Source organism: Felis catus, chromosome B2 (assembly GCF_018350175.1).
Source record: "Felis catus isolate Fca126 chromosome B2, F.catus_Fca126_mat1.0, whole genome shotgun sequence".
NCBI classification, from domain to species: Eukaryota; Metazoa; Chordata; class Mammalia; order Carnivora; family Felidae; genus Felis; species Felis catus.
Window position 1 is genome coordinate 149,557,444 of NC_058372.1, and position 60,573 is coordinate 149,618,016.

General features: G+C 54.8%; 1 protein-coding gene across 2 annotated transcripts; it reads right to left on the reverse strand.

The window, feature by feature from the left end:
- Nucleotides 1-1,297: 1,297 nt before the first annotated feature.
- Nucleotides 1,298-39,052, reverse strand: UNC93A (unc-93 homolog A). 2 transcript variants are annotated; one of them, XM_023254577.2, is made up of 9 exons: nt 38,816-39,052; nt 27,454-27,591; nt 21,123-21,304; nt 19,890-20,119; nt 18,269-18,394; nt 13,889-14,100; nt 11,969-12,104; nt 10,860-10,991; nt 1,298-2,084 (listed from the first exon to the last, which is right to left on the reverse strand). In XM_023254577.2, the coding sequence occupies exons 1-9, from the start codon at nt 38,945-38,947 to the stop codon at nt 1,819-1,821; spliced, it is 1,554 nt and encodes a 517-aa protein (XP_023110345.2). In that variant the 5' UTR covers nt 38,948-39,052; the 3' UTR covers nt 1,298-1,818. The 2 variants fall into 2 exon arrangements, with proteins under 2 accessions (XP_023110345.2, XP_003986769.4); XM_003986720.6 differs by lacking the exon at nt 38,816-39,052 and adding an exon at nt 34,616-35,000.
- Nucleotides 39,053-60,573: the final 21,521 nt, after the last annotated feature.

Genomic DNA, 60,573 nt, shown 5'->3' on the forward strand with positions numbered 1-60,573 from the left:
CAAGTTCCAGACCAGGCCCCTCAGCCCACGCTCCCCTCATCTTCGAGTGCCCAGTGGATCAGGAAGGGGCTGGCACCCCGAGCGACAAAGCAGAGCATCCAGCCTTTGCCGTTTAAGCCAGACACTCGACAGCAAGCTGCCCAATGTCACCAATCACCGAGGGCGCCTCCCCGGCCTTCCAAAATAATAATTAAAAAAATAAATAAAATAAAACGAGACAAAATAAGATAAAGTAACATAAAATATCAGGCCTGCCTGCGTCCCCCCTGTGTCTGGGCTCTGCCGTGGGGTGCCAGTTTGGACAGGTGCCTCTCCAGGTCTCTCCAGGGCTTTGCACAAACTTCTGGTTCTGCTCTTAGCCTGGGGTGGGGGGGGGTTGCTTTCCTGTCGACCTTTGGCCCAGGGCATGCTTCTCAGTGCCATCTATGTCTCAGCAGACGCCCGGTGGGGTCAGGACGATGTGGCCCGTTTTTTCCAGGATAATCTTCCAGGGCGCCTCTGGAAGGTAGGAGGGATTCCTAAGCGAGTTGGGGTGTCTCCCTCTCAGAGGCTCTGAGCCGAGGGAGAAACCGAAGATCAGTTCCACACCGGCCTGTCTTACCTGATTTGCATCCAGGAACGCCACACGGTTTATTTACGGAAGCCTCAGCCTCCAAGGCGGAGGGGACCGTGCCTGTCATGAGCTGGGTGCGTTGGTGTGGAGGGGCCGGAAGATTCTCAAGGTCGCAGAGGCGTGCGAGCAAAGGTCCGGAACAAGATGTCCTGGAGAGGAGCCTGGCGGTCTCCTTGGGACAGGACTCACCTCGCCTCATTGAGATGGGGAGCCATGGAAGGGTTTTCAACAGAGGTTTGACCTGATGGGGCTTCGCTGAAGGTCTGGAAGAGTGCCGGGTCGCAACGGAGGCTGGGGCCTGGGTGGGGGTGCCTGTTCATGGGGAAGTGGGAGGGGCTTCACGGGAAGTGGAGGGAGAAGCCTGGGCAAAGAGCAGGTGCCTTGGGGTGGAGGGGGCAAGGGTGACAAACCCCAGGACACCGTCAGAGGGGCCAGAGGGCTCTGAGAGCCGTGGAAAAGGGAGAGGCTCAGCAGGGGGCAGAGGCCAGCGTTAGCAGCTTGTTAAAGACCACGAGGGTGGGAATAGAGGGAATAGACCGTTGGTGGATGCGGGTTCTGATCGGAAGGTGGGTGTGTAACAGTTGTCTTACACGTTCTAGTCTACGGTGGGCTCACTCACTTACTTGGTGACTGGTGTGTGTGTGCTCTACTGAGTATTCAGAATAAAAGTGTTTGCACAGAAGATAAGTCCATGATGTAGTTGCGTTTATTTAGAAACCCATCATCTATAAGCTTCAAGAGACGTAAACTCTTGCCTGGCTTTGTCGCTCACTGACTCCGGGAGGGAGTCGGCGGGCTTGCCTGGACATCAGTTTACCCATTTGTAGAACGAGGGTGTTGGACTCCCTACGTCCACATCCTTCCAATTCTCACGAACGACCACAACAGCGAGCACGACAGACGCAAGTACAGTGGTTTGTTGTATCTAAGCAAGTTCCCGTTGGCTGATGATACCCCCGACTTCCTTCCTTTGTGAGCTGAATGGATCCCTTCCCGTTCCCTCTCGATCTCTGCGAGCGACAGGGTGGATGGAACGCGTATTAGAGTAGAAAAAAAAAATCACACAAAACCATGTGACGGTGTGATGTCTTCAGGACGGCTCGGTGTCGCTGCCGTAGTTGAGAAGAATCGGCTATGAGGTCTGAGGCACTTCAGATGGAGATCTCCTGGGGACGCGGGGCTCCCGGGCCCGGTGCGCGTCCCTTTCACATGGCTGTCTCCGTTTCCTCCCCCTCTGCTGGCTTTGCCTGCTCCGCAGCGGCTGGCCTGGCCGCCGCCTTGGCCTCCAGATACTCCACGGTCCCGTAGGCCAGCATGGCCAGACTCAGGACCCCCAGCAGGATGTAGAGTTTGACGCTGACACACAAAAATGTGCTGTATCCAAAGGCGATGACGCAGCCTAGCGATTCCCACAGGCGGTAGTTCGCAAAGGCCGCCTCCTTGTTCTTCTCAAACAGAACGCCGTAAAGAGCTGTGGGGGAGACACGGGCATGAACACGTTGCTTCAAAACCTCAGACGATTGCTTTCAACCATTGCTGAAAACGGTGGCTTTCCTGCTGCCCAATTTTCTCAACAAAATCAGGAATTTTCGCTTCGTACCAAAACTGGAATTATTTCACGACGGGAACTTTGCCAAGTCCGGCGACACATCGTTGGCAGTGAGGAAGCATCGTGCGTAAAGGAAACACAGAATTCACGCGACACTAGCGCTGGTGGGGACTCGGGCCAAGCCGTCACTTGGCGGGGGACCACGTGGGAAAGGAAAAGGTGAGCTTGGAGGCCTGACCTGTGTGCCACACGAGGCGCGACCACTCCCTGGGGTCCCAAGCAAAGACGAACGCAAGCAATCCTAACCCCAGGACCTCAGAATGCGACTGTGTGTGGAGACAGAGCCTTAAAAGAGGCGATGGAGGTAGATGAGTTCGTTAGGGAGGCCCCCCCCCCACCCGTCCCACATGACTAGTGTCCTTATAAGAAGAGGGAGTCAGGACACAGACGTGCACAAAGGGACGATCGTGTGTGGACACAGGGAGGAGACAGCCGTCCGCAGGCCAAGGAGAGGGGCCTCCGCAGAGCCAGCCTGTCCACACCCGGACCTGGAGGACTGTGGGAAACAGCCTCGCGTGTTGCCGAACCCCCCACCCACCGTAGTCTGTTGGCGGCCCGAGCAGCCTGCTGCAACCTGATACATGCTTCTGGGTGGAAGTAAACGATTTTTGTTTCCAGTTTGCAGGGGTGCTAAGACGTGTGGTGCTCCTGGCTGAGGACTGGAAGCATCCCCACCTCCGTGACTTGAGGGAGCTGGCAGACGTGCAGGGAGGCTGACAGTGTTCGGCAGGACGGTGGACCCCCAGGGGTCGTCCCGAGCATCCCGGCTGATGCCCAGCGCCCGCCTGTCCCGCTCTGTCCTCCTGAGCTGCCCCGGCCACCACACCCTCCCCTCTGGCCGGTAGACTTGTCTCTTCGCCAAGGACACCTCTCCTTGGGCACGTTCCACAGAGGCCACACTCCGCTCCTGTCTCCTCGGGCACTTGACCCCATCACTGGAGCCCTTCTCCTGCACCTTCAGCCTGTGCTCTCCCCTCCTTCCCTTCAGCTTAGAAACAAAGCCGGGTCTCTCCCAAAGATCACACAAGCTGGATTCGGGTCCCCTTCACCCCTCCTGCCTCCGTCTACACCGCTGTCCGTCCACACCAACTACACGGCAGTCACAGCACTGAGGTCTGCAAACATGAACAAGGTGCGATGTGTGCTCTCAGGAAGCCCTCGGCCCATTCACTGGACTTGGGCTTGGGTTCCCTCTCCTTGTGGCCCATGTGTCCCGTCTGGACGGTTCCCTGCCTCGTCTCTCGTCAGCTCCAGACCTGTTTCCTCCTCTCTTGTCTTACCTGCTCCGTGTTACCCCACACTGCCGCTACGGCCATCTTTCTACAGTGTAAACGTGTCATATCCCTCCCACACCGGTGCCTTCAGTGGCCCCGCCTGGCTTTGGGGTAGAACAAATATCTCATCAGGGGGGCAGATGCCGCTGTCACCTGGCCTTGTCCCAGCCCAGCACCACCTGTCGCTGTGGAGCGTGCCCCCCGCTCCGGCCCCACTGCCAGGCTTCTATGCCTCGTGCCCTTGCACGTGGCCGGCCAGCGGCGGCACGCCTCTGATTTTTCGGTCAAGTTCCCCACGAGGCCATCCCGCCCAGCGTCCCATCCTCATCACAGTAATTCCAGCGCTCTCAAAGTGTCAGTAAAAGTACTCGTGGAATGGCCAAGTGGACCCGTGGATGGACGGCGACTTCATGAGGCGAGTAGGGAACCAACAGGTAAAACACCGAGCCCACGTCCCGTGGGGTTGCTGCGCCATGTCAGAGACCCAGTGCGCTCGCTCAGAGGATAAATAGTAACACAAGGAAACGGGGGGGGGGGCGATTCCAGGACAAGAGCTGCCTCTTCCTCTTCATTCTGTCTAGTTATTGCCCAGAAGTCCCCCACCCCGGTGGGAGTGGAGGTAACACAGGACATGTAACCAGAGTAGAGAGCATGACAATAAGTAGACCAACGTGTCAAGTGTAGTCCTGTAGCTCGGGCAGGAGGAACGGACTGCCCTCTGCCCCCAGCCTCAGTGGGACCAGACGTGATCTGCGCCTGTTATTCCTGGGGACAGCGGGAGTCTGGGAAGTCGTAGGGACTTTCCTGGGACCGTCCTTCCCTTCCTGCACGGTGGGCAGCTGTGCACGGTGGGAGAGAGAGCACACACGGAACTCTGACACACCTCCCTCCCCCAGCTCCCCTCCTTCCCTTGCCTTTTGCCCTGTTCCCTCTCCCTACATTCTGCAGGGGAGGGATGGAGGGAAGAGAGGCCCTCCAGCACCGCGGGGAAGGTTGGGGGCCAGCAGCAGGGTTTCCTGTGGCCCTGCCTGTGAACATCAACACCCAGAAGGTTTTTCTTGGCATCTGGTTACTCGGCTGTCCACCTATCATGGGAGGGACTCAGGAGGGCAAGGCCACCGGCACGATACAACGTGAGACGCACATTATGAACAGCATACGTGTGTTTGGGACAACAGGAGGCTGTTTGGAAGGCTCAGAGGAGGTGCCCTTGTTGTCCGGGTCTGCGAGGCGTCCATGTTAGTACAAGTTCACCCACAAAGAGAGTCTGATAACAAGACCTGGGAGTTAGCAGCTCCTCAGAGTATTTTGAAGATTTCTCGTCTTCCTATGGATGGTCGACAGATTCAGGAAATGTGCCCCACGTCACTCATCCTTAGGCAAATGCAAATCAAAACCGGGATGAGATATCATCTCACACCTGTCGGAATGACTAAAACCAACAACACAAGAAAGCACAGGTGTTGGCAAGGATGTGGAGAGAAAGGGACCTTTGTGCGCCATTGGTGGGAAAGCAAACTGATGGGGCCACTATGGACAACACTGTGAGGTTCCTCAGAAGTTAAAAATAGGACTACCTTGGGGCGCCTGAGTGGCTCAGTGGGTTAAACGTCCGACTCTTGGTTTCAACTCAGGTTACGATCTCACGGTTCATGATATCAAGCCCCAACGTCGGGCTCTGTGCTGGTAGCACAGAGCCTGCTCGGGATTCTCTCTCTCCCTCTCTCTCTCTGCCCCTTCCCCGCTCGTGCTTTCTCTCCTCCCTCTCTCAAAAATAAGTAAACATTAAAAAAAGATAGAACTACCCCAAGATTTAGCAATTGCACTGCTTGGTATTTACTCAAAGGGTATAAAAATACCGATTCAGAGGGACACAAGCACCCCGACGTTTATGGCAGGATCATGCCCAAGAGCCAGATGACAGAAGCAGTCCAAATGTCCACTGACTGACAAGTGGATAAAGAAGATGTGGCATGTATACAATGGAATATCAGTCCGTCGTAAAAGGACGAAGCCTTGCCATTTACCACGACACGGATGGAACTAGGGTGTATTACGCTAAGCGAGATAAGTCAGTCACAGGAAGACAAATACCATAGGACTTTGCTCGTAGGTGGAATTTGAGAGACAAAACACACAATCATAGGGAAAAAAGAGAGAGGAAAACCGAGAAACAGACTCTCACCTACAGAGAACACACTGATGGTCACCAGAGGGGAGGTGGGGGGTGAGGGGAGTAGGGAGAAAATCCAAGTCTGAGACACCAGGGCTGTGAGTGGCAGGTGTTTCCACGTTCCATGGCCAACAGGTACGGTGGCCCCCTTAGTAGGTACAGTGCCAGAGCAAACACACCCCAATTTCATGAATATTCTAGTGACACGGCCACTCTGACTTTAAGCTGATGTGTTTGTCTGGAGGTTGGCATCTTTAGATTTCAAGATTAAATTTGAGTCTGGCGGGTCCAGGCTGACCGCCTATCAAGGTTCTTCTCATCCTCAGTGACTGATGTGATGAGAAAAGCACTTTATTCTGGAGGCTTCCTCCCCCAGAGCCATAACTCCAGCCTAATCACGGGAAACATCCGATAACCCCAAATGAGAGACAGGCTACCAAATGCCTGACCGGTATTCTTCCGAATTGTCAAGGTCATGAACAACAAGGAAACTTTCACAGATCAGACAAAGGAGATGTGGCAACTCAACGTGATAGGTGCCCTGGATGGGACCCTGGGTGGGGGCCTGGGTGGGGGCCTGGGTGGGGGCCCCGGGTGGGGGCCTGGGTCGGGCCACGGGAGGGACCCTGGATGACTCTGGATGGGACCCTGGGTGGGGGCCCTGGGTGTGGCCTCTGGCTGGGACCCTGGAGCACACAAACTAGAGAAAACCAAATAAAGTCTAAAGTTTAGTTGACTCATGCACCAACATTACTTCCTTAGTTTTGACAAGTGTTACCACGATTTTGTAAGATGTTAGCGTTAGGGGAAACTAAGTCAACGCTATACGGGAACTCTCCAGACTGTCTTTGCAACTTCTCTGTGAGCTCAAATGATTCCAAAATAAAAAGTTTACTTAAAAAGAAAAGGAGCCTTTCTGCCAGCCCCATCCCGCCCCAGGAAGGCGCCGGTGGGTGGGCGCGGGCAGAGGCTGACTCCTGTCCTCACATGAGGCGTGAACGGGTCCTCGGGCCGTCTTGTTTGCTTGGAAAAGACAGGTTAAGTGAACTGGGCACACGAGAGCTCACGTTTTCTGTGTTCATCAACCCAGAATACCCCTTTGGGCGGCCAGCAGGGCGAGGGAGTATTTTTAGCCTAGACGTTCTGAATCTCAAATGCAGCGCACTGGTGTGTGAGGGTTGCTATAGCAACGGCACCTGTCTTTCCTGAACCGTCAGGGCGAATGAACAGATGGGAACAAGTGGCCCAGATCGAAGGTTCTGCGGGAGCCTCTGGAGCCCCAGGGGATGTCCAGCGTCGGGCTGCAGAGCCCCACTCCCGGAGGGAGGCCGGGTGGGCCAGGCATCCGGCTTATTCTGCGTCAGTGTTTGAATCGGGAAGCGACCGTGAGAACACGGAACTGCATGCTGCCCCACGGATCGGGAAAGGACGGGCTCGCCTCACGTATTGTCTCAAACGAGAGACACACGTCCAGGGACAAGATGAGAAACCCAACTCGCTCTTTCAAAACACAAGAGAGAGCTGCTCTCGGCGGGGGCCGTGGCGGCAAAAGCTGACCAAATTTGCAGCCTTCACACACACAAAGACCGCGGGGACGCTCCGTGCTGCCCGGCCGTGAGTTCTAGGCCAGCCCGGCGGAGTCAGCCTGCAGGGGACTCGGGGAGTAAACCATCGCTCCCCGCTGAGGCCACCGCGAGCTCAGACTCCAAAAGAAAGTCTTAAATCATGAAAAGAACAATTTTCCCCCGCAACCAGTCTCTCCTTGAAAAAAAAAAAAGTTTGTGCCTGTGCAAGAAGACGGAAATAGCTCATTTTAACTCAAGGCAGTCCTTCCGCTCACCCGCGAGACCTCGCCTGACGTGGTCTGCACAACCTGGACGAGGCCCGGCCTCGGTCTCCCGCGTCCGAGGTGGGGAAATGAAGGTGAGGGCCGCGATTCCTGTGTCTCGGGGGGAAAGAAAGCCAAGCATTTTTGCCGCAGTCGCCTGAAACAGCTGGAGGCTTACCGTAAGGAGTGTCACACGTCATGCGGCCCCTTCCCCGGTCCCTCGCCTGACCTTTAACGTGCAGACGCGAAGAAAGTCCCGAGGGGTCAGAGACGCCCGCAAGCTGGCAGTAACACGCCCGCGGTCGCCCACCCCTGCGTGCGGGTTCGCTGGGTGACGTGACCTGTCCCCGGTTTGCAACTAACGCCAGCGTCTGGCGTCCTTCCTCCACCGGCGCTATGGGGACAGTAGACAGGCCGTGAAGCCCGAAGCCCTTAAACGCAGCAGGGTCCGCTCTGTCCGAAGACGTTTTCCAGCTGTCCTGGGAGCTGACAAGCACACAGGTCGTAAGGAAGGGGCCACCGCGGGGTCCGGAGGCCGTGAGGGCCGAGGTCGTGGCCGCAGGGGCAGCAGCCGGCCTCCCGCCCTCGAGGAGCCGGGGGATGGGCCCGACCGAATTTCTACCCCCTGCTGTTTCCCAGGTCAGGGCTGGGTGGTCGCATCTCTAGGGGAAGCGGCTCTCTTCCTGGCCCGTCCTGGGCCCCTGACACCCCCTCCCCATCCCAGGCTGTAGATGGGTCTGTGGGAGACTCGCCTGTCATTTTCACCCACTCCCCAAATCTAAGCCCGCGGTCACGTGGCTTCCACCCCTGCCGCCCACGCCCCTGCTTCCCGCTCCCGTCCCGGCGGTGCCTCCCAGGCCCCTCGGCTCTGGCTCATCCCATCACGGCCGACAGCTGACACGGGAGCCCCCCTGACGCCCCAATCGCTCGGCTCCGGCTGACTCCCACATCAGGCCTCCCTGGGGGCTGGCCGAGCCCCCTGCTCAGACCTCCACGGGGCCTCCCTGGCCACCTGCTGGGCTCCAGCCACTCACTGTGCAGCCGGACCCGCCCCCGCTGCCCTTGTCACCTGCAAGGTGACCTTCGCTTCCCTCCCACGGGGGGTCCTCCTGCTCAGCGGGAGTGAGACCCTCCGTGCACAGCCTCCCGCCCGGAAGCCTTAACGACCAACGGCCCAGCGCGGCGCGCCCCTGAAGTCAGGGCCAGGCCCTTGGACCCCTGTGCCACGATGGTCCCTTCCTCTGCTGTGTGTCTTTCACCGCCCATCCCCGCGGGGCCTCGCATCCTACAGACACCCATCACCCTCAGCCCGACCTCTGGTGGCCTCTGTCTCAGGCTGCACCCTGTGTGACCTGGCAAGTGCCGTGTCACTGCCTCCTGGCCTGTGTGTGTGGGTGGCCAAGCCTCGGGGTCACCAGCTGGCTCTGCACTCGCTCCCGGCCGACCCCAGAGATGGTCTAAAGGAACGGCCGGGGCTCTGGGCGGCAGCTCCAGGCCTGGGCCCCAGTCCTAACTCTGCCCTCGGGGCCCGGCCCTTGCATGTGACCTTGCCTCTCTGCTTTGCCCCCCGGCTCCCCGAGTGTGGGTGACAGTGAGCCTGCCCGTGGACTCTGTCCCTGAGTGCCTTCCCAGCATCTAGCATGCAGTATAGCTCACTAATGCGGCCTGTCCCGGCTGTCCCCGCTGTCCCTGCTGTCCCCCACTGTCCCCGCTGTCCCTGCCGTCCCCTGCTGTCCCCCGCTGTCCCTCACTGTCCCCTGTGGTCCCCACTGTCCCCGTTGTCTCTGCTGTTCCCTGCTGTCCCCCACTGTCCCCGCTGTCCCCGTTGTCCCCACTGTCCCCTGCTGTCCTCGCTGTCCCCCACTGTCCCTGCTGTCCCCCACTGTCCCCTCTTGTCTCTGCTGTCCCCTGCTGTCCTCGCTGTCCCCCACTGTCCCCGCTGTCCCCATTGTCCCTGCTGTTCCCGCTGTCCCTTGCTGTCCACTGCTGTGCCTGCTGTCCCCCACTATCCCCTGCTGTCCCTGCTGTCCCCCACTGTCCCTGCTGTCCCCCACTGTCCCTGCTGCCCCCCACTGTCCCCGCTGTCCCCGTTGTCCCTGTTGTCCCCTGCTGTCCCCACTGTCCCTGGCCAGCTCTCTGTGAGAACTCTGCTAACTCCTCTCCCTGGGGTGACAAGTCCTCCTGTGGATCTTTATTCCGACTTCCTTCCTGTGGTCCCCAAAGGACGGCTGTCCTCCTCGGAGCCAGGGGGACACCTCTGTGCTCCTGTCCCCCTGTTCCTCGTCCTCATGCCCTCATTCAGCCGCCTTCCCCTCTGCTGGCCCTTCCCTCACTCTTCCCCTGGCTCGGATCTAGACGCATCCTCGTGAGTGTGGACCTTACACAGAAGCACCTCTCAGTGCTGAGAGCCCCCACCCGCATCCTCTCTGTGTCTCTGCCCCCCCTCCCCCCGTGTGTCTGCCCTTCCCCCCCATCCTGGGACGCTGCTCCCGAGGCCACAGGCCCTGCCCGCCCGCTGGCCCAGCGGCTCCCGCACGCTGTGCATTCTGTCCGGAAGCTTGGCCTCCTCACCTTCCCTCCCCTCCTGCTCTGTGCAGCCACGGCCGCCTCCTCCGTGCAGCTCTGTGCTGTCTTTCCCGAGTTAACACCGCAGACGTCCGTCCCTCCGTAATCTGACGGGGCCGGCCTCGTCCTTCCCGGGGTGAGCGCTTTCGGCTGAGCGAAGCCTCCCAAGCTCCCCCGGCCTCCCCCGGCCTCCCCCTGCCTCCCGAGCTCCCCCGGCCTCCCCCATCCCCCTGACCCCCCCGGCCTCCCCCTGCCTCTCAAGCTCCCCACCCCGCTGACACCGCAGCTCTATCTGGGGACAATCAGCCGGGGCCTGGCTCAGGCGTGACCTCCAGATGCAGCCCCCACTGACCGCCTCTCCACCCCCAACTCAGTTCTCCTAGAAAGCCGAACCCGCAGTCCCAGTGCCCTTGCTTGGATGCTGTCACGGTAACCTGCCAGCTCGTCCACCGCGGGGATCACACAGCCATCTCCCCATCTGGACCGAGGCCGCCTTGAAGGCCTCTCCAGCCTCCTGGGCCTGGCGCCGGGCACGCTCCTCAAGCAGAAAGCCGGGGAGGGACGACCGTTCTTAGAAGGGAAGGGAGCTGTACCCTTGGGTGATTCTCGTCTTTTGCACCTCGGGTCTGAACCGACGCTCAGAGACAGTCCCTCAAGTCCACGGAAAGAACCTGGAGCGGGCCTCCCACTACCCCCCCGCCGGGCACGTCATCTCCCCAGGTGGCCCTGGCCGCGGGGTCCTCTGCCACCGCCCGCCCCCCACGGCCGGGCCAGGCGGGACACGCGGGGGCGCTCACCGTTGTTCTGCGTCTGCCAGACGGCGTCGGACACGCCCCAGAGGCCAGAAAACACAAAGAACACGGCCAGCTGGCGGGGGTGAGGCTCCCACAGCAGGAGGGCGATTATGCAGCACAGGTGGGTGACCGCACCTGAGGATGCAGAGGGGAAACCGCCGGAAGTGAGGGCTCCGAGTGGTTTCGGAGTCTCCGTTTGCCGCACTGTGTAAACGTTTCCTGGGAATGCCCCAAACCCACGTCCTCGCGTGGATTCTGACACCGGCCGGGCCCTCCAGAGTCCAACTGCCACGTGCCCAGCAGGGTGACCCCTCTGCTCACCGCAGGCCTCCCCTGCGTCAGGCACCGTGCGGGGGGTGTGCCCTGCGCCTGGCAGGGGGGTCTCTGTGCCCCGGCCGAGGAGACCCCGAAGTGAGGAAGGAGCCGCTCCCTGAGTGGTGGTGGCCTGGGGACGGCACCGCCCTCCCGAGCGGGCAGGGGTGAGAACGGAGGGGCGGCCGGAGCTCCCAGGCTCACTCCTCTTGGCTTTACCCCAGCGGGCCCTGAGTTCTGGGCCACGGTCTGTGCACACGCCCTGCGGCGTCTGTCTCGACGAGGCGGTGAGAGATGCCTCGTGACGATCCAGAAACTGCTGTCGCATTGAAGACGGGTGCATCCGCGCTGGCTGTGTGGCCTGGGGTGAGTCACCACACTTCTCTGTTCCTGCGTTTCCTCATCTGCAGAGTGGGCAGTGCCCCCCCCACCCCCCACGGGGCGATTGCAAGGATGACCTGGGAACCTATGCGGGTTACTCCCACCAGGAGCTGACAAACATTTACTGTTTCCCCTTCTCGCTGTGTCCCCGCTGCCCCAGACGCTTCAGACCCTAACTGGGTGGCCAGGTGACCGTTGACGCCCATAGTTCTCGCTATTCGCGCCGACCGCTGTGGGTTTCCTCTTTCCTCCCTTCCCAAGAGGGACAGAGGCGGATGTGTCTTTGTGCACCGTGTGAGGACGGGTCGCCTCCTTCAGGGAGCCTCCCTGTGGTGCCCCTGCACCATCGCGGAGCGGAACGCGCCCTTCACTCCGCCGGCCACCATTCCCGCCCGCGTCTGGGAAGCGTGTCCACGTACCTAGCGCGTAGAGGGCGGCTCTGCCCGTCTTCTGGGAGAGCCTTCCGTACAGCACAGAGCACAGCGAGTTGGTGGCCGAGAAGCAGATCATCACGTAACCAACAAACCGGATCCCCAGGGCGCAGGTGACGTAGGACTGTAGGACGAAGCACAGGGGACGTGAGCGGGCGGCTCGCGGGGGTTACAGCGGGACCGGCCTGGAGCCTCGTGCTCGAGTTGGGTAGGAAGTAACAAGGACACACATCTGGACGGGGCTCCCCCCACGCAGCCTTTGCCTCACGTTGTGTGTTCTCACGGACCATGGAGGCGCTACTTTGGGCCCCTCCTCGCGGATTCGGTCGTTTCCTCCTCTGCACGACAGTTGGAGGAAGGCGTGGGGAGCCGTGAACGGGCAGAGCCCCCGGCATTCTTGGGGTGGCGAAGCCGCTCTGTGCCACCCTAGTGTCTTACCCACGTGTCCTTGCGTGTCTGCCCCAACCCACGGCGTCCAGCGCCAGGACGGCCCCCGACGGGGCGGTGACGGGATGTCATTGTTGGCTCTGGCGCAGGATGTGGATGATGGGGAGGCTGCGTGGGGAGGGGGCAGGGGGATTCGGGAGCCTGAACCGCCTGTGGTTTTGCTGTGAACCTACGACAGCCCTGGAGACAAACACCTGATAGAGAAGAAGTGAAGAGAACGGAGAGCATCTCAGCGGAGGCGAGAAGTGCTCCCGCACGAGGCCGTGAGGTCCCAGCGGCCGCGACCCCGGCCCCGGTGCTGCCACCGCCGACGCCCTCACGCCCACACCCACCACTCCGGTCCCCGCGCACAGCCGGGACAGACACACAGACACAGGCTGCTGCCTCGGACGGCAGAGGCGGAGGAAGAAGGCCGGAGGTCAGCGGCAAGGCCCGTGGGAGGGGCCCTGACCAAAGGCCAAGGGACGGTTCCGTCATCTGTGTGGACTCTCTGGACACCACCACCCTCCGTCAGGGCCGTCCCGGGAGCAGGGTGCCAGAGAGGACCCGGGACGCACAAACCCCGCCCGGAACATACGCAGCCTAAAAGATACTGCGGTTTGCCTGGAATTCGGATCTAACCTGGGAGGGGGCTTGTGGCGGGCACGAATTCGGAGAAAATTCTGGATTCCGGACAAGGAAGGGCAATCCTCGGGGAGCACCCTTGGGACTGGCTCCCCAGCCCCTCGGCGCCCCAGCTCCCACCCAGCCCTTTCTGGAAGAGGGGCTCTCCAATGTCCACCGCCCCTGTTTGAGGCAGCCTTTCTGTGGCCCCGGGAGGCTCCCCCGGACCCGACGCCACGTGGGCAGGGAGCTAGAGAGACAGCAGCTTGGTGAGCGTGCCACGAGGGAGCGAGCTGGATGGTGGCCGAGCCTTCCCGCTGGGCCCGCCCCAGGGCACGGGCCTCCCTCTGCTGGCCTGCCCCACGGAGGCCTGCCCTGCGCACAGAAGGGGGCGGGCAGTGCGTGGGTCAGGCCTCTAGGGCAGGACGGGGTGACAGGCCCGAGAGCCACATCCATCTCCGGATTGAGACGCATCATTTGAAAACTGGCCCGAGGGGGACTTCCAGGTGTTATTCGTGGATTTTATGTCTTTCCCTACTTTTGAGTCTAAACTACGGGCAGCGTCGGGTGCAGGCGAGCATCCCGCAGGTGTTCAGTGCGATGGCTTGTGCGTGACCGGGCCCCTTTCCCCCCCGAAGACACATCTCGGGGGACGCATGGTCCCCAGAGGTAAGGCCCGGCCCCGGGGAGGCGGGAGTGACCTAGACCACGAGCACAGCTCTCCTCAGGCCGCGAAGGACCTGGCGTCCCCCTCCCTCGGGAGCCCCGGCCCCCGCCCGGCCCCGGGGCAGGCGGCCCTGAGACCCACGGGCGCAGGTGAGGCCGCACAGGTGCCCCGCGTGCCGCGCTGTCTCGTACCCGGGTGTAGTCGCCCGCGAGGAAGGCCTGCTCGAACCCGGTGTACATGGGCAGCAGCACCAGGAGACGCAGGCGCTTGTCTCCAAGGAGCCTGAAGGTCGACAGCAGGGTGGACCAGAAAGGCGGCCCCTCGTCTCCTTCGCGTTTCCTCTGCGCATCTTTGATGGGTTCCAGAAACACGGCCACGAGCAGGACGGCCAGGACGCCGCTCCCTGGAGGGAAGACAGAGGGCGCGAGGCCGAGGTCCAGGGCCTGCCTGCTACTCACCCCCCATCTGCCCCCTCCTCTCCTTGGGGGCATCCATTCGGGGCCAGCAACACAAACTCCTCGGCGCCCTTCCCGAGCCAAACTCCCCTGTCCTGACCCTCACAGAATTCCCACTGACGGCCAGTCTCCCTTCTTGGGATGGCGAGTCGCCGCGGTTCTCGTTTGCTGAGTCTCGTGTCTATTCCAGCATCTTTACCTGGAAGCCCTGGGGGGCGAGCTAGGTGCATGAGTGTGGCGCCTCCTGAATACGATGGGATAGCGCGTGTTTGTAGACAGTAAGTGGCAGTAAGGTGCTCTAAGGCGGCAGATCCCCCAAGGGGACCGGCCGAGAGGAAGGACAGAGCAGAGCCGCGCACCTGCGGGCTTTGGGTGAGGGAGGGCGCCGAGGGGCGCCGTTGCAGGTGGGGTGCTGTGCCCGGGGCCGCGGAAGCCCGGGCCCCGGGCGGAGGGACTGCGCGGGGGGCGCCCCCTTCGCGGCGGGTGCGAGTGCGCTAACTGTGCAAACGGGTTTTGTTCAAGACAACTCTTCATCCCCACCCCCCGCCGTGGGGGACACCGTGCGCCTTCATGATTCCCCAGTGGTGACCGGACCTCCGTCTGTACCACGAACCCACCTCAATACCTGGATCGAGGGCTACAGCTCACTGACTCTTGTTCACACGGACACCTCTTTCCTTCCTGGTGGTCTGGGGTCCGCGTATACCCGGTTTTCTCCTCCCTGGCTCGGTGCTAAACACGGTGCTCTGCGAGCCACAGAGGGACTCGGGAGCCGGGAGGCTTTTTCCGTTTCTCTGAGGGGCCGCCAGGGATTTCTAGCCCGATGGCTGAGGCCCGGCAGCCTTGAAGGGGACTCGAGTTATTTTTTTCTCTGTACTTGGTCTCAGCGTCCGCCTGCACGGTGTGCTGGCCCGGTGCTGGGGGAGCGCCCGGCTCACGACCCGCCCCCTTCCACATTGTCGGCAGAGATGCCGGACCCGTCCCCACACGCCCCGCACACCCCGGAGGTGCCGATCTACTTCTAAACCTGGTTTCTGTCATTCAGCCGCTTTCCCCTGGGCTGAACACAATCCTCTCTCCCCAGGTCGGGGTAACTCCGCATTTTGACGACACTTTCCAACACACGGCACACGGAAGTCTGCTGAACTGCCGTCCGAGGTCGTGGGCGGTCACTACCTGTCCCCTGGAGACCCGGTGAGTGCCACCAGTCAGAGCCACGTGCAGGGGGCCTCTGGGCATCTCAGCTGCGAAGCGGTTTCCAGAGCGGTCCATGCACAGGCAAGACGGGTGTGTGACCACGTGGAGGAGGCGTGCCGTCAGCTCCCCACTGACCGGGGCCACGGCCTCCCCCGTGGGCAGGCGCGTGAAGCCATCGGGACACATGACTCCCAGGATAAGAGCCGCGGGGCAGCCCTGCGGCTGGGTCGTGGTACGGAAGCCACGTGTTTACTAGGAAAAATCACACACGGTCCAGGGCCGCCCGTGACCCAGAACCTTCTCAAGGGGCGTGAACGTGCGTGTGTCGCACGTCTAGTATACTGGAGGGAATGGCTTCGAAAGGAATTTCCTCGTGAGGACAGAGCTCAGGGATCGCGGGAAAACACTCTGGGGAGGCAGAGTTCTTTCCTTTAGTCCGTTCTTCTCCATTTCGGTTTGCTTTGTGTGTGCGTGTGTGTTTCTACGGTAACACGGCCTTGCTCACAAGAAGGAGACCCATGAAACCCTGTGTGAGGCCAGGGTACGAATCATCAGAGACGATTTCTTCATGGGACACATGCACAGTGCCCGTTTGACACGACCGTCTGGACTGCCACTCCCTCGGGCCCCTGGATGCCCGAGGAACGAGTGGGATGTGGGATGTGGGAACGAGTTCTGGGTAACGTGGGATGTGGGAACGAGTTCTGGGTAACGTCGGGCCTGGGGCAGCGGCCAGAGACCTGCGGGAGGGGACTGAGGGCCTCGTGCTGAGCAGGGGAACCTCACATGGGGGCTGAGGATGCAAAAAACGCATTTTCCACGGCCTGTGCTGTTCCTTGGGACCAGGGCAACGCAGGCCGCGGGCCAGCTCCTGCTCCAGGCTGCTTTTGTAAGTAAAGTCTTATTAGAAAACAGCCTCGGGGCACCTGGGTGGCTCAGTCGGTTAAGCGTCCGACTACGGCTCAGGTCGTGATCTCCCTGTTCACGGGTTCGAGCCCCGCGTCAGGCTCTGTGCTGACGGCTCAGAGCCTGGAGCCTGCTTCGGATTCTGTGTCTCCCTCTCTCTCTGCCCCTTTCCCGTTCACGCTCTGTCTCTCTCTCTCAAGAAATGAATAAACATTAAAAAAAAAAAAAAAGAAAACAGCCTCACTCTTCATTTGCATGTTACCCGTGGCCTCTCTTCCCGCCAAAAACATCACTGAATAGTTGCAGCGGAAACCACTCGGTCCTCAAGCCGAGAATATTTAGTGTCCGGCCGGTGGGGGAAAAGGTGGAGCACTGCTGTTTCGCAGACGGGGGGGACAAACACGCAGTTCGGGGTCCGCAGAAGCTTTAGTTTTTGTGGTTAAACGCTCGCTGCCCTTTACTCTTCATTCTTCCTGCGGATTGGGGCGGGGGTGGGGGGGTCTCACAAGGGCCGGCTTCTCTGCCCACGAGTTTTCTGTATTTCCAAAGGACGCTAATGCTGGAGTCTGTCCAGGAAAGGAGTCTACACCTGTCCAGACCGTTTAGCACAGCATCAAGGCTTTTCACGGTGGGTCACGGCTCGTCCCACAACTGTCTCCGGCTCCTCTGTCCCCTCCAGGGCCTCGTCCGCCGCGGCCACACCAGCGCCTCTGTGCTTCTCTGCCTGTAGTGCCCTCTCCCCCCTCCCTCTCTGCCTGGTAAGCCTCTCCTCGTCCTTCGACACCCGCTCGGTACCACCGCCTCGTCAAAGTTGCCCTGGACCCCAATCCCCCGAGAAGATGTGACCACGTGTCAGCTGGAAACCTCGTTCAAAACACGTGCATCGAATTTCTGTTAGCCGAATACACATCTTCTCCTGCATCGGGCTCTGAGCTTATCGAAGGTCCTGAGTTACTAGTTTCAGGACCGGAGAAAGTCCACGTTATGGCGTGGCACTCGCTGGTGCTCGCTCCGCTATGCCAACACAAAGTGGCTGTTTTACAAGTTCTCACTCAGTGACCTCTGATCTGGAGGTGACTTTGCTGGCAGCTGATGGTCTCAGCATAGGGACGGATTCTGACGGCACACGCAGCCTTGGTAACCTTTGATCCCATTAGGATCCCGGGACTCAGTCCCACCAAATTCAACATATTTCAGACCCGTGATCTTTAAGAAGGACAAAGAATAGATTTAAATTCTCTTCAAGCGGTGAAAACAAACAAACCGACCCAGCCAACACAAAAAACACTACTCTAAAAATACCCCCTTTAATTATAAATCTAGTGACTCTAACAAGGAGGTCATTTAGAAAATGATTCACATAAATATTTTGCATTAACATGAGCTTCTAAGGATAAGAACCAGTAGAAGAATGAACTCCCTTTGGCCATCTTGCCATGAACTTCCAATGTGTGCGTCCTTCAGCTGCATTGTGATCAGTAGCTGAGAACCCTGGGGTCTTCCTGATTGGAGAATGGTCGTTGCAGGAAGGACCCCGGCCCCACACCAGCAGGAGCCATTCAAATATATTCCTCAGAAAAAGATGACAACTTACAGGGTTTTGGATTTCCAGGGTCACTTGGACATAGTTGACACACAAGTAGCCAATCCATCAATACCGTGGTATACCCTGGTCCTATCCAATATGGTAGCCATCGGCCCCACGTGGCCATCAAGCATTTGCAATGTGGCTGTTGTGACTTAGGAACAGTATTTTTAATTTAGGTAGTAAAAATATAAATAAACACATGGGGCTGACAGCTACAGAACTTTGCAGAAGAAAAATGACTCTGTCATCACAGGAAACTATTAGACAGCCCTGGTCTTCTGCACTTGATTTCCTACGAAGAACACATCGGTGCAAAGCTGAGCACACTTTACAGGAATATTTGTACGTTGGGAAGATGCTCTTTCTCAACCCAGGGAAGAGTTAGGTTTGCCTCCCCTGGGACTCGGCCCGCCGTGAGCACATACCCGTGTAGATGCCCAGCAGGGTGTAGATCAGCGTCTGCGAGGGTCGCTGGGTGCTGTTGGTGGACGCTGTGGCCATCAGACAGTCACTGGCCCCACAAGACAGGAGCTGCTCCTCTGGGATGGCCTCTGTGCAGTCGGAAGCAAAAAGATGACAGGAGAACGTGGAAAATTGATAGGACAAGGGGCATGAGGATTCAAGTGTGCAGCCAACAGGGGCCTGGACACCCCAGGGCCAAGAGTCACGATGGGTCAAAGCCATGAGACACGGGTCTGTTTGACCAAGTGCCTCCAGATACACTTCCCCCGGGCACGTGTCCGGATCCATGATTTTAAGACACGCTGCACAACAGCTACTTGTATTAGATTCCGGACATAATGAAAACATCCAACATTTCCGAACTAATCAAGAAGAAATAAGGTGCTTTAGGCTAGGTGTCAGGACCACTGCGTTCTCTTTCACACTCATCTGTAGTGGTTCCATGACCTTGGGCAGGTCGCTTTGGCCCTCCCCTGAATGCTGGTTTCCCAATCTGCTAAAAGAATAAAATGGGCACCACCAGTGGCTCCCAGACCGTGTCAGAGTCTCTGGAGGAGGCAGACGTCATGGAAGAAAGGACATCTGTCGTGATACAGATGTCATCGCATGGAGCGCCACAAGTCCCCCTTGGCTGGTGCGCTGGCCGGGCCCTTGGAATGCCTCGCTCCTCGGGGTCTGGGTCCCGGGGTCGCTTAGAGAATTAAGCTCTCTTGCCCGAATGGCTTTAAACCTGTCCACTCCATTTCCCACCAGTCATGCTGTAGAGACCGAACCTTAGTTCCAGTTTCTGTTGGATTATTGTTGACCTCGACAGCGATAATGAGTAAAAACGGGTGTCTATGACCTGCTGGTTTTCCTTCTCCATGCACTTAGCAAGTGATGGCATCACATGAGGAACAGGGGAAGGGGGATTTGGGAGTCCCCCAAAGGCAGGACTTCATAGGGGATGGCAGGATGCAGGTCCAGGACAAAGAGACAGAAATAATCCAGATAGCAGTCAGGAGTCAGGGCCTCTGCCCACCCCCATCGATAAAGGTTTCCTGTAAGAATTGAAGAGATTTATTTCCCTCTGTCCTTGGTTTAAATCTTCAGACGTCAGAGGGCACAGGCATAAAACAGATCCACACTTTACGTCCAGATGAAAACATGGGTTAAGACATCAGCCGTCAAATGTTCAAATCGGTTATGGGACAACAGGTCATTTGTGGAGCATTTAAGACACAGGATAGTGGATCAATTCAGTGGGACAATAAATCAGTCGAGCCTGTTCTTGGTCTAAAAGGATAGTGATGACTCCAGGAACCCAAGGTCCACTGGCAGTGGCCCTCTGTTCTCCCAGGACACTGCTCTGGGGGGCTCCCCCTGCCCACGGAGGGTAGGGTCAGAATGGCCAGGGCACTTGTGGAGAAGACGGACCCGCCCAGACTCCCCCAGGGAACAGCTGGGGACCAGGGAAGGCTGGGCACAGGCAGTTGAGAACCACGTCTTTAGGTGATTCACCTGCTCCAGTTGTGGAATAAAGACACGTGTAAATGGGATGGGGGGCCCTCTCGGGGGTCATCACGGAGCCCCGTTTCCTTTTACCTTGACTGGGTGTCTGGCCAAACACCAGAGATGAGATCAGGTTGCCCCACACCCCGGACGACTGGAAGATGAGAAAGAAGGTGCCGAAATACTGGTTCACCACGTCTCTGCCAACTTTCCCCGCCTTCTCTGCTTGTGTGTTTCCCATGATGGTGAGGTACGTGCCCTGAGCAGACCACAGCGGAGCTGCTCCCAGACCCAGCAGTATGGAGGTCGGAACCAAGGTGAACCTGTAAAATAAAACACAGACAGACAGTACCTTGCCCCCTCCAATCTTCCCTACCTTTGCGGAGAAGGAAACTCCATGCCTAGCCCGTCGTAAGCCTTGTCATGTTTATGGATTGGTTAGACTGACGGCTTCACCACAAGACCCAGATAAAGGACCCAACTCGGTGCCTTTTCTGGTTCTGGTTAGTTTGCAAGAGACAAATTCATTGCCAGTGAGTTTTCTTCGTGTTTGCAAGCAGCCACCAATGAGCTGGGATTACAAATAAGGCTGGGTGGTTTTTGAGTATTTCTAACAGCTTTAGTTTAAAACGATTTATTTATTTTTTGAAACATTGATCGATCGATCGAGTGATTGGTTTACCTTCTTCATTGAAGACTCTGTGTGAAAACTCCATGGCAATGAGAAAAAGAAGAACGTGAAATCACCGTAATCATTATGTCCTAGGTGACAACAGGTGTCCCTCCAAAGGATGTTTGATAGGTGTGTTCCCGGGAATAAGACTGTGGGGCCGGTGCCCTTGGAGCTTGGTCCCAGAGGACGCCTCTCCATCAGGGAGGAGGTAGGTCTCAGGCTGGGGCCCTGCACCCTGACGTGTCCACTCTCTGTGATGGGGTGAGGCCACGGTGTTGGGTCCTCGGGTCACCTTCTGCTAAGTCTCCTGAAATTCACCCTCGACGTGTTCGTCAAGGTCTAGCTCTCATCATTGGGGCCACAAAAGTGCCCCTGGTGCAGACAGGGAAACTCAAGGCCCATGAAAAATGTGAGGGAAGGTCAGGGCTGGGAAGCAGGGGAGGAGATGGGCCCAGCAAAAGGGACGGAGACATCTTGGCGGGGAAAACAGGGGAAGAAAGCCTGTCCTGTCCCAGCAGCAGACAGGAATTCCCGGAAACGGCGCTCATTTTAAAGTGAAAGCCGGGGAACCCTCAAGCGGGCTCCAGCTCAGTGCTCCTGAGCAGGAACCTGCGTCCTGAGCCAGACCCGGGCGCGAGCCGTGTGGGCTGTACCAGCTGGCGTAGAAGTTGCCCAGGGAGAAGGCCACGTAGCAGCACATGGAGATGACGATGGTCCACTTGCAGCCGAACCTCTTAATCAGGAGCGGTGGGAGGAACATGGAGGACAGGAGCATCCCGCCGTACAGCGTGCTGAGCGCCGTCACCCCCAGCCCTTCCTCACCATACAGGCTGCTCTGTGGGGACAAACCCAGCCCTGGTCAGAGGGGCCAGTAGCCAAGGGGACAGAGCTCTGGGTCACCGCTAGGTCCCTGAGGCCACGAGCAACAGGCTACTCTGAGGAGGTGCCCCCTCCCAGCTGCAGGTGCTCCCCTCCAGCTGACGGGTGCTCCCCTCCAGCTGACGGGTGCTCCCCTCCAGCCGACAGGTGCTCCCCTCCAGCTGAAAGGTGCTCCCTTCCCAGCTGACAGGTGCTCCCCTTCCAGCTGATAGGTGCTCCCCTCCAGCTGACAGGTTCTCCCCTCCCAGATGATAGGTGCTGCCCTCCTGCTGACAGATGCTCCCCTCCCAGCTGAAAGGTGCTCCCCTCCAGCTGACAGTTACTCCCTTCCCAGTTGACAGATGCTCCCCTCCAGCTGACAGGTGCTCAGATGCTCCACTCCTACTGATACTGCTCCCCTCCCAGATGATAGATGCTCCCCTCCTGTTGACAGGTGCTCCCCTCCCAGAAGATAGGTGCTCCACTCCCAGCTGACAGATGCTCCCCTCCAGCTGACGGATGCTCCCCTCCAGCTGACAGGTGCTCCCCTCCAGCTGACAGGTGCTCCCCTCCAGCTGACAGGTTCTCCCCTCCCAGAGGATAGGTTCTCCCCTCCCAGAGGATAGGTGCTCCCCTCCCAGCTGACGGGTGCTCAGGTTCTCCCCTCCTGCTGATAGTGCTTCCTTCCCAGATAATAGGTGCTCCCCTCCAGCTGACAGGTTCTCCCCTCCAGCTGACAGTTTCTCCCCTCCCAGAGGATAGATGCTCCCCTCCCAGAGGATAGGTGCTCCTTTCCCAGCTGACAGGTGCTCAGGTGCTCCCCTCCTGCTGATGATGTTCCCCTCCCAGATGAGAGGTGCTCCCCTCCAGCTGACAGATGCTCAGGTGCTCCACTCCTGCTGACAATGCTCCCCTCCCAGCTGACAGGTGCTCCCTTCCCAGCTGACAGGTGCTCCCCTCCAGCTGACAGATGCTCCCCTCCCAGTTGATAGGTGCTCCCCTCCAGCTGACAGGTGCTCCCCTTCCAGTTGACAGGAGCTCCCCTCCAACTGACAGGCTCTCCCCTCCCAGATGATAGATGCTCCCCTCCCAGCTGACAGGTGCTCCCCTCCCAGTTGATAGGTGCTCCCCCCCAGCTGACACATGCTCCCCCCCAGCTGACAGGTGAGGCCTGGGAGGAAGCACAGTCCGAACCATGAGTCAGCTGCTACTAGATCCTGGGGAGAGGGAAAGCCTGAGGCCCGGTGCTGGGGTCACTCTGGGGCAGATGGCCACACGCCTTCTGTGAATCTGTTTTTATCTCTAGGAGAGCTTTGTATTTCTCCCCTTTAAGCTGAGGAAACAGAGTTACTGTCCTCATGGAAGAGATAAAGAAGGGGACACTGTCTGCTCGCAGACTGACACGCACAGTGGGGTGCCCAGATGATCTGGAAGCTGGCACTCTAATGCCTGGTTTCTAACATCCCTTCCTGCCTGGTCGCCCCTGCAAGACGTGTTGTGGCGAGGGACCCTGTACCACGCGGCCAGGTACTGCTCTCTGACATTCCCTCACTGCCGATCTGCCCCCCGGAATCCCAAACCCTCGGGCTGACTTCCTACTCTGCCTTGTGTCCACCGGTCCAGGATTCCCGCTTCCTTTGCTGCCCGGCCCCCCGACGTGCTCCCACCTTCCTTGTCCTTGCTTTGCAGAGGGTGCCCATCGTTCCAGCGCAGATCAGGGGTGTCTGAGGGCTCCTGGATAACGTCATCCACGGAGACCTGTGCTCTGATCTGCTGTTGGAATTTTGCCTGGCCTCTGGCACACACCACATGCTGACCCACGATGTCACCCCACCTGACAGCGATACCTTCGAACGCAGGGAAATGTTCTGCTTTTTCCAAATCTCTCCCGATGCCTAGCCCAAAGCAGGTACTTAAACGGGTATTTGCGGATGAATTAAAACGGATGATAAAAACAGCTAGTCCCAAGAGAATTCTGACATCTGGCTGGAAGGTGGAAATTGAGCACTCTGTTCTGCCGTGGGGGTTAGCTGGAAATTTCCATTTATGACTCTGGCTGCTAGGAGTGCGGAGCGAGAGAGCTGGATGAGCCTGAGGCTTTGTTTCCTTCATACATGCGCGTTAACTCCTCCTGCATGACTGGGCTCGCCTTCTTGGGTGTGAGTGAGAGGCGCGAGGCGTCTCTCTGCGTTGGGACTTCTTCCGCCCACAGCACTGCCGCGAGCCAGCGAAGCGCGTGAGGCACTTGTAATCGGATTTGACTGCAAACCACCGAAAAGGAACACGGATGCCAGAAGCCAAAGTGGAATTTTAAAAGCAAATTTCTTTTCTACGTGAATGGCCACGTTCACACACCTGCGTTTGCATGTGTTAGGAGAGCCAGTCGGCAAATACACGCGTGAAGATAAGTACGTGTGCATGTTGAGCTCGAATTGTGCAAGATCTGCCTACATAAACAATTGGGACATTCACTCAGCTCATTCAACAAATAGAGCCTTAAACGCTTACCCGCAGAGGCTGTATGCACCTGCTCTAGTGGAAAAAAAGGAAATTTCAGCAGCCGCTGCCCTCCAGGAGTGCACAGTGGACAGGAGCCAAGAGGAATCAGTAACAGCAGCAAACAGTCTATTGCAGTGGGGAGTGAGTCCTGCCAGGGAAACTCGGGCCAGCCCAGTGGGGTCAGGAAGACTTTCTAGAAGGAGTGAAGACCAAATGAGATCTGGAGGGTGAGGGGGAACCTGGGGAAGGGTGGGAGGTGCCGAGGGCAGGAGATGCGGGGATGCGTTTTCACGGGCCTCATCCTGGGCGGAGAGGCAGCACGGAACATTGCACGGTGGCCAGAGCCGTCAAGCTCTTCTGGGAGATGATGCTGGGCGGCCTGCCAAGATAGGTCCCAGCTCAGTACTGGGGAGTAGGGTCGGATCTTTAAGCCCATAGAGAGCCTGAGAAGAGAGTTCAGCTGGAGATTAGCACGCACCGATGACTCTCATTCACAGAACTATCCATAGTTCGCCCCCTGTGTGTCTGGCCCGTCTTGGTCAGGGGGACTCGGTCATGGAGCGGTGGCTGTGGTCCTGGCATCACGCGATCACAGGCGTCTGCCTCAGCACCTGTGAGCACCCCACCCGGACTTCAGCTCCAGGGAGCAAGGAAGGGAAAGAGGTGACATCTGAGTGGAGATGTGAAGGACTAGCAGATCAGTAGCCACAGGGGTGTGAAGGCTGCAGCTGCTGCAGGGGGAAGGCTGTGTAGACGCGTGCCTGGGTCCCGGGGTGAGTCCAGATCAGGGCTGGGACCCTAGGGATTGGGAATGAAGCCCGCCAGTTGAAAGCCAAAGGAAATGACATGGACGGACAGGTGCTTCCAGCATCGCGGGGATGCAGTCATGCCTCAGGTCACTTCTGTCCATGTCATTGAATTCTTTTGCTTAAGCCAGTCCTGACCAATGGAGACCATTATCTCAGTTAAACCATGTTTACATATTCTGGACCAGCAAAGGAGGAGATAAGGCGGTTCAGGCTAGGACAGAGGGTGGGGGAAGTGGGTGGCGGGATGGTGCACAGAGCTGGAGGTCTGGTCCTCTGATGTCTTCCAAGGAAGAGGGCACCTCAGCAATGATCGTGGGTGCTTCTACTCCCAAGACCCCAGGCAGACTGGGGTGGGCCTGGGTGTGCGGGGGGTGGGGGCCACCTGCTCTCTCGGGGTTGTGGCCCCTGTGCTAAGTACACTTCCAAACAAGCAACTGAGCCTCTGGGTGTCTCAGCCAGTCGAGTGTCCAACTCTTGATCTCGGCTCAGGTCATGATCTCATGATTCACGGGACTGAGTCCACATCTAGCTCTGTGCTGACAGCACAGAGCCTGCTTGGGATTCTCTCTCTCTCCCTCTCGCTCCTCCCCTTCCCTGCTCCCTCTCTCTCTCTCTCTCTCTTTCCTTCTCTCTCTTAAAATAAAATAGAAGATATTTGCAAATGACGTATCAGATAAAGGGTTAATATACAAAAATCTATAAAGAACTAGTCAAACTCAACATCCAGAAAACAAATAATCCAGTGAAGAAATGGGCAGAAGATGTGAAAAGACACTTCTCCAAAGAAGACATCCAGTTGGCCAAGCGACACATGAAAAGATGCTCAACATCACTCATCGTCACGGAAATACAAATCAAAACCACGATGAGATACCACCTCACCCCTGTCAGAGTGGCTAAAATTAACAACTCAGGAAACAACAAATGCTGGCGAGGATGCGGAGAAACGGGAACCCTCTTACACTGCTGGTGGGAATGCACACGGGTGTGGCCGTCTGGAAAACAGTGTGGAGGTTCCTGAAAACATTAAAAATAGAACTACCCTACGACCCAGCAACTGCACTACTAGGTATTTATCCAAAAGATACAGGAGTGCTGACTCGAAGGGACACATGCACCCCAATGCTTATAGCAACGCTATCGATAATAGCCAAAGTATGGAAAGAGCCCAAACGTCCATCAAGTGATGAATGGATAAAGACAACATATACACAGTGGAATATTACTCGGTAATCAAAAAGGATGAAATCTTGCCGTCTGCAACAACGTGGATGGAACTAGAGTGTGTTACACTAAGTACAGTAAGTCAGTCAGAGAAAGACAAACACCATATGATTTCACTCATATGTAGGAATTTAAGAAACAAAACAGATGAGCGCAGGGGAAGGGAAGGAAAGACAAGATAAGAAACAGAAGGAGGCAAACCATGAGGGACTCTTAAATACGGAGAGCAAACTGAGGGTTGCTGGAGGGGAGGTGGGAGGGGCTGGGGGATGGGCATCGAGGAGGACACCTGCTGGGATGACACCTGCTGGGATGAGCACTGGGTGTTGTACGCAAGGGATGAATCGCTGGGTTCTACTCCCAAAACCAACCCTACACTGTGTATGTATGTTAAGTAACTCGGATTTAAAACAAAAACAAAAACAGGTCTCCTACATCAGAGCCAAAAAGTCATTATGGAGCAGAAGCTGGAAAAACAAGAGAAAGGAACTAGTTACTGAGAGAAACAGACGACAGGAAATGAGGAAGAGAAGGGAGGAAAACCATCTGACACCTTTCTACCGCTCATGAAACCTACACGTTCCTTCCAATAAACTTTAAAAAGGAAACAACAAGTAACTACCTGGGGAAGATACAGCCAATCTACTTTTAGGCAAACGTGACTCTTGTTACAGCCTCTTAGAGGCTTGAGGAGGAGAGAGTGCCATGGGGGTTGGGGTCAAAGCTATGGAGACAACTTTGTCCTAGTTCACTGTTTTGCTTAAAGAAGCTTGGAATCTCAGGGCGCCTGGGTGGCTCAGTAGGTTAAGTGTCCGACTTAGGCTCAGGTCATGATCTTGCGGTTTGTGGGCTCACTCCCCGTGTCAGGCTGACAGGGGCCGGAGTCTGCTTTGGATTCTGTGTCTCCCTCTCTCTCTGCCCTTCCACTGCTCATGTTCATGCTCTGTCTCTGTCTCTCTCAAAAATAAATAAACATTAAAAAAATTAAAAAAAAAAAGAAGCTTGGAATCTCTATGGTCTAGCAAAATAGGATAAATTTATGTTACTACCCCAACCACAAAGCCAAAGGCATGAAGACACAGAATCCGCAGTGAGTCATCCTGTGACTCTCCCTCTTTTTTTTTTTTTTTTTTTGAGTGTTTTACTTATGTTTGAGAGAACGAGAACGAGCGGGGGAGGGGTAGAGAGAGAGGACAGAGGATCTGAAGCGGGGTCTGAGCTGTCAGCACGGAGCCCGATGCGGGGCTCGAACTCACGAACCGTGAGATCATGACCTGAACTGACGTTGGTTGCTCAACCGACTAAGCCACCCAGCCGCTCCCGTGTGCCTCTCTCTTTTTAACTGTGTCAAAGGCAAATCACATCACGAGCCCAAGACCCACAGTCCTTGTCCAAGGGTCAAACACACACTCCCTGTTGTGCAATCCTGTTGGAGAGGGTGGGGCTGCACATTTGTAAGCACATAAAAACCACTGTTTGAGAGGATTTGGGAGTGAATCGGTTAACAAGAAATCCTACATTCCTTGTCTTCTGTGACCCTGCGGATTCTTAGAGGCCAAGAGATGGACGTTTGTTCAGAAGTGTCCTCGCTTACCTGCAGACTCTGCAGACCTCCGTAGGCCGTAAAGAGAAGCAGAAATCCAAACGAAACCACAAGAACATTCTTCAGGCTGCTTTCCATCATCCTGATTAAAGACGTCAACCACCAGTGGACACGTAGGTTCGTAGTTCCCTAAAAGAAACCAACGGGGGCACAGGAAAAGCTGTCTGTACCAAGAAGTCACATTCTGTCTCTCGTCGGAGTTAGAGGCACCTAGGTCATTAAGGCTGCTGGGAGTTCATGAGCTTGGTTATCACCGACACTGTGAAACACTAGGGACGCTGCTATGTATTCACCTTCTCTGCAATCCACAGTAACTACAATCCACAGTAACGGGGCAAAAGATCAGACTTCTATCAGCTTGTACTTGAACTTTCCCCCTATTAACTTCTAGCAGATATAATCTTTAAAGTAATGATTTTCACGTTATATATATTATATAACGTAATACATGTATAATATGATTACATTATATACATATAGATATATGTATATAATGGTACCTTTCACATTGAAAGAAATTGTCAATGGTGCAGAATATGGATGTACTTGTCTTTTTTTTTTAATTTTTTTTAATGTTTGCATATTTTTGAGACAGAGACAGAGCATGAACGGAGGAGGGTCAGAGAGAGAGAGACACAGAATCCGAAGCAGGTTCCAGGCTCTGAGCTGTCAGCACAGAGCCTGACGCGGGGCTCGAACTCACAGACCGTGAGATCATGACCTGAGCCAAAGTCGGACGCCCAACCGACTGAGCCACCCAGGCGCCCCTGGATGTACTTGTCTTAAAGAACAGAGTATAAATGTGAGTTTCAAGACACATAGCTCAACTTCTGAAAAATAGTTAACATGATTGTAAGATCCAAGGGCCAAAGTATTTAAAAAAATTTTTTTAATGTTTATTTATTTTTGAAAGAGAGAGAGAGAGAGAGAGAGAGAGAGAGAGAGAGAGAGAGAGAGCAGGGGGAGGGGCAGAGAGAGGGAGACACAGAATCCAAAGCAGGCTCCAGACTCTGAGCTGTCAGCACAGAGCCTGACATGGGTCTTGAACCCACAGACTGTGAGATCATGACCTGAGCCAAAGTCAGGTCTATTTTTAATTTTTGAGGAACCTCCATACTATTTTCCAGAGCGGCTGCGCCAGTCTGCATTCCCACCAACGCATGAGGGTTCCCCTTTCTCTGAATCCTCGCCAACCCTTGTTTCCAGTGTTGTTAATTTTAACTATCCTAACGGGTGTCAGGTGACATCTCATTGTGGTTTTGATTCACATTTTCTAATGATTCGAGACGTGTGTATTTATTCACGTACCTGTTGTCTTTTTGTAGATCTTCTTTGGAGAAGTGGCTATCAGGTCCTTTGCCCATTTTTTAATTGGGCTGTTTATTTGTCTTTTGTCCTTTCTTGCTATTGAGTTTTGTGCATTCTTTACGTATTTTGGATATTAGCCCCTTATCAGATACATGGGTTGCAAATACTTTTCCCATTCCATAGGTCGTCTTTTCACTTTGTTGGTGGTTTCTTCAGCTGAGCAGAAGCTTTTTGTTTGATGAAGTCCCGCTTGTTTATTTTTCATTTTGTTGCCTGTGCTGTAGGTGTCGCATCCAGACATTACCACCTAGAGTCATGTCAAGGAGATTTATTGCTAAGTTTTCTTCTCGGCGTTTCATGACAGCAGGTCTTATATTTAAGTCTTTAACCATGTTGATTGAGTTAATTCTGGGTGGAGTAAGATATGGGCCCAGTTGCATTCTTTTCCATGTGAATATCCAATTATTCCAGCACCATTTATCGAGAAGACTGTCTTCTTTTCTCCGCTGAGTATTCTTGGCTCCCTTGTCAAACACTGGTTAACTGTATAATGCTTGGGTGTATTTCTGGGATCCCATTTCTGTCCCATTGGTGTATTCACCTGTTTTTATGCCAGTGCCTTACTCTTTTGATGAGTAGTGCTTTATGGTACAGCTTCCAGTCAGGGAGTGATGCTTTCTGCATTGTTCTTAGGATTTATTTGGCTATTTGGGGTCTTTTGTGGTTCCATATAAATTTTAGAAGGTTTTTTCCACCTCTGTAAAAAATGCCATTGGAATCTTGATAGGGATTGCCTTAAATCTACAGAAGGCTTATGGTAGTATTAGCATTTTAACAATATTAATTCTTCTAATCCATGAACATGGGATACTTTTCCATTTATTTGTGTCTTCTTTAATGTCTTTCATCAATGTCTTATAGTTTTCAGAGTACAGATCTTTCACCTCCTTAAATTTATTCTTAAGTATTTTGTTTTTTACGCTATCCCACTTACAAGTGGGATAAATTTCAATTATTTCCTTTTGTAAACATTTGTTCTTGGTGTATAGAAACACTACTGATTTTCATATGCTGATTTTGTATCCTGAAACTTTACTGAATTCATTGATTAGATCTAACGGTTTTTTGGTTGAATCTTTAGGATTGTCTCTATATAAAATAATATCATTTGCAAATAGAGACAATTTTACTTCTTCCCTTTTAATTCTGATCCCCTTTATTTCTTTTATTACCTGATTGCTTTAGCTAGGACTTCTAGTATTATGTTGAATAGAAGTGGTGAGAGCGGGCACTGTTGTCTTCTTGATCTTAGAGGAAAAGTTTTCAAACTTTCACCATTGAGCATGATGTTAGCTATGGGCTTGTTATATATGGTCTTTATGATGTTAAGATATGTTCTTTCTATACCTAGTTTGTTAAGAGTTTTTATTGAGGAAAAAATGTTGAATTTTGCCAGATGCTTTTTCTGCCTCTATTGAAATGATTATATGATTCTTTTTTAAAAATTTTTTAATGTCTTTTTAAAATTTATTTTTGAAGGAGAGAGAGAGAGAGAGACAGAGCATGAGCAGGGGAGGAGCAGAGAGAGAGGGAGACACAGAATTTGAAGCAGGCTCCAGGCTCTGATCTGTCAGTACAGAGCCCGACGCGGGGCTCAAACTCACAAACTGCGAAATCAAGACCTGAGCCAAAGTCGGACGCTCAACCGACTGAGCCACCCAGTGCCCCAAAATGATTATATGATTCTTTTCTTTCATTCTATTAATGTGATGTATCACAATGATTGATTTTTATTTGTCGAATTATCCTCACATTCCAAGAGGTAAATCCCTTTTGATCCTGGTGGACAGTCCTTTTAGTGTGCTGCTGAATTTGGCTTGCTAGTATTTTATTGAGAATTTTGCATCAATATTCATCAGGGATATTGACCTGTAGGCCCTTTGTTTGTTTCTTTGTTTTTCCGGTAGCATCCTTTTTGGATTTGGTATCAGGATAATGCTGATGTCATAAAATGAGTTTAGGAACATCCTCCCCTCTTCAATTTTTTGGAAGAGCTTGAGAAGAATTAGTGTTAATTCTTCTTTAAATGTTTGGTAAAATTCACTGATAAAGCCAGTGGTCCTGGGATTTTCTTCACTGGGAGATTTTTTTATTACTTTGTCAATCTCCTTCCTAGAAATTTGTCTCTTCATATTTTTTATTTCTTCCTTATTTAGTCTTGGTAGTTATATGTTTCTAAAAATTTTTCCATTTTTTTTTTCTAGGTTGTCCAGTTTGTTGGCATATAGTTTCTCCTCATAGCCTCTTATGGTCCTTTGAATCTATGTGGTATCCACTCTAAAGTTTCCTTTTTAATTTATAATTTAGTTGATTTGGGTCCTTTCTCTTTTGTTTTGGTTAGGTAAGGATTTGTAAATTTTATCATTTCAAAGAACCAAGTCTTACTTTAGCTAATCTTTTCTATTGTTTTTTCTTTCTTTATTTCATTTATTTCTGCTCTAATCTTTATTATTTCCTTTCTTCTTCTAACTTTGTGTTCACTTTTTCCTTAAGGCATAAAGTTCAGTTGTTTATTTGGGATATTTTTTGCTTCTTAATATAGGAATTTATTGCGATAAACTTCCCTCTTAGAACTGTTTTTCCTGCACCCCACAAGTTCTGATACATTATGTTTCCATTTTTGTTTTTCTCAAAAACCTTTTTTATTTCTCCTTTAATTTCTTCTTTGATCCATTAGTTGTTCAGGGGAGTGTTGTTTAATTTTCATGTGTTTATAAATTTTCCAGTTTTCCTTCTGTTATTGATTTCTGGGTTCATGACATTGTGGTCAGAGAAGATACTTGATATAATTTCAATCATTTAGAATTTGCTAAGACTTGTTTCATGGTCTAACATATAGTTTATTCTAAAAATGGCCCACGTGTACCTGAAATGAATGTGTATTACAATGCTCTGTACATGTCTATTAGGGCCATTTGGTCTACAGTGTTGTTCAAATCTGTTGTTTCCATATTGATTCTCTGCATGATCTCTCCACTGTTGAGAATGGGGTAGTAAAGTCGTTAACTATTATTGTATTCTTACTGATTTATTCTTTTACCTCTGCTAGTTTTTCCTGTATATATTTAGGGATCGAATGTTGAGTACAGAAATATTTATAATTGTTATATCTTTTTGATGTATTGACCCTTTTATCATCATTTAATAATCTTCTTTGTCTCTTTGTTACCGTTTTTAGTTTAAAGTCTGTTTCGTCCAGCATAGATATATCTACCCCTGCTTTGTTGTTGTTACCATTTGCTTGAAATGTCTTTTCCATTCCTTCACCCTCAGTCTGTGAGTGTCTTTAAGGCTAACATGAGCCCCTTCTAGACAGCATATTGTTTGATCTTGGTTGTTTATCCATTCAGCTGTTCTATGTCTTTTAATTGGAGAATTCAATCCCTTTATGTTTAAAATAATTATTGATAGGTAAGGACTTACTATTGCCATTTTGTTGTTTCCTGTTTTTCCGTTTTTATTTTTATTTTTATTTATTTATTTTGTTGTCTTTGACTGCTGACAATTTAATTACAATTTGTCTCAGTGTAGCCCTAATTGGGCTCAACCTATTTGGACCTCATGGATCTGGATGTCCATTTCTCTCCCCCGGGTTTGGGGCGTTCTCAGTCATTGTTACTTTCAATATACTTTTTGTTCCTTTCTCCTTCTCTTCTCCTTCTGGAATTTCCAATATGTGAGTATTGTTTCTTTTTATCATGTCGTATAATTCCCATAGGTTTTCTTCACTCTTTTTCATTCTTTTGTCTCTTTGCTCCTCTGACTGAATAATTTCCATTGTCCTGTCCTCCAGGTCACTGATTCTTTATTCTGCGTGGCTGAGTCTACTCTTAAAAACTTCTCTTCTGTTGAATTCTTCAGCTCAGTTATTGAATTTTTCAACTCCAGGATTTCATTTGTTTGCTTCGATGGTCACTATCCCTTGTTGAACTTCTTATTTTATTCATGCATTGTTTTCCCAATTTTGTTTAGTTGTCTGTCTGTGTTCTTGCACTTCACTAAACTTCCTTAACAGGATTATTCTGAATTTTCTGTCTGATGGTTCATAGATCTCCATTTCTTTAGAGTCAGTGATTGGAGCTTTATTGGTTTTTTTTGGTTGTGTCGTACTTACCTGATTTTTCATGATCCTTGATTCACTGCAGTGGTATCTGTGCATTTGAGTAACTGAGCTCTTCTAGATGTTCCAGATTTGCTTTGGCAGGGAGAGTTCTTCACCAGTCAGTTCAGTTTGAGTTTCTGGGTGTGTCTGCTGGTAATGTCCTTGGGCAGATGGGCCCTACTATTACGGTCTATTTTTGGCAAGACAGCTTTTCCAGCTCTGTGGTTGGGAATTGGGGTTGTGCTACTGGCCGAGAACTGTTGAATAGGACTGCTGGTTTGTTTCCCTACCCAAGTGAGGCTGTAGGATGGGCTCCATGTCTGGCTGGACTCTCTGGTCAGATTTACCAGCTGGCCAGGGCTGGGTAATATTCAGTACTAGCTGGGGCTGTGAATTAGCCTCCCTGCCTTGGCAGGGCTGCAGGACCAGGACCTGTACAGCCCATGGTCTGGGGACCTGAATCAGGCCAGAATTCTCTGGTCAAGTGAGGCCACCGGTTAGCTCTGCAGATGGGGGAAGTCACAGGCTGGACTCTCGGTTCAAGTGCCGCTGTACGTAGGACTATTGAGTGGGCTATTCAGCTTCTCACGTGCTTTGGTTAGGTTCCCTGGCCTGACAGGCTGAAAGCTGTCTTCAGTGATGAGCGGGGCTGTGAATTAGATGGGCAGGGATGCCCAGGAACAACAGGGGAAACAGCTCTAAAGCTGGGAGAGTTCTTTGTTTCTTAACTCAAGCCAACCCGTACCCAAGCTCCCTGGAAGAACAGGGCCCCTAGCTTTGCTCCGCGAACTATCGCCTCTGCCTGCCCCTCTCTCTGCTCTAGCACTGCTGGGTCACATGGCTTCCAGGCGTTGTCACCAACCCTTCTGTCTATACGGGGCTGGAAGACACTCTGCACCGCGGATGGGGCTGTGTCTCAGCCCCTGTGCCCGGACGGGAAGAGGAAAAGACATTCCAGGTTTCTCTCGGTTTCCCAAACAAGCTGTCTGGTTTGGAGGGGCTGGGACTCGGCTGTGCATTAATTTCCCTGCCGTGTGCCGCACGGGAAGCCCCCACATTCAGTGCTGGCTTTTTCTGGGGGCCGTCAGCTCTGCCCGCCCGCCTCTGGGCTCCAGCAGCACTGGGTGCACGGCTTCCAGGACTGGTTGCCAGTCCTTCTGCTCAAACGGGGCTACAAGGCAGCCTCCACGGTGAGCGGGGCTGTGACTCAGCACCTTGCCTGGGCACGGGCAAACTGGGCTCCAGGGCTGGCAGGATCCTCGTCTGAGGATCCGAATCAGGCAGGTCTGCACCCCATCCCGTTCCCCGGGCAGACCACGCCCCTGACTTTTGCAGTTTTGCTGTGGAACAAAACCTCTCACTGGGATCCCTGCTTGGGCACCGCAAATATGAACTTGGTCTGCCAAGATCCAAGTACCGTCGCAAGCCCCGCCCCCCTCCTCCCTGACAGTCACACTCCCAGTGGTCGAGCCCTGCACATTCCCCTGCATTCCCCACAGTATGAAATCAGATTAGGGGCTCCCACAAAATGACTCACATGCCAGGCAGCCTAGCTGTGAGCCCAGGTTCCCTCTTCCCACTGGAGGAACCAGAGGCTCGGGGGAGACCTGTCCTCATGGCGCTGTGCTGGCCTAGGGGAGGGGCAGAGTGGCCAGCGTGTGGCCGTGTGGTCGTCTCTCTTACCCTGTTGCTGCGGAATGGTCTGGTCTCTGAGGTGCAGGCGGTGCCTCGGCCCCACTCCCCTGTTCCGGGATTCTCTCACTGGTGTTGTTCTTCAATAGTCGTGAGTGGCTCTCGGGAGAGGGAGCGAAGTCAGGGACAAGCTATGTTGCCATCCTAGTGACGACATCCAGAATATCTCCTAAGGGAGGTCCACTAGGACCGTGCCCAGGCCGTGCCTGTGATGAAGACAAGTTTAGAGGGGGCCACAGTGCGTTCCTCGTAAGCAGAGGGCCCAGCCTCAGAAGTGTGTGCTCACTAATTTACACACTCCTGCAGGGACGAGCGTGGGAAATTCCAGAAACTGGAAAGCTGTCTTGACTTGTCAGCCAGTTTCAACATTATTAGCAATAATAATAACTGGAACTGTGAACCCGGGCCCCGGGGTGAGCCTCAAATGGCTGACGCCTTCGGGTGCCAAAAATACCCATAACCACCTCCTTCTTTAAAATTAACAGGGGCGCCTGGGGGGCTCAGTCGGATGAGTGTCTGACTTCGGCTCAGGTCATGATCTCGCGGTTCGTGAGTTCGAGCCCCGCGTCGGGCTCTGTGCCGACAGCTCGGAGCCTGGAGCCTGCTGCGGATTCTGTGTCTCCCTCTCTCTCAAAAATAAATAAACATTAAAAAAAATAAAATTAACATCAGCACCTTATCACTTGGAGGAAAAAAAGATGGTTTTGTAGATCTGCTTGAATCCTCAGGATCGCTCACGGGATATTAAGGTGAAAGACTCAGTGCCTGGCACACCGCTGAGACAAAGAATGTTCTAGAGACTCATGGGGTCTGACAGGCAGGAGATTTTCCCAGCCACTAGGTGCCACTGTTGGGCTAACACTGAGCTCCCCTAATGCTCCCAGGGGGCGTCCTAGAAGGTCACACTTTAAATCAGCAAACTTCCAGCTAAGAAGCTAAAGACAGCCTTAATTCTCGGAAGTCTAATCAGGGATCGGCTCTTTTAAAGAAATTACTTCTGGAAGCCAATTAATATCAATTTTCTTGACATTTAAACCTGATAACCTTTGTTGATAAAAGCAGCACCATACAAATTCAAATTTGTCATCATCATTACTTACACTTTCATCTAATAAAGATGAAAAATGCGTATGTAAGGACGGGAGCAAATTATTGCTTGAAGTTTGGAATTCTTATACTTTGGAAACAAATGTATTTGGTGGCTCCTTTTTTTTTTTTTTTTTTTCCTGGAAGAGCAACTTATACTCTCTGATCTCTGGCTCCAGAAAGCATTCTCTTCATCTCCTAGCCAGGGTTTCAAAGCATCTGAAGCCTCGAAGGGGCAGGCTGGCCGGTGGGTGAGGCGGGTGCCTGTGAGGAGCACGCTGGTAGGTGGTCCTCTGGATCGGGCTGGGGTCCTCCTGGGTCCTGTCCTCCCTCGGCTGAGGCCCCTCCTGCTCCTCATCACTTATCAGAGAGCGGATACCCTGCTCAGGACAAAGTCAGCAGAAGCAGGGCCCGGAGAAGGACCTGAAATATTCCCAACTGTGTTCATGCTCACGGTGTTCCCTCGGAGCCGTGCTGCGATTCTGGGTCCTCCCCGCCCCCGGGGTCCCTCGCGCCCATTCTTCCTGAGCCTCAGAGGCCTGACCACGCAGCCCGCATCTTCCACAGGAATCTGCAGAGCCCCTGAGCCGCGGCTTCTGGAAAGGCTAAGCAGCGTCACCTTGTCCCAGAGAGAAAGGCTGGCGGGCCACGCTTAGCGCTCGTGTGTGCGCCTGCCAGCGTCGCGACGCGGAACGAGTCTGAGAGGAGAAACGTCCCACACCATCCTCTTGTCTTTGGACATATATTTTTAAAGATTGTGTTTAATGTTTCGTTTTAATTGAAGGAGAGAGAGACAGAGAGACAGAGTGCGAGCGGGGGAGGGACAGAGAGAGAGGGAGACACAGAATCTGAAGCAGGCTCCAGGCTCTGAGCTGTCAGCACAGAGCCCGACGCGGGGCTCAAACCCACGAACCGTGAGATCGTAACCCGAGCTGAAGTCGGACGCCAAACCGACTGAGACCCCAGGCGCCCCACACTCTCTCGTATTTGGGAGGGGAAGGGAGGCGCCAGGTTTAGCCCACACGCGTACGTGCACATGCACCCACGCCCCTTTTGTTTTTCACGTGCACGCTCCCTTTCCCTCCGATGGGCCTTCTGCTGCCCGAGCTCCAGCACCAACTTCTGCAGTTGTTCAAGCTACTTGCTGGGCCTGCCCTGGGTCGGATACACCCGTAGCACCCAGAATCGTATCTGGACACTGACGGAACACAAGGGCTTTGTTTGCAACGAAGCAAACAGAGAAATCAAACAAGTTCAGGTGGGGGTACAGACCGTCCCCCAGTAGAGCAGGTCATATGACGGATCGTATGCGGAGGGCGATCACACTCAGTCCCCGCCCCCATCTCCATGAGGGTGACAGAGCGGCTGCCTGGCTCCACCGATGCCCACCCACAGGGGTCTTCCCCCACAGAGAGTTCCAGCCCCACGTCTTGTGAGCCCAGCAGAGCCCGAGACCTTCTGCTTGAACAGGGTCCTGGGGAGCCCTGTGAGTAGCTAAGAAAGCTGGGACAGTCAAGGGCCAAATACACCTTCGCCCGTGATCCCCGGGCGAGCGGCAGAGTGGTGGTCATGTTGGAATGTTCTGGGTAGTTTTCAATCCATTATTTTGTCTGCACAGGCAAAGCTTCGGGGCTGTAAAACTACCTTGGTAAATCTTCAAGGATAATTTTGTGCCTTTGATCCCACAACACGCAAACGTCCACAAAGTTTGAATTCTGTCCCCAAAGTCAGCAAGGTCACACGTGTGGATTTTACCTAGTTCTGTACGCTGCATGTTTTCCTGGTTTGCCTTTGGTCGCGAGGAGCGCGAACGACTCTCTTCAGTAGTACCTCGGGAAACCCTTGCGTAAGACCTGTTTTCGCTTCGGCAAGTCGCAGGACCTGTTTGCAAATTGCAGATCATGCAGCGGCTGCTTCTCTGGGAACTGCTTGGCTCTCTGGGAAAGATTTGCCGGCAAGATGTGGAAAGGCAGACCGGATGGGAGCGTGGTGTGGCCGAGAACATTTTAGAAACCCTTCTACTGAACATCATTGCTTGGTTTTTGAACAAAAGTAGCACGAGCCCATTTTAATGGAAAAAGTCATCTCCATGGGGCCCAGAAACAAAACAAATGAGCGGATAAAGAAGAAAGAGACGAATCCAAAAACAGACGCTTGAGCACAGAGGACACCCTGGTCACCGGCGGGGAGGGGTGGGGGAAGGGATCGGTGGTTTGGCGTGTGATGTGGCGGTGAGGACTGTGTGGTGTGTGGATGTCGAATCACTCTCTCGTACACCTGGATCTAATACAACACGGTGTGTTGACTATACTTCAATGAAAAATGAAGACATTTAATAAGAAGAAAGAAACCTCTCGGACACATGTGCATATGCGTACGTGAGTACCAACATACACACAGGTGCACGAGTGGCACACCCGCATACAACGAGCCTACAAGCAGACTCAGGCCAAACCCTTCTCTGCACAGCACAAGTGTGGGCGTAGGGGGCGAACGTGCCCTCTGTCCCATGCACCTGTATACCGTTCCCCCATTTTTAGGAAAACCATTTAATTTGAAAAAGCATAAAGATTTTTACTTCATTACTACTTTTTTTAGAGAAAGGGAACGAGGGTGTGCGAGCGGGGCGGGGGGGGCAGAGAGCGACTCTCAAGCAGGCTCCGCGCCCAGCATGGAGCCTGACGCGGGGCTCGACCCCACGAACTGTGGGATCATAACCTGAGCTGAAATCGAGAGTCAGGCGCTCGGCTGACTGAGCCACCCAGGCCCCCCGAGAGTAAACATTTTTAAAGGAAACTATATTTATAGAAAGGGTTTTGTGACAAAGAACTCTGAACATTAAACTGAAACTCAGAATTATTTCTAGCCTCTGACTTCATCAGCACCCTCTCTGAGGCGTTCTCCCGCCTCCCCGGCCCCCGAAGCCAATGCAAACAGGTTGTCCAAGTAGCTGCCACCAGAAACCACTAGCCCTGCTCGCAGCTTCCTGCGGTTCCAGATGGAGCCTCACCGCCACCCCCCACCCCTGCACGAGGCGCAGGCGTCCCTCGGAAGCGTGGCGGAACCCCACTGCCACCCTGCTGCCCGTGACCGCTTCGTCCCCACCTGCTTCCACACGGGGTCAGCAGCTCCTCGAGGCCCGGCCTGTCTGGGACGAGCCGGAGAGCAGCAGGACGTGCGCTTGAGCCCCTGGAGGCGGCCCGGCCGACAGCTGTGCGCACGGCTCCCTGCGGACATTCCCTCCAGGGCCGCGGGGACGCGTGCGGTGCTGCGGCCTGAGACCCCTGGCTAGGCCCGCTCGCCGTGGTGGCCACACGCTGGACGCTGCTCTCTGCCCCCGAGGATCAGCTGTCCCCCCCCTCCCCCGCCCCGTCTGGGAGGCAGCCACGCACCTGCTGCTGCCACTCGTCAGGAAGCTCTCCCCGCGCCTCCACGACTATGGCGGGGCCGTGGGACCAGAGGCCGTGACACGGTGGGGAGGCACAGAGAAATCAGGCTTATGACGTGTCCGGGAACCGGGGGATCGTGACTCACAGGTGAGCAAGGGCTCTGCGCTCACAGCACACGGCCTGCGGGGCAACTCGGCCCTTGGGGGGCCAGGGTCCCGCCACCGGGGCCCCTTGTGCCGCGTTCCCAAGGCAGGGCGCCCAGCTGGTGTGAACCTGGAGCCTTCCACACAGATGTCTCCTTGAGGGTCCTTCGCCAGCCGGGAGTCAGCAGCGCACCTGCTGTGTCGGCCGACCTTCCGAACCCCACGCGGGCCTGCCCCTCACCTCGCGACTGGATTTCCTTGGGAAAACGGACTGTTTGTGGGTTCTGCGAGCCAGGTCGCGTCTTTCCAAGTCATCGCCGATAGTCTGTGTTTTCTAACACCACGTGTGAGTGATGGCACGGTCCTTACTGCGTTCCTGGTGGCCGTGGCTTGAGCTCCGTTTTGCGAAGTGGGATGGGAGCGGGGACCAAGGGAGGAAGGTCACATTCGTAGCCTTCGGACTAGTTTCTTGTCCGGGTCTTTCCGCTCGTGGCCCCGATGCTTCAAGCAGCGTCCACACAGCATCCTCCCCGCTGCGTCCACACCGCGGGTGTTTACCGTGCTCGACCCCCGTCTCAGCAGCACTCGGCGCCATTCTCGGGGTCTGTGGCAGAAAACGCGGCTTACGATTTAAAAATAAACACACAGATGGGGCGCCTGGGTGGCTTGGGCCGTTAAGCTCCGACTCTTACTTTCAGCTCAGGTCGTGATCTCACGGTTGGTGAGTCCGAGATCCGAGTCGGGCTCTGAGTTGACAGCAAGGAGCCTGTTGGGATTCTCTCTGTCCGCCCCCCCGCCCCCTGCTCCTCCCCTGCTCCTGCTAGCTCTTTCTCTCAAAAATAAGTAAGCGTTAAAAAGTAATAGAAATGAATAAAAATACACACACAGAGAAGGCTTTTCTTGCTGCAGTCGACAGTGGTCGGGGTTTGGAAGTGTCCGTGCGTGTCCCTCCAGCCGCACTCGCGGCTCTGGTGTCTGCAGAGGCTGAGTTGTGCCGCGCAGGGTGGCCGGGAGGGGAGGCTGGGAGGCCCCACGTCCCGCTGTCCGTCTGCAGCCAGGCGTCCTGGGGTCTCACCGGCGCTCTGTCCTGTGTTTCGTGCCCGGCGTTCGGTAAACATTTTTGGATTTAGAACGCAGACTCCACCAGGGTAAGGGAGTATCTGAGTTGTGACTACAACTTTCCCGGAAGGGATCCGACATTCTGTGAGATTCTCTATAAAACCACCGACCGACGTGGCCCGGTGTCTGGAACAGCCAACCCACTGTTGAAATATCCGGGAATTAGCACACTTTGGCCTCCTAAGTGACGCCCGACGTGGCGTCTTGGAAGTTCTTCCTTTTTACGACACTTTCGACAAAGAAGCAGCTCAAACGCCTCCTTCGTCGTTATGAGGGGGTCGCCAATACCCGGCCTCTTGTCTTTCAGACCCACTACTAACGAACGAAAGTTGAGATGGATGGGTGTGCCTGTGTACATATCTGCGTTTGTGTGTGTATATCCGTGTGTATGTGTGCCTATGTGTGTGTGTGCGTGTGCATGTGCATATGTGTACATATATGTGTATAAGCGTGTGTTTATGCGTATAGACGTGTATGTGCGTGTGCACAGGCCCCTGCAGGTGTGTGCGTGTGGCCTCAGTGTTTGCCCTGTTCCTTTCTAGCTGGTAGGCAAGGAGGAAGCGAGGGCACGAGCCCATTTCAGGGCTGGGTTTATCGCAAAGACAAGGTGTTCTGGACACACTCCCAACCCCCCCGGGTCTCCTACCGCCTCACCTGCCTTCACTCTCTTATACGGGTCCACACCTCTGCCTGGGACTCGGGAAGCAAGGGGATCTTACCGTCGGCCTCACTGTCCTTTGTGGGGGATGTTGTTTTCCACTGACAACACTGAACTTTTCCTGACGGGAACACAGCGCCGGTTACAAAATCCCCCCTTCTCCTTTTGGGCCCCGGGAGAGGACTCGTGCGAGGCACACAGATGAGACCGCGGTCCACACTTTCTCATGACCTCCGCGGCACTCACGGATGACCCCTCGTGCACCTGTGCCGAGGCCGACCTGGCCGCCCGGCTGCCCCCCGGGCTCGTGGCTGAGCCGCCGCGCCTGAGGCTGCCTGGCTCCCTGGACCCGGCCGGGAGCACAGAGTCGTTTCGTCACCCGCTGACCGACGGGCTCCTCTGAGTGTGGGTGCCCCACTGCGGGAGGGGCCCAGCGGACGCCGGCCCGCGCCTCCCCAGGCGGCCCCAAAGCCAGCCGCCTTGCCGACTCTGATCTCACACTGGGGGCAGCCGGACCGCGGGAACCAGAATCAAACCCGTCTCCCGACCTGCTTGTCTGTGACCTCACACCCGCATTCACGTTCGAATCCTCAGGGAAGACTGGCTGGTGCGTCAGTCCTCTTTCGCATCTGCACACGAACATCACGCGGGGGAAAACTGTTTCTTCCCAGGGGAACGTTAAGGCTTTTCTCTAACTGAGGGCATAAGGCCTGTGTCCTCGGAAGGGGATGCCAAGGGGGGTGCGCTGGGTCAGAGGGGGTCGGCCCGAGGGTGTGTGGCCCAGACCTCTCCACAGATGTGGGCGTGCGGCCGGCTGGACGGCGGACGAGCCTTGTGAACCGGGCACTGTTTAGTGGGGATCAGCACCTGGCAGAAGAGAAGGCCCTCCTCCCACGGGGGCCAGGACACCCCCCCCCCGCAGTGCCCTTCTAACAGGCAAGACCGGGACCCTTCCAGGTCTCGTCTTGGGGCCTGGAGTCCCCCCACCACAAACAGATCGCGTCATGAAAACACACACTTCATGGAGTGTGGCTGCCCCACCTGACCCCCCAGACGCATTGTCTCCCCACCCCCGTCTCTAACGCAGCACCTTCCTGATTGTTCTTTGAGGCCGGGGAGCAAGTGCTGGAGGCCTGCTCTGGCGCCGAGGCTCCCGGGTGCCTGTTCTTCAAAACGAAGTCGGCCACCGTGTCTTGTCCTACACGTCTGCTCATTCCCACTCCTGGGCAGGAGGACACCTGTCGCCTTTTGATCTAACGGCGCACAGGCGGCTCCAGTGGGGAGGGATTTACTGCTGATGCAGCCCCCCGGGGCTCCCGCCTGGATGTCTCCCTCGGCAGTTGTGGTGACCTCAGCTTCAGTAGAAGCCTCTAGAGAGCGGGCGGGTCTACTGAGGGAAACACGCAGGGCTGGTGCTCACTTTGAGTAGGGTTCCTCGCACCGCCAGATGGCAGCTGAGTTGGCGAGGTCAAGGTGAGGGCCCTTCGGTGGGCACGGCCAGGGCCAAGCTCCATGGGACAGGCTGCCTGATCCAGCCATCCCTCTACTTCCTTACAAGAAAACTCACTTAAAAATTTTTTTTCCTTCCAATTCTGCCCCTAAGCGAAGGCTGTCTCAGTTCTAACAGCCTCAAAGCAAAATTCCAGGACAGAAAGAGGCCGATTGGGATCAGTCTGAGTCCGATTTCCACCGCTGGCCCGATTCAGCCGCGGGTGTGGTGGGGTGTCCAGGGAGCGCTGACCCGGCACGAGGCCAGACGGCGACAGGAACGCCCGGGGACGGCACGCATGGTCCCAGGGCCAGGCGACACCCAGATGGCTTCCCCTGCACGTGGACTGCGGGAAAAATCCAATCTCCGACCTTTCTGCGTGAGGCTAGCGGGGACGCCTTCCCTTCTAGAGTGTCACTGTTTGGGTTCACCCGAGGGTCTCTGTGGAGGGATAGCTCGTTGTGTCAGTTCCTTCTTCATCCACCACCCACCTGCCGGAGGGAGGGAGTCCTCAGCGCTTTACATTTTCAAACTCTCAAAACGCAATGTAAACCTCTTGCAGCATCACCTTGCCTCGGAGGCAATTGTCACGTACAAACATCATGCCTTTCTCCTAAGATTTTCAACTCTCAGTCACGGGTGCGCTGCGCAGTCTATGCCCCCGTCCCATTCAGTGCGCTCGCGAAGCACCGTCGCTCTAACTCAGACAGGGCTCCCGGGAGGCCCCGTGTTTGTCTTCTCGGAAGGCCATGGCTCTCGGGGTCACCGGATCCCGCTCGCAGACATGACTTTCCAGCAACTACTCCAAGCTGTGTAATCCTGCCCGCTTGCTCCCACGGGCGATGGCGCCAGAAAGGCCACCCCACCCCCGGGCCCTGGACGGGCTGCGTCCGCGGGGGCTTCTCGGACTTAGTTCCCCCAGTACATGTACTTGTTCATGGGACATGTGCGTGCTGGGCACCTGTGACGTGCCGGGAGCTGGGGAAAGACCCAGAGATAAAGCCGGGAGCCGTCACTGTCCTCGAACCACTGTCCCTCACGTGTGGCAGGAGATCCGGATGCATTAACGGGCGTTCACACCGAGAAGGACTAAGATGTGGGCCCGGCAGGTACTTCTGGACGGCTAGAAGGACGTGTCTGGGTGGGGGAGGGGGGCCTCACAGAGCAGCGTCGAAGCTGAAACCTGAGGGCACTGGGTGGTGAGACAGGGGGACAGTCCACGGCTCCCGAGACAGGTCGAATCACTGAGTGTGGCTGGGGGGGAGGCGGCTCAGCTCAAGATGAGGCGGTGACCACGGCTGTCACTGCTCTGCCGAGGACTTGTCCTTTGTTAACACCAGCAAGAAGAGGGAGGCCAGGGTTACCGTCCTGTGTACGTATCCTCCTCTGTCTCTTCTCCTATTTTCTCTCTTAACTCATATGCAGACTTACCTTATCCAGGTGCAATTCTCTGTAGTTTTTAAGAGGGCAGACCTCATGTCAATGTTCCTGGCAAAATAAAGAAACCCAGTAGCCCTTCTTTTGTTTAGTGCTCTATTTGCCCGTGCACAAATTTAAAACTGTAATTCATTAAAACACGCGACGGTATATTTTTTCATGTTTATGAAAACCACAGCAAACATATTTTTAAAAATTATCTTTTCCTTTTGTACTCACGTGTTGTCTTTTTTTTTTAACATTTGAATCTTGGATCAACTAGAATTTATGTTGGTAAAAGCAGGAGGGTCAGGGACCGACTTAATTTTTTTTCAAAACCATTAGCCTTTTGGCTCAACGATGTGTGGTGAATAGTCCACGTTTTCCACTGTTTGCTCTGCCGTTTCGTCAGGCGTTACGTTCTCACGCATACACCCGCGTGGATGTCCGTCCCTCGTTCCGTCTCTGCAGTGACCTCTCACTGTTCATGTCACCGACGCTTTACAATGCGCCTTGATAGCTGGTGGGACCGGTGCTTCTCACTGCCCTTATTTTCAGGGTTTTCCAGATGTCCCGGGAAGCAGAGCGTGAGATGGACATTTTGTAAGGAGTCCAGGGAAGGAGGCAGGACAGGGCAGAGGGAAAGCAGAAGAGGGATCGGGTATAGGAGAGTCAGAGGCGGCATGAGGGTGTGCTGGCCCCGTCAGAGCAGGGACACCGCCCCCTGCCCTCCAGGGATGCCTACTCCCTCCGACGCTCCCTCCGAGCCTCCTTCGTGTCTTGTCCTGCCGGCAGGTGCCCTGGGCAAGCCCACGCCCTGGGAGTGAGTGTAGGGGCCCGGCCGACCTGGGTGTGGGGACACCATCCCCAGGGTCACTGGCTCCAAGGGGTCCTGCCCTAACTTGGCCGTGACGGTGCTGGTTGACGTGTTTTCTGCACCTTCGGGATCCTGGGGAGGAGATGGCCTCCCCTGTCCAGCTGTGCCCTAACTGGGCGCCTTCTAGCCAAGAACATCCAGACTGAGCCGTTGCCAAAAGCATAGAGATTTCAGGAATCTTTGCCTTTTCCGCAGGTGGCTCTCTGGGAAGGCAGAGTGAGGGCGTTCACGGTCTGCTTTCGCTTCGGGCTCGCGCAGCAGCGAACGAAGGCTGGATTCCCACCAAAATGCTTGCGGCAAAGGCCTGGGGTCACCCAGGGCCCTGACTCGGGGCTGGCCCTTTGGGGCCGGCCCACTGGTCCTGGGGGGAGTGTGGCTGGCGGGGGTGGCGGGGAGTGACCTCCCGGGCCGGGCAGGTCCTCAGGGGACACACTCCAGTGATGGTGGGGACAGTATCCGCTCCAGTGTCAGGCTACATCATTCCTCCTGAGAAAGAACAGACGTTAATTGAGCCAGCACTTGCTGGTGTCTCAATACTTCCATTTTTTAAATGTATTTTGATACAGTATAATTTATTACGTTTAACAAAACCCTGCTGGTATTTTCCCTGGGATGATGTGCATCTATACATGAACCTGACATGATATCAGCACAGGCCTGAGGACAGGCAGACTTCCTGCCAGAGATCAATTGTCAGGCCAGGTTCAGACTGAGAGCCGTGTTACAGCTACGAGCTCTGGTCACCCGACCCGTGACGCAGGGGTTCGTCTTCGGAACTGTGGGCACAGAGCCAGCCTTTTGGGAGTGGGATGGTTGGACCAAAATAGCTTTTGATGATCTCAGTTGTTCCCCAGAGATGCGATTGTCACTCCCTTTGGAAAGGACATCTTCTGTGGTCACTCAGCTTGTGACCGGATTCCAGTCGTGCCTGCGTGAGTCCCTTGGGTGCATTAGGTAGGGTTAGACCCGGCCCTGAGGGACCATAAATTCCAGGGGCTCCCCCCGGCCACGAACGTTCCCTCCTCTCTAGGCTAAAGGAGGTCTCCCTTGGGGCAGCACACGGGTTGTCGGGAACCTGGGCTCCTTCTGTCCCGTCCTCAGGCCATGGCTCACAGTCGCTCCAATGCTGGCTTCGAGAGCCATCCAGATACCTTCCAGACAGCGAGGAGGCTGAGAAGGCAGACCCCTGCTGCCTGCCACCTTCTTGAATGCTCCACACTGCTTCGTCTTTTCACACTCTCTAGACACGCAGGGAGAAAAATGCTTCAACCCCAAAGAGGGCCCAGCAGGGACAGCTTCCAGAAGTCATTCCCAGTGATAGATTATTTAAGTCAGTGTCATTTCCCTCCATCCCGGTGCCCAAGTCTGGGGCCACTCGTCACACTCCCAACCATGCCAGCTTTAAGACTCGCGTCAGATGTGCCCCGGAGCTGTGTGGACGTGGGTGCTGTGCCCGGAGCTGTGGAAAGTATGTGGGGCCAGCCCCACGCGCCCCAAGCACCTCTACTTTCCAAACTTCCCCAGCGGCCCAGTCCCCTCCTCACACCCCCACCAGCGGCCTGAGCTCAGACGAGGGGGTGCGAGAAGTGCCTCACTCAGTGGGGTTTCCAGAGCGTAGGCTGTGTCTGTTGCTGTCCCCGGAACGGCCAGCAAGGGGGCCCATCTGAAGTACCTGCCCCCCTCATCGCTTCATGGGCGGGAGCCTCCTGTCAGCCTCCCAGCAGACGGCGGGGTGTGGAGGGAAAACCACGGCCATCCGAGCCCGCAGACCCGGCTTTGGGGACAGCCCTGCACTCGCCACGTGGGGTGTGTAGAGCTCTGTAGTGACTCGTGCTGCCCCACGGGGCATGGTGGAAGCCTAATTTTCAAAATGGCAGAATCATGACGCTCACAAAAATTTGACTCTCACGCAAATTTTCAATGGCCACATGGCAAAGATTTTATCCGAACCATTAATCAGTGAGGAAACCAGAAAGTTGTTAAAGCCAGTTCCAAAGAGAATTAGAAGAACGGAACGCATGTACAGCTGACCTCGAATTACAAGGGGTTTGGGGCACCGACCCCTGCCCAGGCGAGAATCTGGGTATGAATTTTGACCATCCAAAAACTGGATGAGTAGCCTTCTGTTGACCAGAAGCCTCACCGATCACATAAACAGTCGATGAACACATATACAAAATATAATACTTTTTCTTACAATAAAGTACTCCAGAGGAAAGAAACTATTAAGGAAGTCATAAAAAAGAGAAAATATATCTACGGTACTTGTAATTGTTGAAAAAATCTGTATATAAGCGGATTCATGCAGAACCTGCGTTGTTCAAGGGTCCGCTGTGTACGTGTGTGTGTGTGCGTGTGGACATATACCACAAATACACATACAGAAATATAGTCAAGCACATTGAAATAAATGTTCTAGTAGATGCAAAACCAGTTAATATCTAGCAGGAAGGTAGCCTTTGAGGTTATCTTTCCTATAGGAAATCCTTTGACTCTCTACTGAACAAAATTTATTTTGCATCACGATGGACAGCAATAATTTGCTTTACTATCCATTTTCAATAAGTGACTTGCTATCCCTCCAGGGCTGTAAGGCGGTGAAACAGCACCGATCAAAGACGCGCTCTCCCGGAGAAGCATCCTGGAGGGTTTAGGCACAATCCCAGGATTCCACTAAAGGGAAACCAGATAGATCATTTCTTTGTCTCGTTGCTATGTCTGGGCGATTTTTTCCAACAGCAGCTGGCTAACCAGATGATCTGCATATGTTATTTAATGATGTTCTCACAATAAGCCTGTAAGGTAGAGGTGTTTTCCCCGCTTAGCCGATGAAGCAGTGTAAGTTGACTGAACTTACAGTTTGCCCAAAGCCACCCAGGTAGCAGATGGCCCTGGAGACCCCAAGTAGCTCCAAGACACTAACAGTCAAATGACTGACAGCTTGCGGAGACACGGGGTCGAGGGGATGTTTTGGGGCACATATGCGACACCACGCCCTTGGGTATGCTCTGAGTATCAGACTTATATTGAGTAACAATATGAATTTTAAAAATAAAAACCATTTGTGAAGGAAGAAAATGGAGGGTCCGAGAGCTGGCCATCGATGTGGGCTTTTGGACAGCAGACCAAGGCCCGTGGCCTGTGCCTGACCCCAAAGCAGGTTTCCTGCCCACGTGGAAGACGCTTCTCTGCTCGTCACTCTCCCTTCACGTGCTTTCCAGTTTGCCAAACACTTTGTGCCATTTGTTGTGTGCGACTGGCCTCGTGAAGGGTGCGGGTTGGGCTGGGCTTCGGGAGTTTAGGGCAGAGAGCGCGGACCCTGGCCTCACGTGAAAGCCCCGCCTTTCCCAGCACGCTGTCCCATCTGCGCAGTTCCCGAGTTTCTCTTAGTGGCCTTTAGGTCTCCTTAGTCTAAAGTTTCAAGTCACAGACTGACTTCTGATAACTACACGTGCACCAGAGGGTCACGGGGCCTCGGCTACACGGAAGGGGGGGATTGCGGCTGCTTCCCAGGACCCTGGGTTCGGGCAAAGCCTCCCTTGTCAGGCGGGAGCCCCTTTGGCTTAACAACAAGTTACGTGTTTGTAAACAGTTAAGTGTTCTTTCAGAAATACAGAACCGAACCCAAATGTTTTTCAAGTGCATGTGATCTAGGATAGTTGTCGGTAAATAAAAGCTAGTTTGGGGGCACCTGGGTGGCGCAGTCGGTTAAGCGTCCGACTTCAGCCAGGTCACGATCTCGCGGTCCGTGAGTTCGAGCCCCACGTCGGGCTCTGGGTTGATGGCTCAGAGCCTGAAGCCTGTTTCCGATTCTGTGTCTCCCTCTCTCTCTGCCCCTCCCCCGTTCATGCTCTGTCTCTCTCTGTCCCAAAAATAAATAAACGTTGAAAAAAAAATAAAATAAATAAAATAAAAGCTAGTTTGTGTTTTGTTGGTTTAATTAAAATAGGCGTGTTCAGAGCTATCAGCGTCAAATGACACAACTTTTGTTCTACCTGAGTTTACTGAGAACCATATTGGCTTGCATGGCCCCTTTTGCAGACTTTGTCATCAAGAGAAATGACAAGACGATGGAGAGTTGGTTTAACGTCTCATAAAATTTTCATGAACGATCTAACTATAATTGTTAAAAACAAGTACATTAAACAGATGTAAAATAAAAGTTAATAAACATACTTTTGAAGAATAATTGTGTTTTACGATATGTCTACTTAAAAATATTTTCCAGAATCTTGGGGCACCTGGGTGACTCCATCGGTTAAGTCTCAGACTCTCGATTTCCGCTCAGGTCATGATCTCACGCTTTGTGAGTTCAAGCCCCGCACCACGCTCTGTGCTGACAGCATGGAGCCTGCTTGGGATCCTCTCTCTCTCCCTCTCTCTCTCTCTCTGACCCTCCCTCACTTTCAAAATAAATAAATAAACTTAAAAAATTATTTTCCAACATCTTCTGGGTAACTTGAAACCTTAAAATTTAAGATATTCATTAAATATTCAGATCTTCTCCAAATAAGATAAAATACTGCAATGAAGGTTATCTACTTTTGGGCTTCTTATTAAATTGCTGAAGACATTTGAGCCGATTTGTAAACATTTTTTGTGCCGATTTGAAATATCTGCTATGAGGAAGCATATTACTTCTGGAAACTATGAAATGTGTTCATAAAGTAGCCAATCCACAGAATGCCAGTGTAACCAAGAGTCCACAATCTTTTTCTTGACCTTCAAGGTCAAAAAAATGAAGGATTTTAAGGGCTAAAACTTTGAATCAGTACCTATAATGAACACCACCAGAAATAATAAGGCTGAAAGGAAACAATTGTCTATGGAAAGTAGACTGAATCTTCCTGACCTCAAATGAACTCTGAGACTTCCCAGAAGGACCCTGGCGGAAGAGATGTCAAGCTAAGTGGGCTTGTGTTGGCAATGTTAACAGTGTGGGAAGCAAGCACTGTCAAACGAGGACATACACATCTCCCTAGGTCACGTGGGAATGGATGTGCGTCACCACCATAGGTGTCCAGAAATCACCTGAACTTCATAGAAATTTGTCCGTACCCTCATTGTCCAGTCATGATCTTAATTGTTGACTGCCTCAGAAATAACTAGGTTTCTTTATCAGATGAGCTCTCGTCGTATCTGTAACCAAGGCCGTTCTAAAAGTCTTTTTGTCACTTGTAGCTATGGCTTTGCTCCGATGCTTTCGCAAAGTGCCTCACTTTCACACAGACACGGAAAGACTCTAACAAACACAGGTTTCTGACAACGTTTGGATTATACCACCGGGCTGGAGCAGAGACTGCCCTCCAGCCTCCCTGCACGGACCACACCCCAGAGGGCAGCCCAGCCAGCGACTCGCACCTTGGGTCCACGTGTCTCAGTGAGAAGAGGCTCCTTCAGACTCTGGAAACTCACAATGGCTGGGGACCTGAGAGGCCATGAAGCAGATCACTGTCCTGACCTCACAGATCTGGACCCTCATCTCCAGTGTGAAGCCTTTATCATTCCTTTGGCCGTTTCGCTATTTGACTTTTCTGTTAACGCAGGGAGGACACTGCTCCTTAACTCTGGTAACAATCGCTGCATCTACCGCCAAGGCCATAGCTGCACGACAAAGGTCACAGGGCTTTCTCACTAAGGTGGTTTTAGATAACAGGATTGCTTTCGAGTACTTACTGGCTGAGCCAGTGTGCACCACAGAACATCCCTCCCGCTGCACCTGGACGGACGCACTGGTGTCATGACAAACACAAGAAATGACAAAAGCCACTCGGTAAAGCCAGGCGGATGCCCCTTCAGGCACATTCTCCCATTTGTTTGATATCAGCTGGTCTGGTTCACAGCGGCCTGGCCGAGGCACGTACCACAGGCTCTTGGCTTTGTCTCCATCATGGCCACCACTGTGGTCTCTCAGGCACCGCGTTCTCTGCTGGTTCGAAGCGCGAGTTCCCAGCCTTCAGCAGGACATCACACGGTCCGGGCACGAAGAGTAAAGGAAACCAGGTGGAGAGGGAAGACAGCTTTTCTGCAGACCTGGCGCCATACCCTGCGAGTCTCACGACAAGACGAGAGTTGCTCAACTCGGATGTGCCCAAGAGCGGCGCTGATGCCAAAATCGCGGTCAGCCCCTCGAGGATGGACTGAGACCACAAGGCAGACATAACAATGAACTTAGTTTACCAAGGCGGCCACGAGGAGGCTCTAATACGTCTGCAGCCTAAGTAACAAACCCAGATCTAAGCCCAACATGTCTCCGGCTACGGAATGAAAACGTAAGGACAACCCGTCAGAAACAGCCACTAGGCTCTATGCTTCAGCCCATCAGTAATTTCCTTAGTTTGCCTTTTCTCTGTATCAGTCTCTGCCAGGCTTCTGTCCATGCAGGGCTGCCAAACACTTTTGGTTTGTTGCTGCCCCGTTGAAATCAATTTTGCTCAAATGAACTCTTAAAATGCTTATTATGCCTCAGTTTACCTTGTAAGAGTGACGTCCTCACATCGCTCATCAGGTTCCTTACCTCTGGCAGATGCTTGGTAAGCTGAGAAGGAGGGGATGACTAGATCTCAATCTTATACGTTGCCAGTTACAGCGTGCAAATCATCTTACGACTGTAGTTGTTTATTCAAACCCCCCCAAGGGAAGGAGGAGAAGTCTGCATTTCCATCTCTCCTTCATGAGAATGACACTGACCTTGGGTCATGTAGGGGAGGAGGAAATAATTCTTTCTCTACACTTCTAAGTTCTCAGCTGGAAACCCTGTAACAGGAGACAGGTTTCAAAAGAAAAACAAATGCAAGTTTATTAACATGTATATTTCCACGGGAGACACCCAGGGCAAAATGAGCAACTCCCAGAAACGGCTTAGAACTCAGGCTGAATTAAATACCATCTTTAGCTAAAGACAAGAGAAGGGGTGGGGGAGACCAGTCACGGGCAGTGACCAGGAAGAACACGGCGAGCAAGGTTCAGGTTGTTGTCTTCTCCACTGACAAGATTCCCTCACGATTGAGTCACCGCCTCTTCCTGGTACAGGAGGGAGACACCCTCACAGATGGACATTTCCTTTATAAATGTAATTGTCCCCTACAAAAGGGTAACTTCTCTGCTTCAGAGCTTCTCCTGTGTCTGCTATTTCTCAAAAGAATCAGCTCAAAATAATCCTTATGCCAAAGAGACACATTTTGGGATGGCATATTCTGCCACTCCTTAGTGGGGACCTTCTGGTACCTGCATCCTCTACTTCCTCTGGTACCCATGCCCCCTGCAAGCTCCAGCTCTGGATTTGGGGTCCAGACTCACCTTGGGCACAGGAAGGTCCCACTAACCCCATCCACCTGCTGCAGAGAAGCTTAGGCCTGGGTGGGTCCCCACACACTGGTCTGGGAGGTCGGGTCCCAAGGCGCTCAGGGCCTTGCACTTCATTCTTCTGGGGGCCAGTGTGAACCCAGCTTTGTGCCGCACAAATGGAGTTGCTTAAGGTTTCCAAACTAAGCCTGCCTTAGGCTTTCTCGGATCTCTTTAACTGGAATAATCGTCATTCCAAACAGCAGGACCAAAACAGGGGAGCCCATGCCTGGTTAGGCACAGGAAGTCTTTTGATGATGAGAAACTTGAAGAACAGGGAGCGAAGCTTTGAAAGGCACGGTCTGATTTAGACGTGAGGGCGCCCACTGCCTTCTGTGGAGACAGTCATCAGGACACGGTGGCAACGTGTTTAGCATTTTTCCCTGTACAGCACAGAGCTTTTATTCTCAGAAACAAGTATGAATCTGTGCCCACCCCTGCTCTACCCTCTCAAGTGTCTGAAAGGGTGCCGTTTGGCCTAAGGCAGCCACGCAGGGGCCATGAGGCTGCTGGCCAAGCCAGGAGGGGAGTCTGCTGATCCTGGGACCTGGCTCTCTGCTTCTGAACACCCCACGCACAGATGTTCCTGCAGCTTCAAAGATGAGCTTCGGTTCTCAGACCCCAAACTAGCAGGTGTCCAGGAAAGGCCATGGCAGGAGCCAAGAGAGACAGGCACTGGGTTTTATCCAAAGCAAACGCTCTCTTGAGCTTATGACGGCCTTTGCTTTCTTAGACTTCTTTGAGAGCATGTGTTTTTACACTTCTTCACGATAAACTGTGTGTTGCTCGGTAGGGTCTTCGAGGTATTTCTTGTAGTCTTATCTTCCCAGCTGGACTCCACTGAAACACAGATTCAGATTCACCCGGGATGCTTGGGCGTCTCCCCCTGGGACAGGGTGTTGTGGGCCGTCTCACCCACTTCTCTTGCTACTCTCCAGCGGGGTTCCTGCTTCTTTCCTGCACCTTGTGGGCACACAATCGGTGCTAACTAAATGCTTCGCCCCTTGCTGTTTCTGTGGCAATACCTTGTCCGAGGCAAACTCTACAAATATTTTCTGCAGACGTGCTGTAAGTGTTGGACACATCATTAGGGTCCTATTCAGAACAGAATCAAGGAGAGAATATGTTTTCTGATTCCTGGAAGCCCGCAGCCTAAGACGGTCACGCACGTAGAACAGAACATTGGCAACGAATCACAAGTCCCAACAGTACGATGTGTTCCGTGCACTGTGTCAACGTATTATGTCTGAAAGGTGATTTTCAGGAAGAGTTTCAGCCTGGGGCCGCCAGTCCCACCTCCGTCTGGGTGTTCCTGAACAAACAGCACCCGGTGGTCCCTGGATGGTCCCACACAGAGTAAGAATTGTTCAGTAGTGTAAGGGAAAGGCCTCCTTTCCAAGAGTCTCGTGAAACTCCTTAACTTTTGAGGGAAAAGTTCTTCTCTTCCCTACAGCCGATAATATTCTTAAATTCCTCCAACATCAATGTTGCTAGAGCCCATCCTTGTCCTCTGTTCCCTGATCCCGGAGAATTTAGCTCAGATCCAAATCAAAAGAAAGATGCCTTCGCAGGGGGATGCCAGCACCCACGGCTCCCGAGGGCCCAGCGTGTGCTCAGAGTGGAGCAGGAACCAAGGCGAGGCCGCGAACCTTGAACCTCGGGGAGGGCTGCGTGTCCCACTCATTCTGGGTGGAACTGCCTGGCCGACTCTGCTGGGGGGCGGGTGCTGAGGGCAAACCGGCTGGTCCGGCCAGTCCGCACACTTCTGTGACTTCCACAAAGCCAGGCCCGCTGCCTCTGACTATTCGGGAGACACTAAATGTGGGCCACCTGGCCACATTCGTACAGATGTCGAAGTGGCTCCTCCGGCAGCTGGCGGGGAGCCAGAAAGAGCCAACCTCCCGGCCCGCCGGCCACAGCTGGCCTCCCGCAAGCTGCCGGGGGTCACACGGCCCCTGCTGTAGGAGTTTTCCTAGCTGAAGGCAGCTGAGAAAAGGCGGACACAGAGAAACCCGCTGCCCTCCCCCGACCAGGAAGGGCAAGGTGATTCTTAATCACGAGAGGAGCCTAGACTCCGCGCAGAGTTGGCACCGGAGGACCCGGATCGCAGACCCTGTGTAGACAGCCCCATCTTCCCTCCTCTCCCTGTGTATTCGCCAGCATGGAATCCCCAGGCCCCTTCCCTCTCTTGTCCCTTGTCTACAAACGCGCTGTTCCTCGGCAGAGATGTCGCTGAAGCCAGGTTCCAACCACCCCCTGCGTTACTGGTCCCGAGCTCCCTCGCGTGCTTGCTGGGCTTCTGTGGTTTCTCTCCTGCTCATCATCTGTCTTCCTCAGCAACGACCGTACGACGGCAGAGAGCCTGTGATGCCGGGGGGGCAGGCAGTGGCCACCAGGTGTCAGGAAAGTCCACGTCTGGGGCACCACTTCCCAGACACGGCTCTGCGTTTCGGGGGCAGCCTTGAGAATCGTCTGGAAAATGGAAGATCAGACTGTCATAAACAGATGGACAGACAGAAAGTCCACGGAGCCCCATGTCCCTGAAGCAGCCAGCCGCCTCCGCAGTGACCGATCCTTCCAGATTCTTCCAGGGCCTGCGGCTGTCCCAGGGTCCGGGGAGGAGGCAGCATGACGGGCTGACCCGGCCTAACGGCGACCCCCCGAGACTGGGGGTTTAGCAGGACAACCAGGTGACTGGGCACAACACAGATTCACAAGACCCAACGTTTACGGACAGTATTAGCCCTGGAGCAGCTTCTCACGGGTCATGAGGGCTGCATTTCATTTATTTATTTTTTAATTTACATCTAAATTAGTTAGCATCTAGTGCAACAATGATTTCAGGAGTAGATTGCTTAGTGCCCCTTCCCCATTTAGCCCACCCCCTCTCCCACACCCCCTCCAGCAACCCTCTGTTCTCTGCATTTAAGAGTCTTTTGTGTTTTGTCCCCCTCCCTGTTTTTATATTATTTTTGTTTCCCTCCCCTTATGTTCATCTGTTTTGTCTCTTAAAGCCCTCAAATGAGTGGAGTCATCTGATTTTTGTTTTCTCTGACTAATTTCACTTAGCATAACACGCTCCAGTTCCATCCACGTAGTTGCCAAAGGCAAGATTTCATTGTTTTTGATTGCTGAGTAGTAACTCCATTGTATGTATAGACCGCACCTTCTTTATCCATTCATCCATCGAGGGACATTTGGGCGCTTTCCATACTTTGGCTACTGTCGACAGCGCTGCTCAAAACACGGGGGTGCATGTGGAGGGCTGCATTTTCTTACGTCCCTAGTGTGTGCACGCAGCCGTCCCACCACCGGTTTTGCCAGAGGAGAGGAAACAAAGCAGAGCAAGGCTGAGAAGGTGCCGGAAGGTGCCCACCCAGCTGCTGCTGAAGTCTGGGTTTCAACCTTCCCCTAGTGGATGCAGACCCGTGAGAGAGCGGCGTTTGGGGGCAAGAGGAACTGTCCCACCGAAGCCGTGCTACAGGAGGCGACAGGAAACGGCGCTCCCATGCCGACCTGTGCTCCATGTGTGAGTGAGAGACAAGGGCCCCGGGGAAGGGGTGGATAGGAGGAGCAGAAGGGCGTGAACTGGTCCTGTGGCCAGGCCGGGGATGGACACGAGGTCACTGCACACAAGGACATGACCCTGGACCAGTGTGAACAAGGACACGAGGTCACTGCACCTGGAATCTTTCTCTGATGCCCAAAGAGTCAGCAGTGACGGGAATCGAATCCTGGACCCCGGAGTGCACAAACCACGGGGAGGAAAGGAGACGACACACAGACACAGGTATACACACAGACATGCACACATAGACACATAGACGCACACACCACATGCACACACATAGACACACGTAGATGCACACACAGACGCACACACCACATGCACGCGCATGCACACATGCACACACATAGGCACACACATAGACGCACACACAGACACGCACAGACAAGCCATGTGATGACGGAGACGGTGACCAGGGAGACGCGTGAGCGGACCAAGCACCGCCAAGGAATGCAGCCCCACCAGAGGCCAAGAGAAAGGCCCGGAACAGAGGGCTCCTCCAGGGCCTTTGCAGGAGCGCCGCCCAGCTGACCCTTGCTCAGATTTCAGCCTCCAGAGCTGGGAGGCGATAGGCCACCCCGCTTGTTGGACTTGGCCGCTGGCCCCGGGACGGGGCCACCACGTGAGCGGAGGCTTGCCCCGCAGGAACGGAGGATGGCGGCCCCCGAGATGTGTCCCCACGCCGGCAGCATCGTGTCCCCTGGGAACCAAAGCTCGGGTGGGGCGCTCCGGGTGACTCGGGTGCGGGCCGAGTGTGGGAATGCGGGCGGGAAGGACGCCCGCACAGCGGAGCCGTGGGCGGGGTCCGCTTGTGACGCCACGCTGACGCTTAAGCGCGAGGGCTGTGGCTTCTCCCCCAGCGTGTTAACACCTCCTGCGACGGACCGACGGTCTGCAGGCTGGCTGCGGGCTCAAGCGACAGTGCCCGCTGTGCGGGGACGGCCACTCCCCCCCCGTCTTCACCGCTGGCTCCGTCTCTCAAGCCCACCCACCTCTCAGCTTCTTGATATCCTTGCCGACTCTTGAAGGGGTTCAGGACACGCCTTAACTATGCCCCTAACTAGGCCGACTGTTCCGCTCGAAGGAAGCAGCAGGTGCAGGGGGGCTCCCTGCCCTCCCTCGTCCTAGCTAAACGCAAGCGATGAGATTTCCTGGACCCTCCCCCACCAGGAAGAGGACATCCTGGTCCAGGAGGCGGCAATTGCCGACGGTAATCCCGACACGAAACGCACCTGGACGAACGGACCTGCTAAAACAACCCATCCACTGTCGCTGTCGCCCGCCTCCCCGGCGCCCTGCCCACCCCCCACTCCCCCCCGGCCAGAGCGGACCCCGCGTGAGCCCGCGGCTCCGCGTTCCTGCGCAGGACGGCGCGCGTGCCCTGGTGTGCACAAGCCGGTGCCCGTGCGCTCCTTCACGGCTTCGTGTCCCTTTCTGCAGGTTCCCGTGCACGCAGACTGACTACACGCGCCCGCTTTTCCGCTGCTGGCTGCTCGCGTCTGCTCTCAGGCGGAGTCTGGCCGCCGCGCCGGAGGGGACGGGAGCCGGTCTCCCAGCTCAGCCAGCGCACCCTCCGGACACCAGGGGGGCCCCCTTCGCGAGACCCAGCTTACGGAGGGAGATCCTCGCCTCAGCCCGTGCACGCCGTCTCATCGCGACCGGGGCGTTCGGAGTTCATGTCTATTCGAGAGAGGGGGCGGATCCCAGCTGGCAGCGGGTGTGGACCCCACACCCAGGAGAGGAGGCGTTCGGGGCGAGTGTGACCACAACGATGTGACTTACGGCACACAGCCGGTGCATAGTGAGGGAGTCGTGGGAGATGCACACGTGTGTGCCTGATGCACACGCGGCGTGTGTGTGTGAGGTGACAGGTGTGTGTGCGCGATGGAGACGTGCTATGCGTGTGTGACGTACGTGCGGTGCCCGTACGCGTGATGTATACGTGGTAATAAGCGTACGTGTGTGTGACGTGTACGTGGTATAAATGTGTGTGTGACGCCTACGTAGCGAATAAGCGCGTGTGACGTTGTGAGTAAGCGCGTGTGTGACGTACATCCCACAGACGCGTGCGTGTGACGTCCACGCAGCGTGTGCGATGTTCAGACGGTGTGGACGCGAACCCGTGTGCATCTTCAGGGGTGCGCTCTGCATCTGAGCCTGGGCACTTGGATGTGCCTGGTGGTTCTCCTTGGAAGGGCTTCCTCCGCTGGCCTGTCCCCGAGTCCCCCTCGCGTGCAGTGGGGCACCTGCCGGTACCCACCTCAAAGGGGGCTCTGGGCTTCCAGACGCTCTGACCCTGAGCGAGTGTCCGTACTTCCTCCGTCAGGCGGGGACCTGGTCTGGGGGTTACCGTGCGGCCACCCCTACGAGAAGGGAGGAAGTGGTGCCGCAGTCGCAGGGACGAGCCTGGGGGCGTCGTGGCAGGTGGGAAAGCTCCGCACAGACAGACGACCCGCACGCTCACCCGCCTGGGGGATGGAAATGGGCTGACGGCCCCAGGCAGTGCAACGGTGCCTGCCCGCCCTGGGGCCGGGGTCCCGACTCCCAGGTGAAGGACGAGTAAGTTCTGGGGGCCGGTGGTGCGGCACGCCGAGTGCCGTTCACAGTGTTGTGAACTTGAACGTGCCCGGAGACCAGATCCTCAGTAAGTGTGTCAGATGGATGTGTTCATCACCTCGGTCGCGGGAGCCGTGGCCCAGGCACCCCTGGGTCAGAACGTCACGCCTTACACGGACAGGTTTCGCTTGTCAGTTGTTCCTGCGTAAAGCCGGGCCAAAGTCAGTTACTTTTTAAAACACGGGACCCCGGGGGCAGGCTGCACGCCAGCCCCGGGGCCGCGCTCTCTACCCCCCCGGGGCCCGCGCTCAGCGTGTCCTGCCTGAATGCGAGCTCGGCGGGGATGCGGCATTACGGAGCTGTTGCGGTGGGATTTCCGTCTGGCTCCCACTGGGGCAGCTCGTCCCCCCGGTAACGGTGGGACCCAGGCTGTTCCATCAGTTGGTGGAGGTCTGTCGACAGACCCGCGTGTCCCGGGTGCGACGTGAGATGTCACCGCAAAGGACAGAGGGCAGGGCGCAGCCACGGGCAGGTGCGACGATTTTCCTCTCACACACGTGACCCAACGCAGGGGTGGACGAGGCTCCGAGAAAGGCCGCTGAGGTCATGGGACAGGTGGAGAGGCCACGAAGCTGAGGGAAGCAAACATTTATCAGGCCCCTACGAGGTTAGAGGTTGGCCCAGCAGCACCCGGAGGTTCATGTCCTGTGACCTTGGCTGGGACGCAGCAGGGAGTCGCTGCCCCTCCCCGTCGTGCGGAAGGGAAACGGAAGCCTGGGAGAGGGCGCGACAGGCCGTGTTTGGAGCAAGACTCCCTCCCCCAACGCGTAGACTCTCCATTCTCAGTGCTTGTCCAAGAAAGTTCGGTTTTGCTTAGAAAAACCCAGGGTTCCCCATCAGTAAGTGACCTTCTGTCAGTCATGCTGGGGTCCCGTGGTGTCCCCTCCCTTGTGGTCATGCGGGAGTCCTCCCGTGCCTCTACCCTTCCACCTCCGCAGGCCATCCCCCCCCCCCCACATTCAGTCAGAGAACGAGGCAGGAGAAGGGTCCCCCCTCCCTTTCGGAAGGTTCCAGATAGACCCAGCCAGCAGGAGCACAGGCTCATCTGCCCACTTTCCGTCAACCAGTCGCAGTACCTGGGCTGGCCTGCCAGGTGGGGAGTGGAGAATGAGGCCACCCACACGCGGCTATAGGGGTCACACGCCCAACCCCCTCAGCCTGACACCCCGCCCACGCTTTCTCTCAGGCTTAAGTTCCGAAGCCCAGGGTCCTCCCCTGTGGAGCGGGGAAAATTCGAGAAGGAGCATGAGAACACCCATGGCCGAGGTCTTCGAACCACTAACCCCGGGCAGGTGCCTGGGAGGACGGCTGGCGGCTTACCTCTCCTAGGGGTCAGGGACCGGAGCCTCCCCCAGCAGGCCTGCCCCCCCCACCTCCCAGGCGGCGCGTGGAGCCCGGCAGAGGGGACAGCAACGGGGTCTCCCTCCCGGTCCTCCCTCCACGTCTGATCTCCCGCAATCGGGCAATTTCATGGAGCGCCGTGGAAAAACCGCCAGGGCGGCAGGTGAGAGCCCGTTTTTCACTAACTCGGCCGGAAACCCGAAGTAGGAAAGCGTAGAAACCGCGTGCTGTCCCTGAACAACGGACAGCTGCTTCAAGGTGGCTTTCCAAACCAAACGAGGCCGTGTCCCGAGTGGCCCCCTTGGGTCTTGGAGCAGAAACGGCCGGGGTTCCCGTTAGCCCTCGCGCAGCAGAAACGGCCGGGGTTCCCGTTAGCCCTCGCGCACGATGGCTGGGGAGCCCTCAGCTCTGCAGGGAGGCCCTTGGAAGCAGCCAGGTGCATATTGAAGATTCCAGTCCGTGTGTGGTTTCCTGGCTCATTGGGACAAAAGCAGGGATCTCTCTCCCCGGAGCCCCCACTAACTGTCCACCGATGTTGTGCACTGATGGGGAGTGAGGCGCCGTGTGCCCCTCCTTGCTGTGTCCCCAGTCACCTGTGCAGAGGCAGGGAGGGCCTGGGCGGCTTCCCGACCGTGGGTCAGTGTGTGCATGAGGCTCCGATCCAACACGAGTCTCCCTAGAGCCGATTGGAACCGCGTGACGCATCAGCGGAGACAAGTAAACAAAAAATCCTGGAGGCCATAGGCCGAGCGCTGCCGTCGGAGCCTGCCCACCTCAGCAGCGTGGATCGGGAGAGGGCTGACCTTGAAGGTGCACATCGGCCCCTCCCTCCACCCAAACGCCCACGGATGGGAGCCCTTTCCTCCTGTCTGAGAACCTCGCACTTGATCCCGTGCTTGGCTC

What these genes read in the sequence shown, in the direction of transcription:
- UNC93A (XM_023254577.2), bottom strand. Translation starts at nt 38,947, where the DNA reads ATGTCCGCAGGGAGCCGTGCGCACAGCTGTCGGCCGGGCCGCCTCCAG. An exon ending in CTGACCCCGTGTGGAAGCAG is followed by an intron (nt 27,592 to 38,815) that starts GTGGGGACGAAG and finishes GGTTTCTTTTAG; the next exon opens with GGAACTACGAACCTACGTGT. An exon ending in GGCAACTTCTACGCCAGCTG is followed by an intron (nt 20,120 to 21,122) that starts GTACAGCCCACA and finishes TTTATTTTACAG; the next exon opens with GTTCACCTTGGTTCCGACCT.